The following is a 72089-nucleotide window of genomic DNA, read 5'->3' as shown; positions in this document are numbered from 1 at the left end:
TTTTCTTTCTACTCCAGGACTGGTTTTGTTTTTTATAAGGAAAAAAAAAGTGAAAACACCAACTTGTGAAATGCCTTAGGGTGCCCACTCAGGAGAGTCAGAGGGCAGGTGGCCCCACTGGGCCTGCAGTAGAGCTGTACAGTGTACCTCTTCTCCACGCTGTGTGGTGAGCACCATCTGACTGGTAATAAAAACCTTGGATTTGGAGTTTTCCATGGCCCTGGCCCTGAATCTGTCTGTGACTGGGTAGAGCAGGACTAATTAGAACAGGTAATAATAGCCGGCAAGGTGGCATGGGGAAGAATGTGGGGCTTTATTCTGCTTGCTCTGAGCAGGCAGCAGGTGGTTGGTCTGGATGCGGAGGGGTGGGATGGAAGACCTAGTGGGATGGGGTCTGGGCCAGAAAAGGCTTTTCTAGAAAAATGTATAAGGGCTGAGTCAGCATTTAGGGATGGGGTCATAGCTTTACCTGGGACTGTTTGGGGCCAAGCCTCTTCAAGGGAAGTCCCACCCTAGTGAGTTACACAGGTGCTTGCAATAGTGCCCTAGCAGCTTCTGTTGCCCAGGCTGCCAAGCAACCTGATCACTAGCTACCAGGACTGGGCAGCTGGTCTGGCCCAGTGGGTCCTTTTTCCACTGCCACTGCTTCCAGGTGAGAGGATGGGATGGAGCAGGGCACCACAGGGACATCACAGCCAAGCTCTAACAATCTGTCCTGACACCTGGGCATTGTACGATCCAAGGCTGGCCTCGCACAACTCCTCCTTTTCTAGGTTCTTGCTTTCCCATGTGGGTGGAGGCAGGTACTAGTGAGTCCCGGCAGAGGGGCTGGAGGGGCAGTTCTCACTGGATAGAAGGGCCGGGGGGCACTGAGGCAACTCCAAGATGGACCTGACCTGGGGGCAGTGGAGGGGGGTCTGTCAGGGTAGGGGATGGGCTGCATGGGCAAAGCCCAGAAGTGACAAAGGCCAGTCTACTGAGGCAAAGTGAAGAATCAGAGAGCCTGGAGTGGAGCCAAACAGAGCTCTGAACAGGGAGTGATACCACGCTGACATTCTAGAAACCACTCTGACCAGCAGGACAAAAGATCAGCCTATATACTCAGTGGTCTATCCACCAGCCATCATTGAATAGAAAATGTAACGGAAAGATTCTGCAACATAGAACGTAAGGGGCCTCAGAATACATCTAACAAAAAGATACAGAAGGTCATCATAGATGAACTTTAAAATTTCCCTCAATGATAAAGACTTGAGTTAACAGGAAAAATGCCATCTTCATGGATTATATCGGTGCTTCCCAAATCTACAAATTCAACATGGTCTAAGTCAAAATTCTACTAATATTTTTTTAAAACTTGACAAATTGTGAAATTTATATGGGAGAGTTACTGCACAAGAAATAGCTAAGGCAACTCGACCAACACACAGCTTCTGCTTCCTCCCCTGCACTCTGGCACATCTGGCATACCATACATTTTATTTATTGACTGTCTTCCCGACCCCCAGTGGACTGTGAGCTTCATGAGAGTAGGAATCTTGTCTGTTTTATACACTGTAGCATTCCCAGTGCCTGGCATATAGTAGGTGCCCCTTAAATAGGTATTGAATGAATGAATTTCAGGCCAGGAAACCATTAGAGCAAAGGCGCAGGGGTACACCCTGGGGCAGCTGGGGACTGTGGCTACAGCCTCAAATTGTGAGGGCCTCAAACACAGAACTGGAAAGAGCTGAACCTAGAACCCAGGAAACTCCTGCTTCCTCCCAAACTCTAGAGTCCGAATCATTGCTCCTGACAGTCAGGAATGAGGCCTAAGGCTCCTGTATCTCCCTGTCCGGGTGGGGCTTGGCATGAGGGAGGTGGAGGGGAGAGGACACTAAAGAGAAAAATTCAAAATGTGATACAACAGGGCCAGAGACAATAGTATTCTTTTTACGAAGCTAGCCAGCGTAACTTTAATGACAAAACCCGATAAAGGCAGCATTAAGTATATAGTTCAATCTCACTGAAGAAAAGAACTGTCATATTCCAAATATGACACTAGCAAATAGAATCCAGCCACCATCAAACTGGCAAACCTCGGCCCGGGGTGGGTTTACCATAGAAATGCAAGAATGAGTCAATGCCAGGAAGCTTTTCATCGTAAATCTTATCACCCAGTGCAAGGAAGACTTCCCTTTCTGGCAATGTGGTAGACCAGGTGCCTGAATAGCCCTCCTTTGTGGAAAACTAGACATGCTGGATAAAATTTTAAAACACCTTAAATGCATAACAAGTACTCAGGCCAGAAATCACATGGGAGTGGAAACCTGGAGAAAGAGAAGGGCTCTGAAGTCCACTTCTCCCTCATAGCCATTTACTGAGTCCAGTGAGCCAAGTGGTAAGTTTCATTGCCTTGAATGACCATCCCAATGTAGGGCATCCGAAAGGAGATGTCTCCCAGAAAGCTGGTCGCCCAAAAAGCTATACCTTCAATATAATGGTGAATCAAAAATAAAATCCAAGGAAAACTGCCTGTTTTAATAATTGTTAGTCCTAAGCAGAGCAGGAAAAAAATCCCCTAATAATTTGTAATCAGGAGTGGGCCCCAATTTGGTTTTGTAGCCAAAATACATATTACCTCTAGCAGAGAGTTGAGCATGGTCTCAAATGGGCAATGTCACCAGTCACAAGAGAGAAGCAAAGGAATCTCTGGAGGATCTCCACTGCATTCTAGGCCTTAGGGAACCCCAGATGTGAAGCTGCAAGAAAAATGAGTTCACAGTATCCTATCTCTAAACACAGACACAGCATACAGGCTGGCCCAGGAACAGGCAGGGGCAGACTGAAATAACAGTAAGACATAAAATTCCTCCATATAATGAGGAAAATACTAAAGAACATCCAGAAATTGGAAAAAATCAGTAAAAATAAATTTAAAACAGATTACACAACTAAAGAGAGTGACACAGAAGTGAGATCTGAAGTATCCAGAATAACAGACACAAAGAGGTAAAAAATAAATAAAAGGGAAGTTAGAGACATGGAGGAGAAAGAAGTTCCCACTTGTGCCTAATCAAAATGGAGCAGGAGCAATCTTTGAAGAGTTAATGGCTAAAAATTTTCTGAGAACTCATAAGAAACACCACACACACAGTCAATCCCAACAAATCCTAATCCGAGTAAATAAAAAGACATCCACAGCTAAATACAATATAGTGAAACTGCAAGGCCCTTGAAACACCAAAATGCCAAAATCTTAAAATTAAGCAGCTGGATTAGGGAGGGGAAAAAACAAAATTACCTTCAAAGAGCATCATCAACCTGAGAGGTGACCTCCAAAGAAAGACAACAATGAAGTGGCATCTCCAAAGCAGAGGAGAAAATGTTAGCATTCCCAGTGAAAACATCTTTCAGGAGCCAAAGGAAAATAAAGACATCAACAAAAACTTAGGAAAATAGTATTAACAGTGTCTTGTGCAGTTAGTCTTTGAAAAGTTAAATATTATATAAACTGTCTCCGAATAATCACTAAAGGGACAGGAATCCTAAACTTCCAAAACAGAGGAAAACATTGAATGTGAGGGAGAAAATTTCTATCTAAAGGCAGGCAGGAAAGGAGTAGACAGAGGAATACAGATAAGGGGGGATAAAAACTACAAACTAAGAGGATAGAAATAAGTCAATGATCAGTGCATCAATTACACAAAATATAAGTAAATGCTTCAGGTAAAAACTGTATCTGAAATAAAAACATAATCCAACTATATGCTATTTACAAGAACACACCTAAAATATAAATGCAGGCATACCTCAGAGAGATTGTAGGTTCAGTTCCAGACCACATCGATAAAGCAGGTATCACAACAAAGTGCATCACATAAAACTTTCAGTTCTCGGTGCCTATAAAAATTATGTTTACACTATACTGTTGCCTATTAAGTGCATTACATCTAAAAAAATGTACATACCTTAATCTAAAAAAATACTCCCTTGCTAGAAAATGCTAAGTACCATCTGTACTTTCAGCTAGTCGTAATCTTTTTGCTGGTGGAAGGTCTTGCCTCGATGTTGATGAAAATCTGTGAAGTACAATAAAGCTAAGTGTAATAAAATGAGGTACATATACCTGTATACAGACAAGACTTTAAGGCAAAAAACAGTACGAGATGCCAATTTCTAGAAAGAAAATAGTCGCTTTATAATGATAAAAGGTAAAATTCATAAAGTTCTAAAATTCTTATGGCACCCAATAACATCTCAAAATAATGTAAAATGAATAGTCACAAGGAGAAATAGATAAATTCACAATCATAATGGAAGATTTTAACATCTCTCAGTAATGAGAGCTCAGACAAAAGTATCAGCAAGGTTTCAAATAACACAATTAACAAACTTGATATTATGGAAACAGCATTACACATAACTGCAGAATATATTATTTTTAAACACCCATGGAACATTTATGAATATTAACCACATATTTGGACTGGTCATAAAGCCTCAGCAAATTTCAAAGTACTGGTATACAGACCACATTCTCACACCAAAATGAAGACATTTAAAAGTAAATAAAAAGATAATTAGAAAAAACAGTTTTTGACTATTAAGAAATACAGTTTTAAATAATTCATGGATCAAAAGAATAAAATAGCAAATTAGAAAATAGATAAATATTAAAATACCATATAGCAAAACTTGTAGGATACAGGTAAAGGAGTACTTAGAGGGAAATTTATAGCATTAATAGCTCACATTGTAAAAGAAGAAAGGCTAAAAAATAATGAGCTAAGCATCCAATTTGAGTAAGAAAATACACAGGATAAATTCAAAGGAAGGACAAGAAAGAAAATAAAGGTCAGAAATTAATACAAGAGAAAACAAACATAATAGAGAAGACCAAGAAAGCTGGGTTGATTCTTATAAAAACTAAAACTGACCAACTTTTTGATCAGCAAAACAGAGAAAGGGAGGAAGAGAAGGAAAGAGGGAAGAAATGAACCAAAAAGCAGTATTTGGAATGAAAAGAGGAAATAAATACAGATGCTACAAACATTTTAAAATGAGGATATTATGAACTTTGTGACAACCTGTTTGAAAACTGAGATTAAAATCTTAGAAAAACATAACTTAAAACTGACTAAAAAAAACCCCACCAAAAAACAAAAAGCACAAAAAACCTGAATAGAATTATAGCCACAAAACTCCAGGCACTGATTACCAAGAAATAACCAATCTTACAGAAAATATCACAAGAAAAGAGGGACTTCTCCCTAACTCATTTCTTAAGGCTAGTGTACCTTGGTCACCAAAACCTAACAAGGACAGTATGAAGAAGGAAAATGACAAACTAGTGTCACTCAAATGATGGTACAATTCAAAACCTTAACAAATCTTTGCAGTGAGCTAACAGCTGCCCCGCCTAGCCTCTTTCTTACTGCTTCTACCCTAAGCCCTTCCTTTGTTCCAGTGTGCCAAGCTTTAACAAGCATACTACCCATGGCACACTCTTGCTAGAGCATGCCCACACTTTATATTTCTTCTCTTTCTCCTGAACTCTAAGGGACTTCACAAGAGTTGCAACACAAAGCAACCTATAGATTAAATGCAATTCCAATCAAAATGCCAATGGTGTATTTCACAGATCTAGAACAAATAATTCAAAAGTTTATATGAAGCCTCAAGAGACCCTGAATAGCCACAGCAATCTTGATAAAGAACAAAGCTGGAGGTGTCACTCTACCTGATATCAAACTATACTACAAGGCTATAGTAATCAAAATGGCATGGTACTGACATAAAAATAGACACACTGATTGATGGCACAGAGCAGAGCGCCCAGAAATAAACTCATGCCTATTTGGTCAATCAATCTATGACAAAGGAGGCAAGAATATACAATGAGGTAAAGACAGTCTATTCAATAAATGGTGTTGGGAAAACTGGACAGATGCATGCAAAAAAATTAAACTAGAACACCTTCTTACACCCTACACAAGAATAAATTCATGGATTAGAGACTTAAATGTAAGACCTGAAACCATAAAACTCCTAGAAGAAAACATAGGCAGTAAACTCTCTGACGTAGCTCTTAGTAATATTTTTGTTGACATATTGCTTCAGGCAAGGAAAACAAAAGAAAAAAATAAACAAATGGGACTACATCAAACCAAAATGTTCTTGCGCAGTAACAGAAACCATCACAAAACAAAAAGACAACATATTGAATGGGAGAAGGTATTTGCCAATGATACACCCAATAAGGGGTTAATATCTAAAATTTATAATGAACTCATACAACTTAACACCAAAAAAATAAACAATCCAATTTAAAAATGGGCCCAGGACCTAAATAGACATTTCTCCAAAGAGGACATTCAGATAGTCAATAAACCTATGAAAAGATTCTCAATATCACTAATCATCAGAGAAATGCAAATTAAAAGTACAATGAGATATCACCTGATATCATCAATAAATCCACAAACAAGTGTTGGTGAGAATGTAGAGAAAAGGGAACCCTTGTGCACTGTTGGTGGGACTGCTAATTGGTGCAGCTACTATGGAAAAGAGTATGGAAGTTCCTCAAAAAATTAAAAACAGAACTACCTTATGAACCAGAAATTCTACTCCTGAGTATTTATCCAAAAAAATCTAAAACACAAATTTGAAAAGATATATGCATCCCTATGTTCACTGAAGCATTATTTGCAATAAATAGCCAAGATACGGAAGCAACCTAAGTACCCATCAATAGATGATTGGATAAAGAGGAGGTGGTACATATATACAATGGAATATTATTCAACCATAAAAAAAAAGAATGAAATCTTACAATTTGAGACATGGGTGGACTTAGAGGGTATTATGCGAAATGAAATAAATCAGAGAAAAACAAATACCATATGATTTCACCTATATGTGTAACCTAAAGAACAAAATAAACAAACAAAACAGAAACACTCATAGATACAGTGAACAAACTAATGGTTGCCAGATGATGGGAGGGGGGTTGGGAGGCTGGGTGAAAAAGGTAAAAGGATTAAGAAGTATAAATTGGTAGTTACAAAACAGTCACAGTGATGTAAAGAACAGCATAAGTAAAGTTATAACACTGTAATAACAATGTGTGGTGCCAGGTGGGCACTAGACCTATGGGGGAATCACTTCATAAATTATATAAATGTCTAACCATTACGCTGTACGCATGAAGCGAATGTAAAATAACATTGAATGCATCTGTAATCGAAAAATAAAAAACAAACCAACGAAAACCCAGCAGGAAACTATTTCCACACTTTAAAGGCCATTTTCCAAAACCAACAGCCAATATCCTGCTCAACTGTTAACAGGTGATTTCCACCCACATCACATGCAGATTTCAATCCACACCAGAAACAAGACAAGGATAATTATTCAACATTGTTTCAGAGTCCTAGCTAAAGCAAACTAGCAATTAAATTGGTATACTGGAAAATCGGCAGGCTGTATCTATAAAACACAGGTTTATTTTTTTAAACTACCAGAGTTCATAAGATAGAAAACATTATATTAAATCATTAACTTTTCTCTGTATTAACAATCAGGAATAGAGATGGAAAAAATATCCCATTCACAATAACAAAAAACATAAAATACTTAGGAATACATTTAACAAGAAAGTTATAGAACCCATATAAAAAATTTAAAAATCCTATTGAAGGACCTAAAAGAAGTCTAACAAATGGAAACCATTTTTATCATCTGGGGAGCTTTAGGATCATAAAAATGTCAACTGTCCCAAAACTTACATCTAAATTTAATGCAATTATTTAAATCCCAATAGAATTTTTGGTTTTGGCAAGAATGAGAAAGACTTGAATAAAGTGATTTTAAATTTCATGTGAAAGAATAAATTCTAAGAATAGCCTGGAAGAGTATTTTGAAAAGAAAAATAGATGCTGATGATGCCCAAAATTTTAGTTTCAGCTAGGATGTCACCCCTCATATCAGAATCACCTGTCCAACTAATAACAGGATGTCTCCATTGGCATGTCTAAGGGGCACCTTAAACCCAACAGGCCCGAAATCAAATAGAGTGGGATATAAATAATGACCAAGGTAGTTCATTTAATAAATGAAGCTGGCACAAGTGAATTTCCACCTGGGGGGAAAAAACACAAAACTCGACTCCTGCCTTACCCGCTTATACTAAATATAGGGTAGCTCAAAAAAATGTATACACACTTTAACAGCTGGTAACTCTCTTAATTTTCACTCAGGTTTAACTGACTTGAAATAATGGTGAAGCGAGACTAAGCTTTGAACATAGAAAATTTATTCTAAGGTGCCACTAGACAGTTTTTTAATGGGGATACATAAAAGATAAAGCTTATGGTACAAAACGGGCAACAGTCAGTGAATTGAGGGCACACAAATACCAAACGAAATGATTCTTGATGTTTGTGATTCCAATTCCACTGCTTCGTGTTATCCGCAGTGCCTGAACAGTCATCAGTTTGAAAACAGGCACTGACAAAAGAAAATTATTCATTTCTACAGATTCTTTTAAATTTTGAAAATGAACTGTATGTTAATAAACACTGACTTTATAATCATTCACAGTGTGTATACATTTTTTGGGACACTGTATATTCCTCGGGGAGTGGAGGTTGACACAAAAATCGAAAAACACTGCAACAAAATGTAAGAGAATGTTTCAGGGTAGCGGGCGGGTGGGAGGATTTTTTTAAAGCATGATAGGAAACCCCCAAAACCTAAAAATGTTTATCTTTCAAGAAACACCATACACCAAGCCAAGGACAAACCAGCAGAAAAGGGACCAAAGTTGTGACACCAACAGGCCTCAAGTGCAGAGAGGCCCACAGGCTACAAGCAGGCTGGACCTCAAGAAAAGTACCTGGAGGCGGCTGTTTTAAAACGTAAAGCATGCAGCTTCCTTTCCAGGTCCTCCATTTTGCAGATCTGAGAGCACCACACCATAAGGACAGCCAAACAAAAACACTGTTTTCTGTAGTGACCAAAAAAAGCTGGAAAACCACTCGGGAAAAAGGTTTCATCTGCGCTCAGCTTAATAAGCAGCGGGGGACGCAAGGCCTTACACTCACCCCGGGTCGTGAGCAGGGCTTCCTCGGCCGCCCCAGCCTGGCCCTGGGCCAGGCCATACTCGACGGGCTGCTGGGACCAGACGTGCGGCCCTGTGGCCGGCCTCGCACACTCGGTTTGATCACGTCGCTCTCCCCGCACCGGGAGCTGGCGCGTGGACGCCGCCCCATCAACCACCGGCCACGTCGGTGGGCTCCCGGTGCTTCCAAGGCGCATGCGCACGACGCAGCTGCACGTGCGGGGCAGGCACACTGCGCAGGCGCCATTGTGCAGCCACTCGGAGGGTCTGGAGAACGGGGTAGGAGGTGCTCCCCGGAGACCGCGAGCTTTGGAGGTCTGCGGGAAAGCTGGCGCCCAACGCCACTGAACGCTGGGTACCCCCAAAGCCTCTGGAGAAAGATGGCCGGGTCCAGGGTGGGAAATTGAAGCCAGCCCTCAGGCTCATGTCGTATTAAGATAGTTGATTTAGCATGAGGAGCTTAAAACATTCTTCCTTCTGACAAATATGGCTCCCCTCCCACCGCAGCCCCCCCGGTGGATTAGAGCTGGCCACAGCTTCCCCAAGAAATCTGCAGTTCTGGCAGGAAGTGGTCCCAGAGAATCCCACGGAAGCCTCTCAGCAGAATGGACAAGGAGGAGGGATGTGTCCTTCAGATCCTTTCCCTCACACTGGTCCAAGTTTGCCTCAATGGTATGAATTCCCTATCCCCAGGCCGTGGCTAGCAGCAGCTGAGCATGCCAGAGCTCCAGGAGTACCATAAGCAACCTGCAGAGCAGGCCCGGATGAAAGCAGCACTCTCCTCACCCTCAGGGGATACTGAAACCGGCCAAACGGTTAAAAGGCCATGAGGATGGCCATGGGGTTGAGGAAACAGCCAAAGACCTACAGGTAGCAAATGGAGACCAGTGAATCTTGAATAAAAAGTCTGGGGGTAGGGCAGCAAGGTTGGGCCACTATTCCAACTTCAATCACACCAACTCCAGATGATTGACAGTCTGGATGGGCCTCTGGATAAATTTCAGATGAAATGGCCCTGTGGCTAAATAAGCTGGGAAACCTGTACTATCACCTGATTCCTTTGAGAAGGAATGGGGAGCCAGGGTGGGCAGTGATTTGTCTGAAGCCTTGGGAGTTCATAGGAAGGTAGGTTCTGCAGGAGCCCTAGTTGGGCCTGGCACATTCCAAGTTACCAGATGAAAATGGCCAGACTGAAAAACAGGCCTGGCAACATTTTGGCTTGTTAAATGAAATGCACCTTGCCAGGCCCTTCATCTGTCCTATTTTGCTCACTATGGAAACAGTGCATCCAGCAGTGCGGAGAATGAGCAGAGGACATTCTGAGGCTTCAGACCCCGCAGTAGAGAAAGCATGTTCCTTTGGAGCACTGCCTCTTGTGGCAAGCTGGTTGTTCACCTGCTCAGGGAACCAAGAGCAGTGTGGCCTCTTGATTCCAAAGGAAGCCTCAAAGGTTCCATCTCCAACAAAGGCAGAACCCTCCAGTGGAATCCTGAGGATGTTTCAGGTGCCTTGGTGACTGCCAACAGATCTCTTACAGCCTGGCCTAGATGCAGAAAAACCTTTCAACAGGAACAAGTAGCCAGTGGAGGCACCACCCACTTAGGCCAAACCTTGTGTTTTATGACATAGCAAATAAGTTTTGAGTTTCATCAGTTTGGAACACATATAGGTTCTAGATTTATGAATTCTTGGCCCACACTCCTTCAACTGCAGGTCTGAGTCATGCAGACTTGGGGAACTGACCCAAGAGGAGCCTAAAAGTGCTGTCATTCAGATGGATAAAACGGAGAAACCAGAGTTGTTTTTCTCAGCCTGTTATTAACCCATACACTTCTTTGGTAAACAAAAAAGTCAAACCCTTGTCCTCATCTAATAAGAAACCCAGTATTGATCCTAAAGTGGGGGTTTTAATCTTAAATCCATGGGATGCTTAGGGGTGGAGGGAGGTCGTGTAAGATCATTTTACTGAGGCCTTTGTCCTGTTTTTCATCTGATTTTTTTTTAAAAATTGATTTTAGAGAGGGGGGAGAGAAATAGCGATGTGAAAAACCTCAATCAGTTACCTCCCTTATGTGCCCCAAGGCTCAAACCCACAACCTAGATATGTGCCGTTCGAATCAAACCCACAACCCTTTGGTGTTATGGTATGAGTTCCAACCCACTGAGCCATACCAGCGAGGGCTTCATCTGATTTTTTGTATTCTTTTGTTGAGTCCCTAACCTAAGATTCAGAATTACAGCCCTGTACCAGAAGACAAACAATTGGCCAATGAAGACATTCCATCTCACTTAAATTAGTTCAACTCAAAAATCCATCACTTTTCACCTTTCATATTAGTAAAGAGTAAAGAAGAGACTGCATGCTGGCAAGTGTGTGGGGAAATACACTGTTGGTAGGAGCTGAAATTGGAAGTCTTTTTTGGAATGTACCTTAGAATTTTTAATATATCCACCATCTGACAGCCATTTCTCTCTTTGGAATTTACCCTATATAACAGACAGATGAGTTAATGAATATATACACTCATCATTGCATTTTTCATAAATGTTAAAAACCAAAATGTTTATAAATAGAAGACTGTTAAATGACAGTACAGTACATCCAAGTCACTGAAGTACTATGTGGTTGTTCAGAATATCATAGACCCATATGGGTTATTCTGAAACAGGTTCAAGACACAGTAAGTGCGAAACAGAAACAGAGCAGGATGGGTGTATATTTGTGTGCTCAGGATGGATATAGTTAGTCTCCAGGGGGGAAAAAGGGATCGGGGTGGAAGGGAACCTTGCTTTTCATGGTCCAGCCTTTTATATTGTTTGCATTTTTACCATGTCCATGTGTCAATTAAAAATAAGACTAAAGGAAAGTCCACATCCCTTCCATTCCTTAAAAACAAGGGTTGCTCCACTCATTCATCAATTTTGCTGCCTTGAACTAAGTAAGGATCTTCCTATCAGCCAGACCATCTCCCTCCTCCCAAGCAGGTCAACTGCATTTTATCTTCCCACCAAGAATGGCAGGAACTCTTCTGGGAAACACGCTGCAGTCAGCACAGTGGGCACATCCAGTTGAAGGTAAACCATTAAAGAAATTCAGTATTTCGGTTTCTGTGGGTGTTCACGATGAAGACAGAAAAGATGGTAGAGATGAGGAAGAATTTGAAGACAGTTTAAAGCCATCATGGTGAGAGAAGAGGAAGAAGGTGCTGGATTTTACTAAGAGAAGAAAACAGACTGAGTTTAGAAGTCTCACCAGTAAATGTTTATAGTACTGCATTTTGATTACAGCTGTGTAAATAAAAAACTTGAGTATTACCCTCTGGTAAAAATGCAGAACCAAATTCCTTTTAGATTAAAACAGTAGGTTTGGGGACAAAATAGACCGTATGCTGCCTGTGATGGAGAGAGCATGCTGGACCGGGGAGGAATCACCAGCTCAAGGAACCCTAAAACTCAGAGACTCTTTCAAAGCCAGGGTCTGTCTCAGTGGTATTTCCCCAAACAACCCTCTCCCAGGGATGTGGTTTGGGGAAGCCGAAAACCCACATGCCATAGGTGCCTCTGGCCATGTACACAAGTGGATAGACTCCCGGTTGCAGTGTGGCCTGCTTCCCTCACTAGCGCTTCCTAGTCTTATGCAGACCTCACAGGGCACATGTGGGCCATTGCTGACATGGGCTGGGTAGATTCCAGTTTGAATCACAGACCAGTGGTACAAGGCCTTCAGAAAACCCTGTCTCCAAATAAAAGAGAGGCGAGAAAAGAGTTGGGAAATGAAACCACAACTTTTCCAATAGTTATTAAAGAGAAAACTCAGCAACTCTTGTCTTTGTATTTGACCCTGAGAAGTTGGTTGAGGGATATAGCTGTATGAGGCTCTGAGTAGACAGGAGGGAAGGTATAGTAAGCCTCTGGAGAACCTAGGGCCCACCTCCCACGCCTGTGGGCAAGTAAGGCTCAGAGACTTGCTTCTGTCTGCCCCAGAGCAGGGACCTTGACTGGGCATGGTGGGGCCAGGCAGAGGGGAAGCAGTAAAAGAAAAAGCAGTGATAGGCCCTCTAGACCCTGCCTCACCGTAGATGGAAGCCACCACCACATCAGTACCAGGGGCTCTTTCATGCACAAGGCCTTTCCTAAAGGAAATCCTTTGAAATTCAAACATTTGGTGTGCTACCCAGGTCAGCGGTATGACCAATCAGATCTATCTTCTCTTCAACCTCAAGATATTGAGACTGGAAACCTTATTGTCAACAGTTAACTGAGGAAACCACTGCGGCAGTGAGAACTTGGGTGGTGGATGGTGAGGCTGAATGAGAGGATCTTTCTTCCCTAAGCTGTTTAGACAAAGCCACAGCCAAGGTGGCAGCTGCTCAGGCCAACACATCCCTGACCTGAGACAGCTGCTCAGTGCCAAGTGTCGTCCTAACCCACGGCCCCCTTAGGGGTCCCCTGGATCAGAATCCCTAGGGGAGCATTACTCTGGGGGGCTCTCTCCCTCCCCTATTCCTCAAATCCCAACACTGTTCCACTTCTAGGAGAGAAACCAGCGCTGCCCCTAGAACCTCTCCAACTTCTAGATGGTGCTGGACTTGCCACATCTTGAGGAGCCAGGAGCTGAAAGAAGTGGCCCAAGCTTGACATTCTGGTTCTGTCCTTTGCCCCAGAGTGACCAAAAAAAAGTATAGTCTCACAGCAGGCACAGCATCTTGTTTCTTTTAAAAAATAAATATTTATAAACTTAGGGAGGAAGATTCAAAGAATCAGAGTATTTTTCCCTCCAAAAGCACAAATGTCCCATGTGAGTCAAACCAACGTAAGTCCACCAACCCATTAATGAAATAGCCCGCCCCCCACCCGGGAACTCTGCCTTGAGAAAGGAGCAGGGGAGCTGATCTCTGGCTCCGAGCCCCTTAGTCCCCCTTGGTGATCAGGTCCTCGATGTAGGCATCCAGCTCATCATCTGTATTGATGTCAATGTCCTGAAATAGAGCAGGGCAGGGTCAGCTGGGGGCCATAAGGTAGTGGGGGGCCTTCCTCCCCATCCTTCTTGCAGCCTGTGGGGCCTGAGGAGTCCCCTCCTTTCCCTCCACCCCTCCCCTGTTAGCCCTGTCCCCTCTTGATCATGCCCCCACCCCATTCCTCTGTGCACAGATGACGCCCAGATTTTTTGCCTTTGCCCCAACTCTACCCCAAGTTCCAGGTTGCCTTAGATGTGTTGCAGGCTTCTCAGACTCAATACATCCAAAACAACACTAGACCCCCCCCCCCCCAATCCCAAGTTGTTCCCATCTCAGTACAGGCCACCACCTTCCCTCCGCCCATGGGCTCAAGACAAACCACAAGAATCACCCTTATTTCCTCCCTTTCCCTTAGTTATTATAGATCTGCCCACTTCCCTCCCTCCTCACTGTCATTATCCAAGGTTAAGGCCACCAGAATCTCTCACCCAGACAACTGTGGGAACCTCACTGGAGTCCCGGGTTCTAACCTCTAGCCATTCCAGGCCCTCCTACAACCAACCAGAGTAAGTGTCTTAGATTGTAAATTGGATGCCATATACCTCCAGTGACTTCCCACCTTATACAGGTCCCACCACTTCTCCTACGGCCCACAACTCCCTACCTTAGGTCTAGGGTTCTGCTCTTCTTCTGCCCGAAGCACTCACACTCACTCTTGCATGACTGATTCCACTCCCAGCTCAAATACCTCCTCAGAGAGAGCACCCTGAACATCCTAGTAAAGTGGCCTCCCCTTTTCCAGTCTCTCATTCTATTCACTTCATGGCACTTCCCACCATCAATAATTCTATCTCCTCCACTGGAGAGACAAGCTGTGAGAGCAGGGACCTTATATCACCCATCTGGTTCACCCAGTATCCACAGACAGGCACAGAGCAGGTCCTCAGTGTTTACTGCCTGGATGAAAGACCTTATAGGGCATTCCCCACTTTTGGGCCACCCAATCCCATCTGGGCATCATCTGGAAAAGTGAGAACTTCTATTTTATGGCTTAGAGGATTCTCAAACCAGGATGTACATAAAAACGTCTAAACAAGGGCATAAGTCTGATACCATGGGTCTGGCTGGGATGAGGCCCAGGCAGCCGCACCACCTCCAGCCCTCTTGGTCAGGATGCTATGCAGCCAGGGCTGGAACCACAGATTCCTGTGAGTGGGGAGAAGGCAGCAAGAGGTGCCCAAGCCCCCCTCCCTTAGAGACCAGGTGTCCAGCTGCAATGAGAGGGCTGCCTGGCTCACCTCCTGCACCTTTTGTAGGAGTGCCACGATGTTGGTCCTCAGCTTCTGCAGCTTCTCCTCTGTCTCACGGAGCTTTCTCTCAGAGGTGCGAAGGCTCTCCTCGGAGGCCTTGGCCCGTGAGTCGGCACGACTCTGGTAGGAATGGCACAGATTCTGGAGTCCTACTTCATACTGCCTAAAGTACTCTTTCTGTCAGGAGGGAAGCCGGGGGGGGGGGAGGGGGGGTGCATGAGCTCACAGGGGTCCCCAGGGCCCTTGTAAATGAGCACTGGTTTCCCCAACTCCCCAGCACAAGGATTATGAATCTGAAGGGGCAAGCAGTCTTGGTAGCTCCGGAACAGAAAGACCCTGGCACCCATCTCCTGAGGCCGCCGTGAGGACAAGGGCGGAATCACACGTATGAAGTACTAGCAATGGGCTCTCACCGACAGAAGCCATGAGTAAACCATTCTAGGTAGCAAAAAGGGCAACAGTCATTGTCTCAGCTCAATCATACCTTTCTAACTTCACAAAAGCCTTCAGCAAGTTATACCCCAAAATGTCGGGACAAAAATTATCTTCTACTAATTTTTAACAAGCGACTACCAACAGCACACAACTCCGGATTTGTGTAGTGTATTTATGCAGCATCAGAGTTTTTACTGTCCCCTCTGAGTCTCTGAAACTTCCAAAGGGTGGGGTAGTAATGTTAACTAGTAGTTTCAGTAGACATAAAGTTTTTCAAACTTTTAAAAGGTAGCAAAGTGCTTGTATAAAAAAATTATCTAGGTAGTATCTCTTTAGGTTTTATTTCTTTTCTAAGTTCATACTTATAACATCATGACTTACTCAAATCACCAATGAGAAAGATAAGGCCATTTTAATGAACACAAAGTCGCAACCCACAGGTCCTGCCTAACCAATACAGTGTTACCAACTCTAGCATTTCTTTCTATGAAGATGTATAAACTACCCAGTATCATTGGGTGGCTCCTGACTGCTGTTTTTTGTTTGCTTGTTTTTTAATCCTCACCAGAGGATGGGTTTTTAGAGAGAGAGGAAAGGAGAGGGAGGGAGGAAGAGAAACATCTATGTAAGAGAGAAACATCAGTCAGTGGCCTCCCACATGCACCCCAAGTGGGGATTGAACCCGCAACCTGGGCATGTGCCCTGACCAGGAATCAAACCTGCTGCCAAACCTTAGGTGCATGGGACGATGCTCCAACCAACTGAGCCACATTGGCTAGGGCCTGACTGCTGTTTTAAAAAGTGTTACTGGCTGCCCTAGCCTGTTTGGCTCAGTGGTTAGTGTCGGCCCTTGGACTGAAGGGTCTCAGGTTCAATTCAGGTCAAGGGCATGTACCTCAGTTGCAGGCTTGGTCCCCAGCCTCAGCTGGCGCATGCAGGAGGCAACCAATTGATGTGTCTCTCTCACACTGATGTTTCCTTTTCTCTCCACCCTTCCATTCTCTCTGAAAAGTAATGGAAAAAAATATCTTCGGGTGAGGATGAAAAAAAAAAAGTGTTACTGGCAAGTATTTAACTGTGTCATTCACCTTACAATCTAAAATATTATCTTATTCAACCAAGAAGGCAAAAGAAACTTCAAATTCTACACAAAAAAATAATTATGTTGGCAGCACAAAATAAATGTTCAAATGCTCTGAAGTATTAAAATTCAGTATACAATGTCTTCAGTCTAATTGGGATTCGTATTAGTTTTTTTACAATTTTTACTTTAAAGTAATTATAAGTTCACAAGCAGTTGTTACATTACTGTATGTATATATATATTTGAATCTAATATTTGCAGAACCCCTGTGGGCATGGCGACAAAAACGATCATTCAGACTGACAAGGACATAAAATGAACACTAGATTCTGTTGTGTCCCTGATGTTAAAACAATTAAAGTTTGAGTTATTTTAGGCATCAATAAGGATGACATAAAGTTGATGCATTGGTGATATACCTCCTTTTACAAGAATAAGCTATAGACTATTTTAGGCTCAGACACTCCTGCTGACTACGTTTCGGTTTGATCAGTTGAGCCCACTGCAGAGATCCCATGACACCCAGGCATTGCTCTGAGTCTGGCAACAGTTTTAAGCTAAAGCAACAAATCTGACAAGAAGATGCCAGGCCAACACAGCCGGCCTATCAGCTGTCTGTTCCAGGGATCCGCGGGGCAAGAGTTAAGGCATAGAGCTTTCCCTGAGGCTTTCATAAGTGTTACCATCTTCTAGCTTCCTCAGTGTACACCATCCCCTCTCATCTCACAGGGAAGCAAGATGGCACCATGAGAAGAGTAAGACCCTTGTCTTAAGGAGTGCCTGGGTTCAAATCCAGGCTCTATCACAATAGACTCTTCTTCTCTCAGAGGTTTAGTGTCTTCAACTCCTAGCCTCATTTCCTTTTTTAAAAAGCCAGGCGTGGCATGGCTCAGCGGTTGAGCATCGACCTAGGATCCAGGCGATCGGGGTTCAATTCCCGGTCAGGGCACATGCCCCGGTTGTGGGCACAATCCCCAGTCGGGGGTGTGCAGGAGGCAGCCGATCAATGACTCTCTCATCATTGATGTTTCTATCTCTCTCTCTCCCTCTCCTTTCCTCTCTGAAATCAATAAAGATATATTATAAAAAAAAAAAAAAAAAAAAAGTAGAATGGAGATAAAACCCCTTATTTTTCTCCCTGGAAAAGCTTATCAAGAACATAACTGCTACATGAGGGCCCGACAATCTTGAATATACTAATCTTGCAGTTTCAATTCCAGTTCTCTTCTCTAGAAAAAACACCCTAGAAAACTTAGCTATTTCTACCATGAGAACATCCCACTTGATATGGATGACTCCCAGATCCCCATCTCCAGCCCTGCCCTTCCCACCCCCAAATGCTAGTCCCTAATCTCCACCTGCCCACTGGGCATCACCAGAAATTGAGTGCCAATACTTTCAGCCCAACACAATTAAATCTCAATCATCTTTCTCTGATGAAAGCCCTACTTTCTCTCCCAGTTAACAGCTTTGTCATAAACCTCCAATTCCCTCAGACTTGAGACACAAGGAAGCATGTGGCCTCTGCCTCCTCCGTCACTTGCCTATAGTCAATGCCCAGTCTGTCAACGACCTCTGACATGGCCCTTTCACCTACTGGTCCACTCCCACCTCTCTGGCTTCCATTCCCATTCCCTCATCTCTTTTACAATTGGACAATCCCCTTGCCCCTGCATCTCCTATCCACCCAACCTACCCAAACATGCTGCTACCAGAGTTACCCTCTTAGGGGCAGGGGCAGCAGACTATGGCTCATGGGCTAAATCAGCTTGTTGCCTGTTTTTGTAAATAATGCTTTATTGGAACACAGCCACATCCTTTCCTTTACGTTATTATTTATGGTGGCTTTAAGACTGTAATAATGAAGTTGAGTAGTTGCCAGAGACTGTGTAGCCTACAACAGTGAAAATATTTGCTAACTGGCCCTCTACAGAAAAAGTTTGTTGACCCCCTTCCCTAGACATGGTATAGACTGACAATTTCATCAGCTCAAACATTTTGCTGGCTCTCCCATTTCATACAGTGCAAACCACTGTGCTTTAAGACTGGACATTCAAGAAAGTCCCCCTGCCACTCTCTCCGCCTCCCCCAGGCTGCCCACTTCCACAGCGCTTACTGTTCTCCTCCTCACATCCAGGTACCTGGTCAAAATTTGGCCCCCACTGATTCTTAAGCCCCTTGAAAGCAGGACTCTTTTGCTGCTCCCTAGTAGCACAGGGCCTCTCAGGGGAGGTGCCACATCAGCATTTGCTCGGTTATATAAGACTCATTGCTTATTTCCACACATCACAAGCTTCTCTATACATCCCTCTAAGAGTCAAGTTTTAGGCACTTTGAGCCCAAGTTCTTCACTGTTGCCTCGGACAGGTTTACTCCCTCTGCCCAGGTAGAGGAAAAGAGATAATATTCATCATAAAATGTCAAACCAGGCCTACTGTCCGTAAGTGAGGACTCAGGCCCAAGGTCACATGACATGAGATTCATGTCTAGCTAAGCCACTTCTCTTTCCATAGTATCAAGTCTCCTCTTCCATTCTCTTAGCATAAGAAAGGGAAGGTGGCTGGGAGGCACACAGCTGAGAGCTGGCAATTACAACAAGCACCAAGGCAGGCATGCAGTGTGCAAAATCAAAGGTCTGACCTGACTCACCAGAGGAAAGGATATCAGCTCATCTGAATTCATAGCACTAAGTTCCTTCTTGGAGATGGGGAAACTTGGAGGCAGGAAGTACCGTAAACAATTCCTAAACAAGAAAGAAGGTAGGGACAAGAAATAAGAATGGCATGGAGAAGTAGAGCGCTGCTGCTGGCCCTGGAGCAGGACAACAGACGCACCGGAGGATCTGGACAAGCAGGTCGATGGTCTCATGATTGGAGCTTGGGGCGGTGGTGTCAGGCTCAATGCGGATGCAGTCAGAAGTGGAGGGGTCTGTCACGGCCACAGCCGGCTGGGCCACAGCCTGCTGGGCCACCGTGGACTCCTCCTCCTCCCCACCTTCCTGCTGTGTGTCAGGGCTCTGATACTCTGGGGAAGGGGGCTTCATCAGCCGCACATCCTCACTGTCTTTTTCCACCCTAGGGAGGACACAGTGCTTCTGTCATGTGTATCCTGAGCTCCCAGGATGGGACTCAGCCTCCCTCCCCATGCCCTGGCCAACTCTGTCAACCCAGCCTCTTGGAGGGGAGCATTACCAGCGGTCTCTTGGTGTTGTGTCTGTGGGCACATAGTCAAACTTCACTTTCCACCGCACCACATGCTTGCCCACCTCCACAGCTGTGACACGGCCTGTGTACCACTCCCTGTTCACACGCACCTCCACGTGCAGCCCTTTATCTGAGAATGGGGATGGAGTAAAGTCAGAAAACTAGACTAGAGTCCCCTACTCAGTCAGACACCTTGAGAACGGTCATCCCAGGGTTTGCAGGGACAAGAACCCCTAGGTGCTTGCCCGCCCCCCCCCCCCATCCAGGGACATGGAACCCAGCGACCCTGGTCTCCTCCCCCATCTGTCATAAGAATTCCAGAGTAGCAAGATTAGTGACTGCCAGAGGTAAATGCCAAGCAATTAGTACTAAAAATACACACAAGAGTATGCTTTCTTCAGGATTCTTCTTGGCATTAGACTTGGAACGCCTGTAGCACCAGAGTTCAGAGCCAGGAAAGCCTCCCATAAGCTTTCAGGATAAGCTGCTGCTGGCAGATGCCCCACTTCCCGCTTCCCCCACAGGCTGCCAGCTCACCTTTCTGAGCCTTCTTGAGGTCAGCTGAGTCCTCTTCCTCAGCACTGTCTGACAGCTACAAGGAGAAGAGGAGAGCAGAGTATGTGAGAGGCACTCCCCAGTGCTCCTGAAGAGCAGGCTTTTGCATGATTGGCTGCCCAGGGTCATCAGCCATCACCTTCATGCTGATTTACATGGTAGTTTAAATCACCATGCCTTGCTAAGAGCCACTCCTTAAATCACTATCTTAGGTGTCTATGCTTCTGTCACCTTTATAAGTAAGATAGCAGGCAAGGGACAGAATGTCATGGACACAGAAAGCAAGGGTTTTAAGCTTCCCTGATCTGCATCAATGTGACCTCAGACCTGTGACTCAGTCTCTTAGGATCCTACCTGGCACCATGTTTCCTGTCATCTTCGTGACCCTAGCTCTGGAAGGCTCACATCAGAGCACAAACGGAGCTGACACAGACTGCCAAGAACTTCACCTTTACCTCATTCAAGTCCTTCTTTTCTTCCTTCACAGCAATTTTGCCCCGCTTGGGTCTTTCCTTCCTCCTCTCAGCCTCTTCCTCAGCTTCTTCCTCATCAGAGACCTCAAGAGTCCGCTTCCGACCAGGAGTGACCTAGAGCAAGAGAGGGAATATAAGGAGCCATGTCAGCCCTTGAGGTGCAGGAAGATTCTATCTGGCCTAAAGGAGCTTCAGACAGAAGCTTGTATGCTTCTCAGTCCCCAGGGCAAAGCACACCCTGACATTACTTGATACACAGCAATCCTGGCCCCTGTGCCCACGAGGACCTTTGCTGAAAGCTGTCACAGGGGAAGTCTCTTAGTTTACTTGACACTTGGCCTGCCTGGCCAACCAGCTGTGACCTCCCTGAGACACACTACTGCAGCTCAGCAAGACTGTCTGTCACCAGACCACCAACCTATGCCCACAGCATGAGAAGCCAGTGGAGGCAATTCAAGTTTATAGCAGACCAAAACTCAGAGGGAGCAGTAAAAAGCTCCCTTGATAAAGAACCAAACTGCTCTGTGCCCCTGACCAAGTCCCTTCAACTATCAAGGCACTGCCCAATTCCACTCCTGTACCACTGAGGGGGGCTGGAGGAGGAAAAGCATCTCACCAGGGGAAGTTTACTAGGTGGCTCTGGCTTCTTGACCACTGGAATCTTGATGGCTCTGGGGGCAGGGGCCTCCCGAGGGCTCTTGGAGTTGGGCAGTAGAGATGGTGACAGCGGCTGCACCAGAGGGGTGGGCCGAGGCACAGTCTTGACTGCAGTATTAGTAGGCTTTCGGGGTGTCTCAGGTGGCTGGAGAAGCCTGGATGTACAGGCCTCCTCCCGGGCTGCCAGGGCAGGTGGCTTTGGGGTGCTGCTGATGACAGGAGCCTTTCTGGGCTGGCTGGCTGACCTAGGAGCTTGTAGGGAAGGGGGTCTGCTCGGGGCATTCTTGATCACAGCAGGTAAAGGAGGTGACCGAGGTCGCTGAGGTCTTCGTGCAGGTTCCTAAAAGAGGCCCAGAGAGAGTGAAAACACTTATCCTAGCACAAGAAATCTAGGGGAAAGTCCCTCTCCTGCCCCTGGGCTTTACCTCAATGGAAGGTCTAGTGGTTACTTCTAAAGGCAATTTCTTCAGGTCAGCTTGGGAGCGGATGGGTGTGGTTTTCTGCAGGGTAAACACGACGATGAGGTTGTTTGCCTATCTTGGTACATTCAGGCAAACTCTTTGGATCCCCACTGTCTAGGACAGTGGGCAAATAAGAGAACCTGGGCCACAGTTCTACTATTAGGAACCTCCCATTCTCACTGGGAAGACAAAAAATACACAGACACTAAACCATCAGCAACTTTCAGGATTCTATATGATTAATCCAACAACTGAGAGACTAGACTAAATTCCCATAAAAGCAGCCAAAAAAAGGTGGGAAAGGCCTGATGAATGAGACTAAGAAAGGACAGATGGGATTCACCAAACAGGGAGGCATGCATAAGATGTCTGAGTTAGTGAGAGCATCTGCATAGACACAGAAGCCAAAGAGCAAAAACACTTTTGAAATACATACAATAAAGAGCTGATACCACAAATATATCTAAGAAACCCTGACAAATCGGGGGGGGGGGGGGCAGCAACAGAAATATGAGAGAATAAGCAGTTCTAAAAGAAACATAAACACATGGAAAAACTCTCCAATTTTAAAAATATAAACAAAATTCAAATTATAAAATGTATACCTATGCCAATCAAATTTGCAGAAATATTTAAAAATCAATGTACTACTGGTAAAAAACAAAAATTAATAGATCTTCTGGAAGGTAACTAGGAAATAGTTTTTAAAAGCCATAGAATTTAATTATGCACTAAAAATATGTATGTGTATACATCATGACACTTCATGATTTCCATATTTCTATTAAAAAATATATACATATTTAGGTATATGCAGGCAAGTTAAAAAAGCTGGAAGGATATGTAATTAATGGGGGTTACCTCTAAGATAAAGTATTTTCTGGAGTTTTAAAACATTCGTAAGTTAATTGGACCACTTTGTAATACATAAACAAAGTAGTCTGTCTCTTTAAAAGAACAATCAGGGCACACTTGAAAACCAGTGTGCCTGGAGACTGGAGTTGGAAAGCTTTGGCAGTACTCATGGTTGAGTGGAAAGTGAAACTGAGCATGTGGGAACAGGGGAGCCACTAAGTTCCTTTCCCATCTCGGACAGACACGACACAGCCTTGCTCTGTCCACTGCCCACGACCACACACCTGCAGGGCCTCCAGCTTTTCCTGCTGTTGGCGAATTTTCTCTGTCAGCTGCTTCTGCTTCTCTTCCTGTGTTTTCAGGTCCTTTTTGAATGTACCCAGGGGAACCTTCTGCTTTTGCTCAGAAGCCTCACACCTGTACAGAGAAGGTGCTAAGGAGGTCATGGGAAAACAAGGCTCCAGATAGGGCAGGGCCCTTCCTCCTCAGCCAACTCACTCTGTCTTTCATCAGAGCAACAACCTCAGAATTCCCAAGTGCACGGAATTAATACTTACTGCAGGACACACATAAATTCTTATTTCCAGACACTTATTATGTGCAGCAAGACAGATGTAAAGATGTGAGCACTGACCTCAAGAAGCAGAGCGAGATATTTACCCAAAGAGTGAAAAAAAAACATGGTGGGAGGGCACAGATAGCCACAATCTAGTTAGAGAAGAGTGCTCACCGATCCTGCTCAGGATCAGGGTTCATGGAGCAAACCCAGGTGTCAGGATAATCTTTTTCCACAGAATTCAGCTGGAAGGGGAGGGTCCGCCACTTCAGACACAAATCTGTGACACAGAAATCACCCCCCAAAGTCAGCCATGCCTACCAATAATAGCTATAGTCAGGCTCCTCCCAGCCTGGCTCAAGGCAAAGATGACCCTGGCTTCCAATTCAAAGAGCTTCACATTGGCTCCAACTGTGCCTTTCTTACAGAACAGTAATTCTTCTCAGAGACAGCAATACCAGCAAGGATGGAAACTTTGTATCATGGACTCTCAACGCCCCCAGCCCCTCTCCCTCCTCCAGCAGAATCTTAGCTCAGTCATCACTCACACTATTAACAATGTGATACCAAACCAAGTGAAGCCTGGCATATTAGATGACCTTTTGCTTCAATCAGGAGGGACAGGTGGAACTCAGCACAGCCCTACGACTGAGCTCCCAGAGCTATCACTGAACAGACTCATATTCCTAGTGGGGCTCTAAGTCCATGGATATCAGTCCAGTGAGAAGGCCAGGATGGAGACAGTGGGTCATGGACTATGATAGGAAGGAATCAGGAGGAGGTTTTGACCACTGACTTACCACACTGGATGGTGGTTGGAATTTCCATAGACCTCCGGCGTTTGTAACGCAGATCACTGGATGGGGGATGGTTCCAGTTGGCAGAGAGGTAGCCAAATTCATCCCAGAACTTGATGATTCCCCGCTGGGCTGGAAGATAAACACCCACATGTCTCACTAAGAGGCATCCTCTCCCTCTTCCTAATTTCACCCCCTCAGGCACTGCGAGTACCCTGAGGCTGGTGGTGAAGAGAAACAGCATTACCAATGGCAATGTCCTTCCAGTACTGTGCCAGGTGTTCCCCCATGGCCCGCAGCAGGTGCCGATACTCCTTGGCATCAGCAAAGTCCTGCTTGTTGTGTGTAGGCTCCAGGACCAGGTAGGGAACATCAACGACTCCAACAACCCCACCACATGCCCTGCAGGGAGAAAGAAGACCCAGCTATGTCACCCCACTGGCCAAAATCCTCCCACCAACTGCCTTGGGCTAGGAAGCTCTCCTTGGGGCAGTACTCACATGCCCCCTTCCAGCTGTGGGCCCACTTTCTCGTACATCTTGATCAGGCGGCTACAGTTGTAGATGAACATGCCGTCCAGATCTCGGTGTTCAATGTTGACCCCAAAAACAAAATTCAGTTCCTTAGGTTCTTTAAGTGCTCTGAGAAAACAAAAAATAAATTCTAGTAGACCAACCCAAATACCATGGTGTTTAAAATTTGTTAAGCTTGCCCGGCCAGGCGTGGCTCAGCCGCTGAGCATTGACCTAGAATCCAAAAGATTGCGGTCCGATTCCCAGTCAGGGCATATGCCCAGGTTGCAGGCTCAATCCCCAGCAGGGGGCGTGCAGGAGGCAGCCGATCAATGACTCATCATTGATGTTTCTCCCTCTCCCTCTCCCTTCCTCTCTCTGAAGTCAATAAAGATATATTAAAAAAAGATTTGTTAAGCTTAAACTTGAGACATGTTTAGCAAAAAGTTTTGTATTTTCATTCGATGTGTTAGACTTGATAGGGACAGACACTGTGCAGTGACTCTAACCATCCCTTATTAAAAGCATAAGACTGGCCTTTGGTAACAAGAGTTGAATTTAGGTACGAATGGGATACTGTGAAGCTGCTGTTACATAGTAAATAAACACAGGGTTTTCTGCATACCTACTCTACTAATATGAAAGTAATAATTTTGAAAAGGCAAAAATTCACAATGAATATGTATATGTATATGACAGAAAAGAGCATCCTGTGATGTCAATATCATGGAAGCTGTAGAGCAGATGGATAAGCAGTGGACTGACTCAGATGGAAGAAACCTGACACCTATGTCTACGACAAGGCGGCCAAGAAACAAGCCAGAAATGCAAGGCACAGAGCCCAGAGAGACTCCAGACATAGAAGTGGGACACGGAGATAATTTAATGAGCCAGAACAAATGCCCATTCAAGATGAAAAAGGTCCAAAACTCAAATACAGCATTATTCCACAACTGTAACCAGGGATTAAAAAAATTAAGAGGAGGTATCACCAGGTAGTAAAAGTAAAGGTACATTTAAATTTTTTTTTTAAATGTTCTAGATTTGCAAGTTTTATACAATTAGCATTTTATATATTCTTTAAATGAAAAGAAAAAAGGAAGAGAGGGAATGGGAAAGGGAAATAAAAGGGAAAGGGTGAGAGATGGGGAAGGGGGAAAGAGAAGGGAGGAGAGAGACACAGACAAATATACAGACAGGTAGGTGCCAGTGAGAAAGGTTTGGTGTTCAAGGTGTTGGCACTGCGCTGCCGTTTCCTAGCTCAAGAAAGAACTGAGCTAGGAAAAACTTGTTCTCCTACAGCAGACATTTGACCAGCATTTGGAATTACAATATTAATGGCTTTCTCAAAGCAATCTTTGTGACAGAATGGCAAGCTTGCAGGGTTGGGAGGGATTCCTCAAGCTCTTTGTCAACAATCAGTACAAAAGCTCCATAATTTTTATTTTTTTTAATCCTCACCTGAGGATATTTTTTCCATTGCTTTTTGAGAGAGAAAAGGGGAGAGCGAGAGAGAGAAACATCCATTTGTGAGAGATACATCATTTGGTTGCCTCCCACACTCACCCCAACTGGGGCAGGGAATCAAGCCCGAAACCTAGGTACATGCCCTTGGCTGGAATCGAACCCAGGGCCCTTCAGTCCACAGGCTGATGCTCTAACCACTGAGCAAAACTAGCTAGGGTGAAAAGCCCCATAATTTCAAAGGATCAAAGGCCAGCCCTGGCACTCACCGCTGCTTGGCATCCTTGATCCGCTTCTTGACATCAGCTTCTCTACGCAGGGTAATGGCTGTGTTCTGGACCTGCCTCAACATCACCTGGAAACAAATGTCAGCATCCAGTGAGGGGAGGAGGTACTCTGGGCCACAGCAGGGAATATTATAACACATTTAAAACTTCGTACTTTAAATCACACGGATGCAAAGACACACCTAGAGATTTCTTTTCCACAGAAAATGTGGACAAACTCAAAACCTGTGTTTCACTTGACTAGACTTACTGACACAAAGGAAACACCCCCAACTGAAACAAGTCTACAGAGGTGTGTGTCAGATTGGGAGGGTCAGAGAACTGCTCTGATCCTGACCACTGTGTGACCCGGGGCAAGTAATGCTTTTCATTTCAATTTCTCTTTCTATAAACTGAGGAAACTAACAGTGTCCATACCTCATTATGGTTATTGGGATGTTAAAATGATTAGCCAAGATTCTGCCATATAGTGTGTTCAATAGTGATTATGGAAACATCCCATTTTTCAGCTTTAGGGCAAGGGTTTCTTGATTATCTTGGGGCTGAGCCAGGCCAGCTCTGGGATCCTACAGGCAGAAATTCTGAAGAACAGCTGCACAGGTCTGGAGCCTTACCCTGGAGTCCCGTGTGAGATCTCCACCTAAGCGTAGTTCTAATGTCCGAGCTTTGCTCTCCGCCTCCCGGGCCTTATCTTCAGCTGAAACCCAGAAGAAACCATGATAAGGAATTCAAAGGTTCAAAACTCTTAGTAATCCCTCTTGGATCCCACAGTGCAGTCCCTACTGGACAAGAGAAAGAGAAAGAGAGAGAGAGAGAGAGAGAGAGAGAGAGAGTGTGTGTGTGTGTGTGTGTGTGTACACTGTCAGGGAATAGGTGAGTTGGTGAGCAACTGCCCTGCTTGGATTGCACAGTCAGTTCAAAAAGGAAAATCAAGGAGGACCCAAGGAAAGTGGCACTATTTATAAAAAACTGCCACAAGTTACACCCTCAGCAGAAGCTAGAAGTTATCAAAGTCCTCAGCCAATCTCTCTCCATTAAGAAGTCAAGAAGCCGTTATCCTGACAGACCTTGAGATTTTTGCCCTGGAGTTATAAAAACCAATTTCACAAAAATTTGGGCCAGAGGACAATATGCGATTCTTCACTCTAGGCAAGCACAGAAGTTGATATTGTTTTAGATTAAGTCCCTACAAATGACTGTTGAAGAGAAAGAGTCTAGGGAAAAATACTGCGAAGAGGATTGGCCAGCACGGGAAGGGGACAGGAGGAACTGCCCTAGAGTGTTGGATGGAGCTTTTTCCTAGATCTTGCTTTGGCAATAAGCTGTATCCCCCTGGCAACTCCCACCTAACCCATCCTGCACAGGGGGAACATTACCAATCCGTGCTACATGCTCAGCTTTCTTCACTTCCTGCTCCGCCCGTGTCTTGAAACGACTTGATGTGTACTTGTACATCCTGAATAGAGGAAAAGGCAGCCTAAGGACCAAGCAGTAGGGGGAAGGGTGGCAACCCGAGCAGCTCAGGCAGCACCCTGACTTCCTGCCTCCTCCCAAGATGCACAGTCCTGGCCCCTCATGGTGAGTCAGAGCCAAGCTTATTTCGTAAAAAGACTCAATTCCTTACTCTACTTGCCCCTTGCCTCCAGATGCAGTTTGATAAGCAACCTCATTACTCACTAGCAAAAACTCTTAGCAATCCCAGGCAACTCCCTCCTTCCATTCACAGTGTCATTAATCCCACAGCATAAACAAACCTCAGTAATCAGCCAGGGTCTGCTTTTCTCCCGTTTAGTGTCTAAAGGCCCCTTGGCCCTGAAGCTGAGAGGCTCTGACAGCTCACTGTGCCAGGCAGGGCACCCTCCACGTCACAGAGGGCACTCACATTCAATGAGCTTTGCCAGCCAATCTCTACAGCCCACTGACCACCTCGGTCCCTCCCTCTGGACCCACAGTAAGTCAAAGGCAGCTTAAAGGCCCTAACACGGTCAACACTGTCAGAACCTCTTGTCTAGCATCACTCCAAAAATGCCCTAGAGAAGCATGGCCAGGCCCTATCCTTGGCCCAAGGCAAACAGCAGTCCAGGGTGGGCAAGTCCCTACCTGGGTTTATACAGGCAGCAGGAGAGCCTCTTGGTCTGCACCTTGTGCCCGTGGATGAAGATTCTCATTCGGGGATCAATATAGAGCACGGCAGCATAAGCACGGAATGAGCGCCGCTCTGGCTTCCTGGAAGTGACAGGAACAAAGGAGTGCTGTCACCTGCCCCACAACCAGCCTCACCAAGGGTACAGGAGGACAGCCTCTCTGCAGGCCCTCCACCTTTCTATTTCACATCTCCGCTTCTCCTACCACCCTGAAAGTGTACTTCCTCAGTGTTGGCACCACACCCTGCCGTCTCTCACACCCCCAGCACAGGCACCCCACAGACACGTGAGCTGGCTCAACCACTGCCCACCATGAACCCAGCAATTCTTCTCCCCTCTCTAAGGCCTGAGTTTTTTTGGTCAAATCAAGGAGTTAGAGCAAGAGATCATTAATCTTTTCTTTTGACTTAGCTGAGGATCTGCTGGCCTATTCATCCCCTCTGCCTTGTGGCAAGCTCTTGTGGAATTCTCAGCTTCATGAACTCTAATACTGGGAAATCCAGGGAATGAGCTCTCTTCTCTCCCTAAAGTCACTTTCTGAGTTTTTCCCAACTAAGAGAATAGATACCAGTTCCAGGGCTTCCCTCCCTTCCCAGCCACACTCACGTGCCCTCTGGGGAAGTCTCTGCCATCTGGATATCTCTTGGATTTGAGATTATGTCTAGCTCTGGCTCTCCGTTATCCATGAGTTTGAGATTGAAGATGATCACCAGTGTTCCTAGGGAACAGAAATCCCTTCTTTCTGCCAGGCACCCCCAGGCCATTCCCACAGCACTTGTGGCTCTGGAGTTACAAATCCCAGGCGATGCAGCCTCAAAGCCTACTTACCACTGTGTCCAGGAATCTTCATGAACTGAGTCATCACTTCTTCCTCATTGCGGAAGGGAGAATACTTATAGATCAGCTCTGTCTCTATAGAGAATTTTTCCAAGTTGTCTGTGATAGGGTCCCGGGTCCGAGCATTCCAGGTGGGCAATGGGACTATCACCTTTGGAGTAAGCACAGGCGGACACTTCCCCTAAAATATGCATTTATTTTATCCCTCCCCACAAGGTCCCAGACGTGAGGCCCAAGCTCCACAGCCTGGCACCAGAAGCTCTGTGGCTTCTGCCCCTTCCCAAGATTCAGCCTCACATCACTAGGTCCTCTGGGATATGCTGGGTTATGCCCTGGGGGCCTCTGCCAAGGCAGCTCCCTGCTTGAGATGTTTCTGGCCATTTTCCTAGTTTGGTAATAATTCTACTCTTTCCACTAAGGAAAGTATATTTGCAATTATTTAGTGAAGCTGAAAATACACATAAACATAACTTACAATCCAGCAATTCCACTCCCAGGTATATACCCTAGGAAAAACTTCTGTTCATATGTACCAGCAAACATGTAAGAACAGCAAAACAGTCACTAGACAGTAGATAAATTAAACTAGCATATTTATAGGGAATATTATGCAGTAATGAAAATGAACAAACAGCTACTAGCGTCAACATGGGTGAATCTCACAATGTTACATAATAGAAACAAAATTTTAAAAACCTATGATGAGTCCATTTACATAAATACACAAAACTAAACTACTCAAGAATGCATACATAGGTGACAAAATTATAAAGAAAAACAATAATCATCACAAAGTCACCTGAAGGTAGTTCCTTCAGAGGTGCAATAAGCAACCTGATTGGTGAAAGTACACTGGGGACTTCTAGCATCAGTCTATGATGGTGGCTACATGGGTGTTTTCTTTACAATTATTTTCTAAAGTGTACATATATTTTAATATACTCTTCCTTACATATGAAATTTACTCTTACGTCTAAGTAATGTTTTAGAAAATCCTACCCTTGTCAATTATGCCTCAATAAAGCTGGGGGGAAAAAATCCTACTTTTTCTTTAAAAATCCTACCTCAAGCCCTAGCCAGTTCTGCTCAGTGGTTAGAGCCTCAGCCTGCAGAATAAAGGGTCCCTCCTGGGTTCGATTCTGGCCAAGGGCATGTAACATGGTTGCAGACTCCCTCCCTAGTCTCAGTTGGGGTGCATGTGGGAGGCAACCAATCAATGTGGTCTTTTTCACATCAATGTTTCTCTTTCTCTCCCTTCCACACTCTCTCTGAAAAGCAACGGAAAAAATATCCTCAGGTGAGGATTAAAAAACAAAACCAAAAAAAGCCTACCTCAAATGTCACTTCCCCAGAGGCATCAATGTGCTTCTCCCCTTTCCCAGACAGCTTCTCAGGGAGCCCTGTGGATGGGTGACTGCTGGGATTCCCTCAGAAGTTCAAATCAGATGGCCCACCATGAGGAAAAAAGAACTCTGTATTTTAATAAGTGTCAGGGTGATAAACTGTTAAGAGTTCTAAGACATTCTGCTGGTTTCTAAGAAGCTACATGCCTATAGTATCCAACCTTAGGACTGGTTTGGACACATTCCTACCCAGCCAAATATGTTTATTTTGAAATCTTGGCTGAGTTTGCATTTCAGTAACAATCCAAACAGTGACCTTCTAGCACCAAGTAAGGAAAAAGTTTCAACCTAGCTTTTTCACCACGGAATTTAGTTCCATTTGTGTTCTGTGAATTTGTACCTCACTCTGCACCTCCCATTCTTCACAGCAGTCCCAGGTGACAATGACATTATTTAAACTGTGGGCATTCATTCATTTCCATTGGCATCCATCCCTGCCATCCAAACACTTCTCCTTTAGTTTCAATGTAACCACTGTCCTGGTTTTCCTCCTACCATTTTGGCCACTCCTGTCTCCTCTGATGCTTTCTCCTCTTCCCAGCCTTTAAATGTCGGCATGCTTAAGATCCCAGGTCCTCTTCTCACTACACAAGTTCCTTTAGTTGAGCTCATCTGCTACCAAGAATCCTGGAGCCAGGCCTCCCCCAAGCTCCAGACCCAGACTTAACTTCGAGTGTCCAAGACAAAACACTCTTCCCCTCCAAGCTGGCCCCTCTCCCATTCTTCCCCTGCTCCACATAGCATACCTTGGCCAACTGCCATACCAGAACCTGAGTCATCCATGACCCCTCTTTCCCCTTTCCTCTCTCCACTGATCAAACACCAAATCTGTGGGTCCACATGCTAAAGAGATGAAGATTCCTCCTATTTCTCTCACCTCCCTGCTGTGAGTCCCTTCAGGTTACACACAGTCAGGGCCTTTTACCTGTTTCACTCCAACACCCCAATCTTTCCAGTCCAATCACTACACAATAACCAAACTGATCTTAAAAGCACACACAAAAACCACGAACCTGATGTTTCCATGCCCTTCCTTAAATTCCCTTTAACATTTGCTTTTAATGAAGTCCCACATACTCACCAAAGCCCTGAGGTCGAGCCTGACCTGGCCCTACCTGGTCTTTCAGAGGCCACCACCTTTCTTCAGATGGCCCCTCTGCCAACTTCCTTCTCACAGCCCTTACACGCCCTCAGGGCCTTGAACAGACTATTTTTATAATAGATTCAATAGGCCTTCCTTACAGCATAGCAATAATTAGCTGAGGCTGAGTGTCAGCTGTCATTTAGCAAAGGACATACACTGATCTTTTCCGTATGTTCATCGGCTTTACTACCTACTCAGGCCCTATAGGTATCTGACTTGTAGCTTCTGACATAGAGGATTAGAGCAACATATTTCCTCAAAAGAAAAATGTGCTCATAGCACAGTCCACAAAATCAACACTATATGGGAAAGACAATGCTGTTCCTATTATTCCCAGCTGTGGTTTCCACCCATAGTCATGGAAGCCCCAAAAACTCCCCCTAATAAAACAACTTTCCATACTGACATCCCGCCAAGATTGAATTCAAGTTGCAGATCTGGGGAGTTGCATATCCAAATCTTGGTTCCTGCTACTTGATGGCTTGACGCTTTGAGACCTTACTTCCTCTCACATTAAGATATCTGCCTTAACCCCTCAACCAATTCACTCAACCAGCTAACCCAATTACAGGGGCATGGGCGTAATCTTGTAACCCCAATGAGCCCAGCATTGCAAATATGAAAACAGCCTGGGCAGACCCAGGAAATGTGGAATGGTGACTTGAACCACAAGGATGGGACCTACTTCATCAATGCCTTCCTCCTCATGAAAGGTGCGAGACAGGAAGAGGCAGGTCATGGTGTCATCCTTCTTGGTGAAGAGGATAAAATCCTTCCCAATGCGCATTGAGCCCCTGAAAGGGAAGCAGAAACGGGTCATTTTCCCAAGGATTCAACAGCTCATCTGAAAAAGGAGCAACTCTACCTTCATGATTGAACTGCCTTTGAAGGACTCTCCTAAAGACCTTCCTAAGGTCTCAGAACCCTAAGCTGAGTTCCACAGCTCTCGTCCCCACTCCTCCCACCTGACACACCTCCCTCTGCTCTTCCATTGGCCTGTCTTTTGTTATAACCTTCTCGACCACACTACTCGCCATGCAGGGCTCTCTCGCCACCCTAGAAGGGTGTTAATCATCACTGTTAATCACTGTTAATCATCAGCCCCTGGTTAGTCTCACCCCAGGCTGTTGCCGCAATGTAACCCTGCTGCCCATGCTCCAGGTTTATCCCAGCCACACAAGGGCTGCTATACCCTCCAGATTTCATTCTAGTAACTGATACTTTTAACACATCATCTTCCATGCTAACCACAACCAATTCCCATCCTGTCCTTCCTTCACTGACACAAACTCCCCTCCCATCCACTAATCAAATGGCAGCACCATCAAGGGAACAGCCCACTACCTATGCTCACAAGTCCTCAAAAAAATAACAGTACGATCCTAAGGCTAACCATATAAAATATAATTCTTGATCACAGTTTTCGAGGAGGCCTATAATTGGCTTAGGTCCTGTAACTACAGCTATCTTTAGTCTCAGAATTGTTTTGCCACCTCAAGCTCATTATGACATAGGCAGGTCCCTGCTTCTGGATGTAACTAGTTCCTGGGAAACGTGTCTTGAGGAATCAACTGCTTCCTTCCTGTCTGGCGAAGTTAAACCATCTAAGAAACAGGCCAGGATAGGCCTTTCCAGGAAACATGGAACAGTTGCCCAGCAGAAGCATGAGCACCAGTGGGAGCACTGCCCACTGAACAATGGGGCTGTTTAGCTTTCTTCTGAGCAGCTTCTGGGGCGTTACGGCTATTATCTCATTAGTCCTCATCATACACTAGGAGGTGATGGCAGTAAGACGCCTTATTACTCTCATCTATGTACAAACACAAACTAGACTGGTGTGCCAAATACACAAATGAATGCCATGTCTCATTTTCCCAAATCCTCAGGAAAACTCCCAGGAAACTATCCAGAGACACCCTGGGGGCTGCCAAGTTGTTTCTCCTCTTCCAGTTCCCAAGGTTCTGGCAATGCTCCTTCTCCTGACAATTTCACAGTCCTCCTTCTTCTCTAAAGCTTTTGGATGGCAAAATGAGACACACTATCTTGCCTTCTGTCAAAACTTACTCTTGCCTTAACTTAGCAAAAACTCCCATTTGTGCCTCTTTCTTCCCACTGTCTTTGAACCTGACTTTGGAGGCTGAATAGCAACAATCTCAAAATAACACCTTTCTTAGCGTCCCTGTTTCTCAGCCCTATTCTCACCACAAACTACTCCCTCTTAAAACTTTTTCAACTTCTGAATTGGTTTCAAAATTAATTCACTCTGAACACTAGATGGCTCCATTTCAATGGGTCCTTTACAGTTTTTCTACTAAAAATATGCTAATGACAAAACCCTCAACTTCTGTACACTTTCCTTCCCAGTCTTCTAAGTGCTTTCAGAGTCTTATTTCATTTGCTCCTAAAACTTGATCTGTAAGGGATAATGTCAGAAATTAGAATCCTATTTTCTAGATTAGGAAGTAGATATTCAGAGAGGTAAAACAGTTTACCTGAGGCCAGAGAACTGATAAACCAGGTAGGAGAAACCTGGCCTATAATCCAGAGAGGAAGTCAGGATTTCATTTACCATCACACTGACTCGAGACCTCAGTTATTGAGGACTTAGATCACCCACACCAGAATCAACTAGGGAACCTGTGAAAAAGAGAGATTCCTAGGCCCTACCCCACACCCACTGATTCAGGCCAGGAATCTGACATGGAAAGATTAAAAAAGGAGAAATTTAAAAAGCTAGAACCTACCTAGGGCTCTCACAGCATTTAATCTTTAACCTACTCAGCATGTATTATAATCCTGATTCATAAAGGAGGAAGCTGAGGCTCAAAGAAGTAATTAAGTGAGGTAAGATTTGAACTTCAGTTTGTCTGACAAGTGAGATGGACACACTTTGCAGTCAGAAAGACCTGGTTTGTATCTCTGCTCTACATTTGGGCATTTTTACACTTTTGGACAAATCATTTCACCCCTATAAACCTCAATTTCCTCATCTGAAAATGAAAATAATAGTACTGACACCTCATAGGACCATAGTGAGGATTAAACAAGATCATTTAAGTTTTTAGCACAGTGTCTGGCATGTGGTAAGTACCTATTATTACCATTTGGTTCCTGACCCAAGAAACAAAAAGTCTAGGTACCAGGTCCCTGATGTCTTTGGAAGCACTTTCTTTCTTCCCCACATACCCAAAGCACAATGCATGTGAGGGAAAACTAATGCTGTTGACTGGCTAAACCACCACACTCTCTCAAACAAAATAACACGTTTCCACAGCAAGACTGGAAACGTGACTCAGAATTCCATTTGTACACGCTCCAATTCCACTAAGTCTTATTCCATCCAAAGGTATGTACAGCTGGAAGTGAGCATTTCAGAAATAGAAACCTTTCTCTTGGGGCTTCACTCAAAACCAGAACAACACATTCCTAACACCAAACAAGTGGGAACCAAGGGCTGAGAAAGAAGTCCCAAGGGATTTGAAGACATTAGGTAGGTCCCTGCTACAGGACTAGCAGGGCATGTGAGTGGAGACCATGTCCACCAGGAGGGAGATTTGGGTCTCTCTGACTCAATCCCCAGTGCCTAGAACAAAAGCATGACATGTGGTAGATACTCAGGGAATACTGCTGCGCCCTGAAGCAACCTCCTCCATATCTGATACATCCCAATCACAAAATTACCACTCAATACCTCAACTATAGGGTAAAATACAAATTTTCAACAGGAATAGAGGTGCAGTACCAGGGCAATTTGCCAACAGAAACCTACACCTTCACCCACCCCAAATGGTTTTGGACATCCATACCTTTGATTTGTGAAGTACACTAGCCTGAAAAATAGAAGTCCCCAAACCACTCCCTTCTGACTTTCCTTGTTACAGAGTTAGTGATGGAGACAAGAAAGAGGCAAGTTTGCATGGGACAGAAGCAGGAGAGCATTGCTTAAATTTGTTTTGAGTCCTGTGACAGGCTTCTAGGATACTTACGATTTTAACCCATTGCCATACTGCCCAATCTGGGTGGACTCAGGCGTTCGTTTGGCTGACTTCCCAAACTGGATCACACTGGCAGCATCGCCTGAAGTGGAAGACATAAGAGAAAGCGAAAAGTCTGCATTTCTTTCCCAGGCTCCTCAAAAATCAAAGGTCTGAGCCTTGCTAACCCCAAGCAGGGCCATGTGTCTACTGAAAACCTCTGTCCAAGGAAATTCACAACCATGAGGCAATTAGACACAACACCTGATTGGCCTGTCAGTTTAAGTTTAGCCATCACTATGACCTTGTTTTGTTACCCAAACATGATAATAAGGCTTGGGGGGCAGGAGGGGGACGGGTCCTGTAGTCTGGCTCTAAGATGTCGTACAAGCTGATAAATATAACGTCAAGAGACAAGTAATCTGACTGACTTCAGGTTGTCATTCAGATGCTATCTCCCATGCTAGGACAAGACCAGGCAAATCCATTAGTGGAATTATGCCTGAGATGTTACAACAGACTCCTCTCTCCCCCAGTGGATCTTCAAGTCACAAAAGTGAGGCAACAAAAACACAAGTTAACATAGTAAGTATTTTATAAAAAAGGTTACATTCTCCTCAAAAGAAGCAATCATCTCATCACTTACTTGGATCCATTCCTGCTCCATCATCCAAAAAGCAAAGCATAAATCCTCCTCGAAGATCCTCTCGCCTTTCTGTAAAAGAGGCCGCGATTACTGGGTGGTTACCCTCCAGAGAGTGGAAACATGGGTATGATAAGAAGGGGGATCGATGTGAATGTTAGCCCAAAAAGGTCAGGTCAAAACTAGCTTCTCCTTGTAACACACCTAGTTAGTATAAGTTAAAATGAAAGGGCCCTTGGGAGTAGAAATTCCCAATTCTTCTCCAATTCTTTCCAGTTCATGACAAAGCTTGAGAGACTCGATACGGACAACAAGGAAAACCTGGCCCAGCATCTAACCATACCCAGGACCACTGAATAGACATGTATTTCACACATACCTCAATCATCCCTCTGCCCATCTCTACCTGGATTATTTCCCTCTACTTTCTGCTGTGAACCTCAAGCCACTAAAGTACTCCCACTACTATATACTATACCTTATCAACACTGCTCAAATTCAACACAGCACCTCCTTAAGTTCAGAAAAAAATATCAAGCCAGTCATGCTGTGGGTACAGTGGAGGAAGTTGCTATCTACAAGATGAATTACTAAGTCTCTATGTGACTATCCCCAGGCTAACTGCAGTTTCTGGGCTACACGTATTCACCATCGCATCCTGTCTGCTGTGGGTCCTTGAAATGGCTCCCCAACCCAGGAGTGAGATGGCGCAGGGTGCAGTGAAAGTGCCTGGTTCCCAGCAGGATAGGCTTGACTGCAAGGAAGAACAGTCCTTTGAGGATAAATTACAGAGCAGCCATGGCTGAGCTTCTTTGCTAACAGAAAGGTAATGCAACAGGCTACTGACTGCCATTCCAGTGAATAGAAGACACTCTTCTTTTAGCAGCTGTCTTTTGCAGTGGCAAGTGATTGCTCATAGTAGTCTGGGTCATGTCACAGACACTGGAGAAGAGATTCTCAAATAGGGAAAAGGCCCATATTAGAGTTTCCAAGGAAACTTTTAACCCAATAATGAGGACTAGGAAGACAAAGGAGGAACAGCACAGGCCTTGGAATCAGGAGAGCACTTCTAGTAAATGGAAGGCCTATATGAGGTACTACAGGAACAAGTCCAGGGCTGCTTTGAAGCCTAGCTCCTAATTGAAGACTTTTTTGTCTCCCCCAAGCTGCAGTTCACCAACTTTATACAACTATCTAAGCTGAGGAATCTGTTTAAAATGCTCTGTGTCCTCCCCTCAGGCTAAAGATTCAAATGAATCATGACCACCTTGTGTTAAATGGACTAGTTAAATGCAATTTAAAATGCTATTTCAGAAGTACTATAAACCACAGGTTTTTTAGTATCACTCAGTGTTCAGGAAGCTAAACTCAGCTGAAACATTAACAAGTGCTTCTTGAAAGTTCAAGAGCAAGGACCTTCCTGGAAGTACTATCAGTAGATTATGGTAGTACCTCTTATCGGAGTCTAGAGAATCCAAATGAGATCTAGCAAGCAGGAGCAAGTGCAAGTAATATGCAAAAAGGCTTCAAAGTTTATTCTAGAAGAAGCAAAGTGTCATATGAAGACTCGAACTGGGTCAGGTACAGATCATGGAAACAACGTTCTAAATCTAGCCAAGGGCCATTTGCTGTACACTTCAGCCATAAATTGTACAGGAAGATGGCTTTGGGACCTAGAAATGAGTTCGAGCAAAGTGAATTTGAAAAGTCCCCAAGGATCACTGGCGGCATTTCTTGAATGCTACCTAGGTAGTTACTTTTAGGCCCTTGTGTTTCTTATAACAGAACTTGCAGGCTGTTTTAACACACAATCGATACTTAACAGTGGGTCTGAGATCCCTTTCAAAGACATCATTTCTAAGATTTTTTTCATTTGGTTTATGAGGGTAAGAAATCCACCTGTGGAGAATCCTCTTGGCCACACAGTGACCGACAGCCTGTAAGCAGCTAGTAGTATCTAGAACCATGGTCATGTGCAACACTACTTCAGGGCCAAGAGAGACTAGCCAACACAGCAGTGACTTCTTCAACTTTGTACACAGGCAGTGTGACATCTTTTTTTAAAATGTTTTTATTGATTTCAGAGAGAAGGAGAGAGAGAGAAACATCAATGATGAAAGAGAACTGACTGGCTGCCTCCTACATGCCTCCTACTGGAGATTGAGCCTGCAACCCGGGCATATGCCAACCTGAGACCAAACCGTGATCTCCAGGTTCACGGGTCAGGCCAGTATGGCATCTTTACCTAGCTACAATACTTATCCCAATCATTTATTTGACGAATGTTTACTGAGTACTTCCTTTGTGCCCAACTCTGTAATGAAGATAATAGCCGTGAACAATGCAGATGTGATCACTACCTTCATGGAACTTACAGTCCAATGGACTCTACTCTGTAGCAGATCAGGTAAGCAGGAAAGTTTAAGCAGAACATGACTAAGAAAAGTATCAGCTAGAGCAAAATGTAGTATGCATAAGAATCACCTGAAGAACTTGTTAAAATAAAGATTTTGGGCTCTACCCTAGAGAGTCTGATTGTGTAGGTCTGAGGTGGTACCTGAGAATTTGCATTTCTAACATGCTCCTAGGTGATCCAAAGGTGAACCATTCTAAGAAGCACTGAGCTAGAGCAAGAACTACAAGGTTTCCTGCTTAAAACTATCTCCCCAGACATTCTACCAGTTTGAGATACATTCCTAACACCTGACATTTACTTTAATTAGTCAATTGAGTGATATCTAAAGCCTCTAAGGAAAAGATTTTTACTTAGGCTCTTCTGCATAGAGGAGAGCCTAAGTAGCTGGGGGTTAGCATATGGAGACCTCAAACTGCCTGCTTTGAGTTGTGCTTCAGATCCTGGTAGTAGCTATGTAAGATTATCAGAGCCAGTTTGAAAGGCTATACGTCTAAACTTCCCCCAACATGGCCAAGTCTGGTTCTCCAAATTAACCTGACATCCCTCCACCAACTCCACTGGAGAGAAGACAGGAAAAAGAAAGAAATGGGAGAAGGGATGTAAAACGGAGCTTTAAGTCAAAAGTCAGAGATGATAAAATACTGTTGTCCTTAGTAGAGGTTGTAATGAAATGAATTTCAAGTTCTTCATCGTACTTTACGATCTGAACAGTATTCGTTCCAGTTATACTTGCTCCAACTAATATTCCATTCATTAACTACTGACTTAGCATCACAGAAGGGATCTTTTTTTGAAGAGTGGCAATCCCTAACCAAGAAAGTCAATAAAAACACAGTCTGCTTCTACAGGCACATTATGGTCTGGCCCCATCTAATAGGAATGCTTTGGGTAAGTGAACACCTCTATGCTTTGATAGTCTGGTTCCTTTCTCACCCCTCTTAGGTTTAAATACAAATCTTCTAAAATGTGACTTTGTGGTAAATTCAAACTATATCTGGTGTTTGGGGAAATTTCCAAGTGCAGTATCAATCTAGTTTCAAAAAGGGAGATAGAAAAATACTGTCCCCCATGTACTAACGAAAACTTTATCCTTTAGGCACACCTTGGAGATACTGCAGGTTCAGTTCCAAACCAGCACAAAAAAGCAAGTCATAATCTTTTTGCTAGTAGAGAATCTTGCCTTCAACTTGTAAAAAAAAATGCAACATCTGTGGAGCACAATAAAGTGAGGCACAATAAAGCAAGATATGCCTGTATTAGATATCACTATATTACTTTACTTGGAAAATGAGGTTGCTTTTATTCCTCCTGTTGAAGGTGTTAATAAGGCACTGAGGTAGAAAAGTATGAAGTTAAGGACACCTCAGCCAAGACTCTCAATCTTAAAGTAAATCATGTCTTTTTCCAAAATGCTATAGTGCTTAGTGCTTCTATCACATCATTTAATCCTTAACGGCCTTATTGTTCTAATCATCTGTCCAATTAGCGACTAAGTTCTCTAATGAGAATTTAGCAAAGCCCCCATCTCATTCTCTCTGGACTCCTTCTGAAGCAAAACAGGAGTAGCACTGAGCACAGAATAAATGCACACTGGGCATTGTTCATTTAAGTTGAAATCCATCTGTTCTGCTGAATTCTGTGTGAAGGACTAAATTTCCTTGCTGAAATTCACCAACCAAAGATGGGAGAAGGGAGTAGAGATGATCCTTTTTCAAAAGCTTCTTCCAAATAGACTTGGCTATGATGATTTTTCCCTTTAATATCACTTGGGAGTAGAGGTTCATTTCTGCTTTGCCATTGTGCAATGATTACAATAGCCACCATTTCTTTCAGAGGTAGCTATAATTACTCCTCACTAAAGCACACTAAGATGTAAGATACACGTTGGCACCTCCATGTGGCCTGAGGGTTTAGTAACCATCTTCTAACAGTCTTCTGATGGGCTCCTTTTTCCTGTTAGTTTCTCCTAAAAATAAAAGGAGTCTTACTTTCACCACTTAGGCCGAGCCTTTTAAACAGAAGGCATTTGGAATTTAAGCACTATAGCTGACTCTTAGCTGTTCTGAATATTTTCTTTGCTCCAAAATACATCAGGCATGAGAAATTCATATCTGGAGAGATTCTTTGTAATTATATGACACTAGAGGTTCTAAGAATTACTTCTTAGTTGTGTGCTTGTTCCCATTTATCACAGGGGTCGATGAAGAAGAATTTTTTGATAATTGTATATTCCCACAGAAACACTCAAGTCTTCTCAGAAGCTAGTCAATGTTACTCAAAATTACCTCATCAAACCTTTCAGAAGACTTTAGGATCACAGTTCGATTCCCAGTCAGGGCATATGCCCAGGTTTTGGGCTCGATCCCCAGCAGGGGGCATGCAGGAGGCAGCCAATCAATGACTCTCATTGATGTTTCTCTCTCTCTCCCTCTTCCTTCCTCTCCTGAAATCAATAAAAATATATTTAAAAAAAGAAAAAGAAAAACAGATCATGCTATCCCAATTGGATTTAAAAGCTGTCTTCCACTATTCTGCTTCCAGACTTTTAGCATTCAAATGACCCAAAAGAAGTGTTAGTACAAACACTGAACAGGAAGAAAGCAAACAATTTTTTTAAAAGGGAGGTGGTGGCAATGATAATGACTAAGAATTCTTCCACTGTTGATCCCCTCTAGGAAAAAAAGAGGCTCTTACTGCCAAACAACAGAGCCAATTAAATAAGCAAAACAGTACATCCTTCAGTTATCTTTAAATTTGTATCAAAGCAGCCCTCCTACCTACCTGACACCTTTCTTGAGAACATCTCTGCAAACCTCAGTGTCAACCCAGTTACCCAGCTGTTTTATGCAACTGACATAAAAGTTGGGACTGGTCCTCACCACGTTTGAAGGAGAAACTGGTCTCCAACAAGATTTCTCTTTAGCTGCAGGTACTACAAACCTGGTCACCTGATAACTCCAACTAGTATAACCACTGGTAGTTGGTATTACACTCCCCACTACCCTATTCCATCATCCCCATAAATCTCCTGGTGGCTATTTCAGTAGATCTATAGATCTGGACACCCTGTGCTAGTTTCTTTACACCAATATTCTTGGTTTTTATTACATGTCTAACCAGGGCTGCCCTGTTTCTACCTAAGACCTAGAGTAATTGTGCCATATCCTCAGATTCCAGAAACCAGTTACTTCACACTCATTTCTTTTTAGGCATAGCAATAAATGCTTTAAAAGGAACTGGGCATTAGAAGAAAAGACTGACGTCTATCTTACCTGCATAAATATCTATTCTGGTGGCATCAGCATCTCTACAAAATTAAAAGAAAAAAATATCATGATCCAAATGAGACTCTGAAACACCAATGATCAAAATGCACAGTATTATGAAATGGATACTATTTTGAGTCTATTTTCAGGAATTCATACAGTCATTCTACATACATTAAAGCTATACTTCTTATACATGATAACACTATTTTTCCTTATATATCTGTGAAACACCGCTGGAGCTCCAAATTATTTAAAATAATCACATGACAAACAGGGCTGGGAGTATATTTTTAAATACAAATTTCACAGTGAAAACATCTAGAAGATAAGTAAAAACATTCCCCTTTAGATACTAAGAATTGACTCAAATTTGTGTTTCTCTCAATCTATTACAATCATAAAAAATGTTCCAATACCTTGTCAATTTTTCCTTCTCACCAAGATACTGAGAAAAAAGGAAACCAATAAGCTGCCACAAAGCCTATGAAAAAATCAAATCTCATGGTATACACACCAGTCAGCAGACTGATTCACTAAGAAGTTGAGGTACCCCATTATACTCTATCATCAGCTAAAACGCAAGTTCAATCATCAATGAAGGCTTCCATAAAGGTTTGCAAGTAATCTAGCCCAATTTGGCAATTGCAAGCAAGGAAAATGAGGCACAGAGAATTTCACTGGTTTTAAACACACAAAAAATCCACTCAAATCCATATAGCTCTACATGTTCCTATTCCCAAAGACATAAAAACATTTTCAAATATGAGAGAAATTGGCAAAATGTTTGTATAAGCAGGAACTCCCAGGAATCTCCAGTTCACCATATGATATATAAAAAAGCAGTCAGCCACAAGCCACCATGGTATCACTAAGCTAACAAGTGGTAAATTCAAACATAGTTCCACTAAGCTACATTTTAAAATAGAACATAAAAATTATGAGTCAGCCAGGGCTGAAACATTTAAAATGAGATTTTTGGTTAAATAACTTAACTAGCACACTTCTATGAATAGTCCAGTGAAAAATAACAATGAACGTAGTAATCGTATAGGTTTATAGTATAGACATAGGTAGACAGAGAAAATTATCAGCAAGCTCATTAGCTGGGGATCTGTTTAAAAGTACTTCTACTGTCAACTCTTACCCTCTTCTTCCTTTGTTAGTCATCAATACCCAGTCAATAACCAATGTCTGAATTTTATGTTTGCATTCAGAAACAAGACTGAAACAATATTTTCATAACATAAACAGAATCTTGATTTGCATTTCTGCTTATCTTTGAACCAACTTAAACTTTTCAGTCTTACACAGTAACATTTATAGGCTTCCATCACTAAGAACTCAGTATAACACAGTGTTAAGGAATGACTTCTTCCAAGCGCAGCTGCTAACAATTGACGATGCTTTGTTCAACTGGAGTCATCTGACAATAAAACATACACTTCAGGAAGACACAAAACTCTGGTATAATTTTAAAGACACTAGATGGTATACTCTCCTGGTAGCACAAATTAAATCAGAGCTTGTCTGTGTCTCATTAATTTTGATTCCTAAATTTCTATCTTAATTCTGTGTTTCACTACAATTATCTTGCTCTCATCCACAAAGGAAGGTAGCTTTGGAGGTTTAAGTTCATTATTTTTTATGCTGGAACACAGAGCAATGAATGAATTAAAGTTAGTCAAATACAGTGGAAGTATCAACTAATGTGCTATTAAAAATACTCTTTTGGGTAACAGGCCTCTTAGGAGTGAGTTGTAGCTGCTACAAAACTGACTTCCTCCCATGTCTTCAGAGAGCAAAGGTCACAATGACCCAAAAAGTTTTCAAGCACACAGGAAGACTACATACCTTGCATTATCAACCAGTTCAGCAAGAGCACCAAACAAGAATTCATGAGTAGTTCTGAAATGATAAACACTAAGAGTCAGCAAAAGAATTGTGGAATTGAACTATGTCTCCTAATAGAGCCAAGGTTATAAAATACTAAATTGTAGAAAAAAATCTAAAATCACCATTTGCATTGTCAATTTACACTACTAAATTTAAACTTCATTAATATCTTGCCAATCCGCCTCAAGTATTAATCTATTAAGTCCTGATATCTACACAGAAATGTTTATTCTTACTATGTTGAGAAACCCATTCTGAAGTGTTAAAATATTCCTATGTATACTATTGCTAAAAGTAGTGTTTTTTTTACTCATATTCTGCCTAGAAAAATGTCTGTAATTTCTTTTTCATTGCCTCAACCAGCTGCTTCTGCATCTCTAAGCATGCTCAATGGACATCTTGTTAGCATTTTGCTTTACTAATTCCTGTGTATGACCTACTAGTGAAAGAAAAGCCATTCGCTGTTGCGCAATTTATGAGCAAAAATATTCCTTCTGAAAGTGGAGGAGAAAGGATAGAAAAATCCACTTCTTGACTTTCTCTTATTCTGGCTAAAAACAGAACTCCCTACATTAAAGCAGAAGTGGAGAATCTTTTTTCTGCCAAGTGCCATTTGGGTATTTATAACATCACATGTGGGCCAGACAAAATTATCAACTTAAAAATTAGCTATGAAAAAAGCTCCTAGATTTATTGAATTTTGAGTTTCCCTGCGGTTGCCTTGGCAGGGCCAGACCAAAGGATTTTGAGGGCCAGACGTTCCCCACCCCTACATTAAAGGAATGCAAGACCCTCTTGAACAATTCCTCCTAGAAGGACAAGAGCATGCTGTGGTCTCCTAGGGCCCTTATTAAAGTTAACCACTTCAAGGAGAGAAGGGTTATCTCTTTGGAGGCTGCTCAAAGTTTGGGTTGGGTAAGTACACAATTGCCATGCTATTCGAAACTCAATAAAGTTGATATTTATGCATAAGATTTATCCTTACAATTATTCCTCCACATATGCTCTCCTTAATTTCCCATAATAGTCCTCATTAGATATTAGAAATAAAAGTATGATGTGTCCACCCAGAACCACCTAGAAATCTTGACTTTTAAGGAAAATATAAAATTAACACACATAATGCATTATCATCAAGTTTTCAAAAATAACCAAGTTATTCCAGCTAATTTTTTTGTATACAAAGTTTCAGCCAATAGATAAACTGAAATTTTCTAAAAATTCAGAATGAAATATACCATTATTAAATAACCAGTATCTGGGATCTCTGATCCCTTACCATATTGTTTAAAACAAATTGTAAAATGTTTGTTTATAAAATAAATACCCAAAATTGAACTGCTAGAAAGACTGATTTCTCCTCCTCAGGTAAATATTTGAATTTTTACAAATGCAAATTTTGAATGAAAAACTACCAGTTCTGGGAATTTTAGGAAGAACTTTTTCCCATGAGATCAGTGAATATGTTGCTAATCCAAAGGTAACACCATCAAATAAGTTTTAACAAAAAAGTAGAAAATTTATCTCCAATTCAACTAGAAAACAGAGCTCAAATTTTCCTAAAATCCAATTCTTAATTATTTTACATGAAAAAAACCATTTTTAATAGAAAAACCTGTATACAACATCCATATATTTATTAAAAATATTTAAGTCCTTAGAATATTAAATTCTTCAAAATATCTTTTTATTTTTAAATATTTTATTTATTTCAAAGAGAAGAAGGGAGCGGAAGAGAAAGAAACATCAATGAGACAGAAACATCAATGAGACAGAAACATCGACCAGCTGCCTCCTGCACACCCCCTACTGGGGATCAAGCCTAAAACCTGGGCATATGCCCTGACCAGGAACTGAACCAGTGACCTTCCTGGTGCATGGGACAATGCTCAACCAACTGAGTCACACCAGCTGGGCTAAATTCTTCAAATTATCAACTGAATTACAAAAAAAGTATTCTGTGGATTACTCCCTTAAGAAAAAATAAGCTAGAAAATTAAAGTGATTTGTTGAAGGCAACGTAAGTTAAAAATAAATCTAACATTTGCTCTCAAGCTTTCAACTAGTCATTTTCCTGACTTAGAAACTTACAAAGTGAATTAGTCTTCTGTACTCTAAGTTAAAGAATGAAGTATCTGGCCTTTGGTAGTGAGAATGGTGAATATGAATAATCTGAAAAACAAATTCTGATACTCTCTGCCATCAGGGCAAAAAAATAAAAAATAGAAATACCAACTTCTCAGCAATACATATTTCTGATAACTTCATATGGAAATGAGAGCCATTTAGAATTAAATAGTCAAGGTCTCTAAAGGGCAAGCACAAACTGTCTCTGGCTAAATTTTCACTACTTTATATACAATGTTTAGAAATGTGCCTTGTACATTTAGAATTTTTAAAAAACATTCCAAATGGTCTTCCATGTTCCACAATGTATGAATGCTATTCCACACCTATCCATGCTGTTCCACACATATTTCAGATAAGTTAACAGTTTATCTTTAAAATGTAACTAAAGGATACTTTTGTGATGTGTACTTATAACATCATAAACAGGGCCTTATGTGACAACTGTTGATAAATTCAGAGACAACACTCAATTTTCTACAGGCTTCCAATTGATTAATGATGGGTCCTACTAACAAATACTAAAGCCAGAGTTCAAAATATCTCTTAAAATGGTAAGAACCAAAAGCATACCAACTGCATAAGTTCTCCCTTTTTTCAAATAATATTCAAAGAGATGTACTCATTTCTAGTTAGTATCTGAGATAGAAATATTTGAATACCCATCAAAGGAAATTCTTTTCTTCACAACCTAACAATTCCTTACATGTGATCCAAGAAAGATCAACCATCTAGAAAAAGATTTCACCTAGAGAAAGATTTTTAACAAACTCTCACTTTCAGAGGATTGATGTTTTTATACCACTTGTGCTGTAAAGAAAACTGTTCAGCATTTCCAGTGACAAATTCACGTTGTAAATGTACTCATTATGTAAAAAATTGTCTCCCTATTCATATTCAGCCTGAATTTAAACCATATAAGTACTTGGATATGCTGACAATAGAATTGCCCTAATCAACAGAAAATAATCTAGAGAAAATCTAGAGCAACCACTTTACATTCATATTGCTTTAATATATTTAGGGTAAGAACCTACATTTCACACAATTTTAAGTCCTAAGAAACACTGTCTCTAGACAGTTTCCTCTATATTCACTTCAAATATTGATAAAACCCAAAAATATCATATGGCCAAGATCAGAAGTTATTAAATGTGCCAACAGGAACACAGAAAGCATGCATCTTATACTTAAGCTATGCATCTTATGCCAGAGGAACATCAATACCACCACTACCTCTAGATTGCTCATGAACTTTTTTCAATCAGTCACAAAACCCACCACCAAAGAGGGCAGTAACAGCATAAAACTTTTATCTAAAAGCCCTAACTTTTACCATCTCATACTAGCTATATCCAGTATGAAAAGAAATTGGCCTTAAGACTTTCAAGTTATCCTAAGAATTTCCCATGCCTGCTTTAAACCTTCATGCTAATGTAACCAAGAGAATAACCATCAGTACTGTTGAACTAAAAAAAATAAAATAAAAAAATCAAGACAGATGTTTACTATCTTTAACAAATGTTCCAGAATTTACTAAAAACTATTCTGCCTAATCATGAGCACCAAATAGCAAATTGCTACCACACTTATCAACTTTTGGTTTATATAAGCTAATATTATAAATAGAATAATCATCACCATCTATTCAATGTTTGCCATGTAAGAATTACTTTATGATTGTTACTTTACATAATATTCAGAAACACTGTCAAATTCAGCCCCATTTTACAGATGAAGACTCAAGAGAAGTTGACCTCTGCCCAAGGACAAAGCCAATAAGCAATCAAATCCAAGCTTGGCAGGCTCCCAAGCCCATGATCTTTCCACTGCATCACTGATTTTCCACCCTTCTAGTCTGGGTTCTGCTTGCAAATCTACATTAAATAGGCGGTAAGGAAAGGGCCATTTCTTTCATAATTCACAATATAGCTATATTGTAGATGTCAGAACCCTAAAAAGATTTTTAACATTAGAACAAAGAAAACAATACTGTAATACAATTTTTGCCTTCTCTGAAGGTGACATTGCACCACTTAACACAAAGGAGATACATCTACCATCATTAATACTGCCAAGGCATATCTTAAGAAAATAAGGCCCAGGCCGGGTATCTCATTTGGTTAGAGCGTTGTTCCAATAGGCCAAGGTTGTGAGTTCCATCCCTGGTCAGATCACATACAAGAAACCACCAATGAATGCGTAAACAAGTGGAACAAATTGACGTTTCTCTCCCTCTCCCCCTTCCCCTCTCTAAAACAATTTAAAAAATTAAATTAAAAATTTTGTTTCTTCCAGAAGTGACCTTCCAGTCAGGTCACCACATTAAAGAAATCTCCTGAAATTAGTTACAAACCAGAAACGTATCTTGTTGTTCTAGCGTTCATATTTTCTTCTGGCACAACTGGACATATTCAAAAGTAGACAAATTCAATGGTGTAATCCAGATATTCCAAGTTTCCAAAATGATACATCCAACCCTCAAATGCCCATGCAAGCAGGTGGATCCAATTCAACATTGGTAAATCAAATTAACAGAAAATTCTCCAATATCGCTTTAGTGATTTAACTGGGGTTCAGTTCTTTGCTTTGGCTGTTTGCCTGTTGTTAATAAGCTATAATATAGCATAACAAATAAGCAGAGAAATATCCCAGAATCCTCAAATTAGTGGCTCACTGAGATAAAATTGACTTTTAAAGGGGAGAAGTAAACCCTTTCCTATATAGGTAAGGAAGTCTTTGAGGAAGCTGGAACAAGAACCCAGTTTCTGAAGTCCCATTCGTGTCTTCCAAGATTATCAAATAGTCTACCATTCCAAATTTGGCCCCTCATTCCAAAGCCCAATGATCTGTGAACATCTAGTGGACTTCAACTGCTGGTTCTTAATGTGAAGGTTCAAACATAAAGAATAGTGAGGGTTTTGCCCAAGGCTAGGTTATAAACTAGTCAGCAACCTTACCCAACTGGATTTCAGATTCACCATCCATAGCATAAGAATTTGCCGAGGTAACCTCTACAGTACCTACCCTAAAATGCTCAAGTTCAATAACAAGCTTCCTAAACAAAACAAAATAAAACCAGGCTCTCATAGTTTGGCAAATCACTTCACTTAGAAAAATTTTATTTCCTTGATAGGAAAAATAGCAAACAAAAAATTACAGACATGATCACAAAGAAGGCTCTCTGGCAATTTAGGGTTTTGGTCTTGTTTCTAAGTCCTTTCCCATACAAGGATAAAAATTAATATGCTATTACTGGATAACTTAAGTCTATATTCTCAGCCCTTAAGGTGATTCTTCAGATCTCTGGGCCATCATTTAACTGCTCATCACCTCTCCACATACTAAAATGTTAGCTTACCTTTATCTCAAGCGACAGATGAACATATTAAAACACTAAGTAGTTATGACCCCAATGGATTGTTTCCATGAAAGTGAGCGTAAGAATTAACCCTGAAACATTCCAGACCCATGTGGAGTGATTGTAATCTCTTCACCAACCCAAGAACCACGAACACCATGTGTTTTGAGATTTGCACACACTTCGGGAAATGACTATTTAAATCATGGGTTTAAACAAGTTGCCATATGAAAACTATGTTGGATGTGGGGATGAATTTTCCCAAGTATATAAAGCCAAGTGTTCGCTGGAAGAAAAAAAATTTAATTTCTTCTCACAAGTTGTCACTTAAATATCTTCATTCTTTTTTTTTTTCCTTGTTAGAAAGAAAAAACTTGTTATAACCCAACTGTTTTGGCTGCTGTCACTAAAGAGAATATACTAGAATAGTGCAACTCTTGGTGATCCAAAGAACAGTACTTGTTGGATTCCTATCAAACACTTGAGAAACAATTCAATATAGTGACCTCAAATAGCTAGTTTGCATTTGAATAAATATTGATCCAATGGCTGTATTCTTCTGGATTAGCAAGAAATATTTCACTGATCTCTGTTCTTCCATACAGAGCTCAAGGCTCATCCAGCGATACATCCCCAAAAGTGAAAAAGCAAAATTTTCTGGGAGAAGGATTTCCATACTAATATCAAGTACTTACGAATTTGTGTGTAGATATTCAAAGGTTAGCTGAGCTCGATTCAGACTGCTGTAATTTGTGAAAGCCATGACTGCAGTGAGGTCCAGTCCTTTAACCACTAACTGGTAAATACAACCTTACAATGAAATAGATTCTCCAGGATTCCTTCAAGAAAGGTTTGGTAAGTCTGTGCTCCTTACAGTTAAACAAGGTTACTGCGTATCTATCCAAAATATAGTCAAAGATGTCTAAAACTACAATTGATTTCTCCTTTAAGTATTTTTTTATCTTCTCAGACTATGATGTAATATTGAGAACTACGTCATAAATCTGTAGTCTTAGGAGCTTTAACGTTAAGTTTCGATAGTTCAATGAGTCGAAATGTGGATAATCTTGAAGTAGATGGTACTGGAGTTGGCGGTTTTATTACTGCTCCATCTTCGTTTTCTTGAGCCCTTTTTTGTTCTAGGAAATTTACCAATCCGGAAACTTACCAACCCGGAAATTTATCTTCTGTTACAAAACTGGACAATCACCCATGTCTTCGCCACCAATGATCCCAGGATCCTTAATTAGACCCCAGACTGGCGACCATGATTGTCGAGTATATATGGTGATAGTTTGGCTTCACGAACTCCTAACTGAAATATCTCTTAACCGCTGATGGCGGATTCCAGTTTTCAGAGCCCCGCCCGAATCTCCTCTGGGTGTGTCAAATTACCTCACAATGACCCGCTAAAAAGCCTCAGAATTAACCTGCTGAAATCACTTCAGGCGGGCTCGCCCCTCCCCCCACTCTCCTCAGACAGCGGCCTCAGCCTCTCAGGCCCTTTCCGGGCCTCCCCTCAAGGAGAGGAGTCAGGCCCAGCTTTCAGAGCCCCGGTCGAGGGCAACGGGGCGCGCACCACGCGACCGGGCGTTGCCCTGCGCTAGCGGCTGCCTTTGTCCCTCCCCAAGGAATTGGAACCCAACAACCGCAGCGCGCTCTTGGAACCATGTGCCGCCGCCGCCGCCTCCGCCTCCGCCGCTGCCGCCGCCGCCGCCGCCGCCGCAACACTAGCCGCCCCTGCACCGCGCAGAATGAGATGATGACAGTACTCAGCACCACGAAGTTCGCCTTTTAGGGCTGCTTCGCAGCCGCTTCCGCAGCCAGTACAGCCACGGCTTTGTCTCCGCCACTGCACACGAACCAGGCTCCCTCGCGCACTCCCCGACGCCCAAACCCCCGAGGCCTCCGCCGTGCATTCAGCCAATCATAGAGCCGCAGCTCCTCCCGCCCCCGCCCTAAAACGAAGCCTCCCGATTGGTGAGCAGTGAGTCTCCACGTGACCGGATCTTATTAGCCGGGCCCGCCCCTGTCACGTGAGAGAGAGCGCCTCTCTTCCTGCTTTCCTTACCCTCTCCGCCATTTAAAGAAACAGTACCGGGGGCGGGCCGAGCGACGCAGCCGGGACGGTAGCTGCGGTGCGGACCGGAGGAGCCATCTTGTCTCGTCGCCGGGGAGTCAGGCCCCTAACTCGAAGAAGCCCTGGCGCGCCCTCCCCCCCTCCCCGGTCTGGTAGGGCGAAGGAGCGGGCGCGCGGTCGATCGAGCGATCGGTTGGCGGCTCTTTCTCCTGCTCTGGCATCCAGCTCTTGGGGCGCAGGCCCGGCCGCCGCGGCGCGCGCCCGGTGGCCGTTGGCGCTCGCGCCGAGTCTTTCTTCTCGTACGCAGAACTCGGGCGGCGGCCTATGCGTTTGCGATTCGACGAGGAGTCGTCCGGGTGGTCGGCGGTGGCGGGCAGCTGCTCCGCCCCGCTCCCGGGGAGGCGGCGGCGGCGGGATTTGGCGCGGCGGGGGAAGCGGGGGTGGCTGGGGCCGGCCTGGAGGCCTGGCGCCACCCTTCGGGGCCTGCAAGGACCCAGTTGGAGGGACAGGAAGGTGCTGGGGGATGGTTGGTGGTGGGCTTTCTACTTTGCCTTTTCCTCCTTATGCCGCCTTAGTGAGAGACGGGAGCTCTGGCGGCAGCTCCGGGGTGGGAGACAAGCTCCGGAGTCGGAAGAGCTGGGTTTGCTTCCGGGCCTAGCCACCAGCTGGCCGAGTGACCTTAGGCAAGTCACTCTGTAATCTGCGCCTCAGTTTCCTCTTCTGTCTATCGATGTTTGTGGAATTAAAAGCGCTTTGTAAACTACAAAGTGTCAGTGTACGTAAAGGATTATTATTTGTAATTTTTTTTGAGTTGTAAGAAAACAGCAATTGCCCAGTCCATGGGTTTTGAACCTAGGAACCTTGGATTGGAGTTGGAGATTCCCCAAACTCCCTGAAACTGTATGCACAAATTAGTGAGAATGTGTATTTTAGGGGAATGAGGATACATCGCCAACAATTTTTCATAGGGAGATGTCACCCCCAAAGAGTTAAGAACCACAATTTCTTTATGCCATAGGGAGGAAACTGAGGCCTAGATGTCATTTGGGATCCTTCACAACCAATTTGAAGCCCCTGTTTGAATCCCTGGGATATGTGAGCTTTTCTGTGCATAATGGGTATTGGGGTAACAACACTCCACTGCTTGGCTTTTTTTCTGAGTCCTTTCCTTCCCCCACGGGGTGCCTGAAGAGTGGCTAATGCATATGGTACAGTGGCACCCAATATAAAGCAGCTGAAACTAGGAATTGGGTGTGTTTTGTAGTATCAAGAAGCCTACTTAATCTTTGGCCCATTAACTTTGTTGCTGCTTATACTGGTACCTGACTGCCTTTCTTTCATTGACCATTTTTCACGACCATGTTTCACATCTGTTACTTGCTCCTGTTATATATTTCTAGTCGATGTGGTTGGTAGTGTGCAGGCTTATTTTTAAAGGGTGCTGCCAAGTCTAGCTAATTAATGGTGCAGGTGGATTTTTTGAAAGCTGGCTAACTGGAACAGACTGTACCAGGCATGGAATTCCTGAAGATGTTGGGGGGTTATCTTTTATTAATTGAAGGTTAACATTTTCTGAGAAGTTGTATTAGAACCTGTGCTGAACCTCAGAATCAGTAGATTTGGAAGTGTTTAAAAGATTAACTTTTTCCTGGACTGCTTTGTATTCTATTTGCTTGCAAGTGTGTTACTAAGGTGGCCAAAATGCCAGCTTTTTGCTTCTTTGTTAATTGTCAGCTGCTTTTATCTAATTCCAGGCTATTACCCAGCAAACACTATAGAAATGTTTGAACAGTTGGGTTTCAAACATTTTTGTTTTGTGGAGTGGTACAACTCTAAGAAAGCGAACACACACATGTAAGTGTATTTTGTCTGGTTAGATGTTATCCGGTTCTGCTATTGCATACAAATATCTGAAAAAAATCAATTGACTGTTCCCTTTACCTAAAGGGCAGAGACAAATGATCTCACTTCCAGAGAAATAACTTTTTTGGAGAAAAATGTGTTGGTCTTTTGTAATAAAATTTGGATGTACTGCAAAAGAATCTTAAGACTGGTGATAAGATGCTTTTCTCAGCAGAAAGGAGGGACAAAAACAACTGGAACTCAAAGCTTGAACTTCTGTGACAAAACATGAGATGTCCAGGATAGAAGGTTGAAAGGGTTTCACTACAGTGTTCTGCACTAGCTGGAGCAGATGTCTTTCAGTGTAGCTATGGCATGGACTCCAGATTTGCAAGACCACAGGACCTGGAATAGCTTATGAGGATGTGACAGGAACTGTGGAGCTGGATATTTTTATTTTTGAATTTTGAGACTATTCACCTCGCTTTCGGAAGAGAGAAGACGACTAAGCTAGCAATACCACCAGCACTGTTACTGGGAATTTGAAGACCTGAGTTTCTGCCAGACCCTCAGTGCAAACTCTGGTGACATTGCATCCAAAGTGAACTACGGTACTTGCCATTTTCCAAAATGACTCATTCTTGACCATCTCTGTACTTTTGTTTATACTCTCTTCTCCACCCTGAAATGTCTTCCTCTGGTTCTTCACCTGCCAAAACTCTGCCATTTTCTCAATACCCATCTCACATGCTCTCTTCTCCATGGGTCTCTTAATTTTAGCCAGAAATAATCTTTTTAAAATTTTGTCATATGTCTTTTATCTTTGTATATGATGCCCTGTAAAGTAGTTATTTGCATGCTTTTTTTATTTGCTCTCTTGCAGATAGCAAGCCCCTTGGAAAAAAGGGTCTTGTCTTACGAATCTTTGCCCACACATACTACCACATATGATGAAGCTTTTAATAGAAAAGAGGAATTTAGAGAGCAGGCTATCTCAGAATAAGCATTCAGTAAGTGTTTGCTTAATCATTGTGTGATACCCTGGTTACTCTTGATTAGGGAAAAAATCACTAGTTATGGGCCATGTTTCTTCCTTTGTTTCATGTTTTTAAACTCTAAATTTAAAAAGATTTCAGGAGCCTTCAATCATAAAGAGAAGCTGATACGTTGCATAGGGTATTAAAGAAGGGTGCATGCACCAGTGCCTTTCTCTCGTTCGAGATGGAATCTTGTCAAAATGAAAGTTAAGGACAGCTTTTTTTCATAAGACAGTTAAGAAAGGCATTGGAAAAGGTAGAAGGACAGTATCTCCTTTGCTTTGGTGTTGGTATGTAAGCTTAAATTCATTTCTTCTCATGCCTCCCGTGGAGCCCTTCTTTATTTCCTACCAACCACTGCTCAGCAGCCTGAATACAATCAGATTACTCCCCCAAAGTATGAGACTTAGGGCAGGTCCTGAGATAGTTTGTTCTCAAGAGTCAGAAACAGTCTTTGCCAGAGAACTCTTTGGGTTCTTATCATCACTGACTGTTAATCATAATAAGGCTCCATTTTTCCTTTATCATCTGTCAAGCTTCTCAGTCAGGCTTGTCAAGAATTAGTACCCATCAGGCAGCTGATGTGCTGACAGCAGACCCACCCCAGTGTTAGAGTCCTGTGTTTGTAATTCCATGCATTTGTTATCTTACCTGTTTTGTCCCTGGACCTTCTGACCATCTTCCTTACGCTATTCCCTCAGCCTACAGATTTGGTACCTGGATTTCTGTCCATGGTGATTTCTATCACCTTACTACTGAAGAAGATACCATTCCAGTGGACCACTGTGACCCAAGGGACATTCAACCTTCATGATGTGGCCTTCACCTCTACTCCTCTCCTTTTCTACCCAGATTGAGCACCACCCTTTATGTGAAGTCAAACTCCTCAAGCCAAATAGCTGAAACTATTTAATCACAACAAAGGCCCAGTTTGTTCCATGAGTGTGTATTTTGTTTCTTCAGTTAAAGCCTTCAGAGATACATAATAAATTTGGATCAGGGGATTCTTAGTTATCAACGCTGTCTGAAGAATGGTAACATCTTCTTGAGAACGACATTGGACCATGTCCCACAATCTCAGATGTTTGAAGTTTATGAAGTGTTGAGGATCCCATACAGGTTACTGGACACTATTATTTTTCCATTTCAAATCTGTAGAATCCTACTGAATGAGAAAGATATTCTGACCCATTGGGATTAAAACAGGCACAGTGAAGTCCATATAGCATCTTTGGGATTACTCAGGAACCAGGACTTTCCACACAAATGTAAGAAATTTTACAAAGGAATCCTTTACCCAGCATTTCACAAAGCTTCAATCAGATTCCAGAAAAGTCCTCTTGAGACATCCAGGTAGAACCTATATGGTAATTCCTTATGTTTATGTTGCACTTTACAGTTTCAAAGCACTTTTACATGCATTAATATTATCAAAATCACACAATGGATTATAATCCCTTTTTGCAAATGAGGAAATGGGATTTGAAAGGTCATCCAAGGTGACACAGCTACCAAATGGTAGAGGCCAGGCTTTCTGACTCCTGGTCCAGTTCTTTCCTTGGAATTTAGCCTCTGCTTTACCTGCAGTGTTAAAATGACTGCAGGTTGGGAACCTCAGGAAAGTTTTCCAGCTTCCTGATCTAGTGCTCTCAAATAGGATGTCATAAATGTAATATTGTGATAGCTGTACCTAGACCAGATTCCATAGAAACACCCCTAAGGTTTAGGAGCAGACTGTCTCTATGGTGGTAGATTGTTCAGTCAACAAGACACATGTTCATCTGACAGCATTACCTAGCATGAAACACAAAAGCTATTTTTAGATCTTTTGTCCATCTTTGTGGTCTTACCAAGGATGGCCTAATTGATTGGGGATCCCTTTTCATATCATGCCCTTGTTTTTTGTTATTACATTTTAGTTTCTTATTTGTGGTTCTTTTATCCCCAAACTAATATTTATACAAAATGACCCATCCGTTTAGAGCAGTACTGTTCATGTATGTGTAATTGTATACACAAATATGTCATAAAGATGGAGCTTCTGTAGTCCAGTAAGGTGATAAAAAAAACTGTAAAATGTGTTCCCTCCCTGATTGATAATGCAGTGTAGTGTATTAAAGGATATCAGAAGGCTTGCAGCAAAAAAAAATATCATTTCGCTGTTTAGCCTGGTATGTTCTAAGTTTAATCAAGCACAGATAGTTATTTTTGCAGCGTTCTTTTCAATGGAATGAGGCAGCTGCTTAAGAGTGGCATAGCCAATGCTGCTTGAATGCCCACAGATTGCCCTGGAGACCCAGGAATAAACTGCCTCTTTGACACCCCCCCCCCTTCTTATCAATAACAGCTTTGAATTAGTATGTTTACATCATCAGAGTCCTTTATCTTGACCATTACCTTGATTTTCTGTCAAAGGAACCTCTAGAAGATTTGTGGGAGTACAGGGGAGGGGGTTAGGGGAAAGTTAACTCATCCAAATTTGGATGGATTCTATGACATTTAGTGCTGTACTTCTCTGTCCCTAGAATTGTGCTGTAAACCTAGTTCTTGCATCTCTGGGAAGGGATAAGGAAGCAGGGGGAGGAGAGATTTTCTTAGAATTTCTGAGCTGTGGCGCACTGAGATCTTATAAGTGCTTGAAGAGAAGTCATCCAGCATGGGATTCTGGAGTTAATACTTAGAAAGAAGTAAATGCATTTTGCAGCTGTATCCTGACTGCAGAAAACTCCAGTGCTATTCTCACTTAAAACCAATAGCCTTGTTCTCTGATAGTCGCCCAATTTCTAGCAGTGGGAATTTATAGCAGACTTGAATGTTAAATTATGTAATTCTGTAATGTGGCCCACCGTAGGGGAAGAATGACTAGGAAAACACCTTGGCTTACCTAAGGCTTTGCTCACACAGTTTCTGGTTTCTGTGACCTATTTTTTGTATTTCAGCATTTTGTGAACAACTTATTCTTAGATCATTGGTTTTCCAAAGGCTTTGTGGCCATGAAGCCCTTTGAACGAAAACTATGTGGAAGGCCAAAGTAAAAGTGAAGCTGCTCTGGATGAAGCAGAGTGGGGGTCCTGAAACCTGCCACAAGCATCTTCCTTTACCACCATGGTGACACCTAAGGAGAGACTTCTGTACAACACCTAGAATTCTTCAGAACACATTTTGAAAAACACTGCCCTAGACAGCAATACGTTCAACCTGAATGGTATTCTGATTGGTACCTCTACCCAACACAGTCCGTGTTCAGTTGGTGTTGAACATTCTTAGGAATACTTACTGTGAGCAAACTCAGAAAAGTGCAAGAACTTTGCCCCCCAAGTAGTTATATGGGCCAAAGGTGGTATCAAATGGACCTAAATTAACAACCCTCTACCCCCACATGGACTTCCAGTGATTCCTTGGTTTGGATATAGACAGAGTAATTCATATGTACTCTACACTGACAACCTTCCTTACTCAACTTCTTTCACAAACAACAGATGCTCTAGTGGTACTTGAAATATGTGAATTTGAAGTCTTGATCCTCTTTGGATACCTGCATTGCCAGGTATTGAAGCTGACGCCTCATGAGGCCATAGTAGACCAACTTGTACATCGAACCTCCCCTCATGAGCCATGGTACTCTACTTAATGTGCAAGGGATAACCGTTAACTAAGCAGAATTCAAATTCTGGTAACATTAACTAAAAGGGTACCTGGTTTTATCATTCATCTTACTCAAACTACAAGTCACTATGACTCAACCAGTGGCAGTAATACTACTGGTTTTTCTTTAACTGCTGTTTCCAGGATAAATGAGCTAATAACTTTTTAAAAGCTAAAGCAGTTCCCCCATCATTGGCATATCTGCCTGGCATAGTTTGCTCTAAAATTATGAATACTCAGCTCTAACTGCATGTAAGTTCTGATCCACAAGAGATCATCTTTGAACATCTTTTCTCATGTATGTGATTTAAAATGTGGCCATTTGGAAAGTTTTCTTCTAGCCAATGAGCAGTTTTCTTTTAAGAAGGGTCTTTCAATGTTCGGTACCATCAATTGTAGGTATTAGGGATATTTTGAGGTAGGCTTTTTGAATAGACTGTGATAACTTACTTGCTGGGAATCTCAAATTGTGTATCTACTTTTTTTGCTAGAAACGTAGACTGACTTGAAAATCTACAAAGCCTGCAGTTTAGGATTTTGTCAGTAGACTCAAGCTTCCTGCTGTGCTTCCTAATGTCACAAGACCATAGTTCCTTGTCCTTGTGGATATGTTCATGGAATTTTATCTGTCTCGATACAGTTTTAGACTGATTCAGAGTGGCCAGCTTCATTCCTTGCCATGAGATACTCTCAGGCATTGAGACAACTTATCTGTTAAAAGAATTCATTTTATGGACTTCCAAACCAAATCATGAACAAGTAGACTTTGATTTATGTCATGAGAAAAGCTCATTTACTTCACAGTTGACTTAAGGGCCAGCTATCCTCAACTACTTTAACAAATGCACTGGTTAAATGTTGGGAATAGTTTCTTTATATCTCTTATCCACTAGACAAATTATGATTATGTGACTTAGTCTGCAAATCATCAAACAAGGCCTACGTCTGTTTACTCTAGACTGCTCACTGTCAACAAATAAAAATAAGATGACTATCCTGCTTGTATATACAACGATAATTTGTAAAGAAGAAATCTACAGACTCAGTTTTTTTACAGGAAAAGACATTGATCTACACTGCCAGTCATTCCCTTTAATCCTGTCATACTCGGTCAAAATGCGGGGCTTAAGGTGAGGATCATCTTTCAAGGGTCGAATGAACACTGGGTATAAGAATTGATGGTTGAAAAAGCAAAAAGTCTAAAATTCAAACCTAGGATCTCACCTACTGTCTCCATGCCTCAGATCTCTTCTAAGTCCAGCAGCACCACTCAGCCAGTTTGTGGCCTTGACTTGTTTTTGATTCCCAGAGATGTGCTGAATTATAGAAGATAGAGACTTGATTCCCAAAGAAAGTAGTGCCAGTCTTGATGAACCCTGTCACTTCCAGGTGTAGGCATAGACACCTAAACAGAACCAAGTCTGGATTGAGAATATCGCCGCCTCCTGAGCTGAAAGTTCTTGGGCAAATGAGTAGGAAAATGAAAGCTGCTGTACCTGTCTATTTAAGATCCGAAAATTGTATCCACAGTAAACACTATGGATTAACCCTGGAGTACTCCAGGTAAAAACTAATTTACAGAGCTTCAATATTAAACTACATGTTCTTCCATGTCATACCCTTGTTAGTATGGCTGGCCCTGCTGAAGGTACCCTACTTACCCATTTACCTGACTCAGCCCTTGCCTGCCTTTTTTGAAATGTTGCTGCAATCAGACTTGCTGTCCTCAAGAAGATTACAAATTATCTCAACCTATCTTATACCCATTCCACCAAGAAGTTTTGAACTGAAGCAACTTGCACTTCACTCCACCAGGATGTAATGTTCTCAACAAGAAGGACCATGCTGTATACTCTTTAACCAGGAGCAGCCTTTTTTTTTTTTTTTTTTTTTAAGTGCAGAGTAAGTCTCTAAGCCTATATATATATTTGATCATTTTCTGGGACCCCTTTTACCAGATCTGAAGGAGTACAGCAGATAAAAAAAAAAGCACTGTCAATTTCTCTCTTCTGCAGTAATACAGAAGGTGAGTGATTCACCAGTACAGAAATGAGAAATGTTCAATTTGGCAAAAGACTTGAACACAGGAAAAGTTTTCCAGGAACTTAAAATCTACCACTGACTTGAATAGCCTCACAGAACTACTTGCCATTGGGAGACTAGTTGTCTTGCATTATGTCAACTAGATAGTTGGACTCTCAGTCTCTTATTACTTACATTGAAACACTATTGTATCATCCAGACTATGTTACTGGACATGATTATTCCATTCAAATGGATTATAAGCTTCCTGACTACAGGACATGCTCCTCATGGTGTTTTTTCAGAATAATTTTATTATCAAGAAAGTAACAGTGCTAGCTGTTACCATGCAACTTTGAGTAGAGATTAAACTTTTTCAATATCTGGTCTTAATCATTGGTATCAGTAATTTTTATTTGACCAGCATTCATTCCATCTCTTTGTAACAACTCCCTGATGTTTTTTTGGAACCACATCTCCCTATTTTCAGTCCACGTAGTTCAGACCTAATCAATCAGCATAGTTCATCTCCTTGATCATAGTGACTGATTCAGTTCAGGAATGGTCGTGTGATTCAAGTTGATCCAGTGATACCCAACCCTAGGAGTTTTACTGAACTGTGGAAGAAGAAAAGCTCAGACCAGCAGTGTCCACCATATGAAATGAGCCAGTCGGAGAATGAAGCCAGTGCAGAGGAAAGCGGAGCCAAATGATGGAGAGACTTGAGTCCTGATGACAATGTTTGTGCTCCTAAATCCACCTGTGCCTGAAGCTAATATATCCTCTGGATTTTTCAGTTTTGTGAACCAATAAATATCCTTTTGTTTAAGTTACTTTCAGTTTGGTTTCTATTGCTTGAGATTGAGTCCTACTCTACTATCCACCAATATCAAAACTTGACAGCCCAGCTGGGCGTGGCTCAGTGATTGAGCGTCGACCTAGGATCCGGGCAATCGGGGTTTGATTCCTGGTCAGGGCACATGCCCAGGATGCGGGCTCAATCCCCAGTTGGGCAGTGCAGGAGGCAGCCAATCAATGACTCTCCCTCATCTTTGATGTTTCTATCTCTCTCCCTCTCCCTTCCTCTCTCTGAAATCAGTAAAGTTTTTTGGTGTTTTTTTTTTAACTTGACAGATTCAAGTATTTATTAAACTATAGGTCATGGCCACAGTGAAGTTACTTTCCAAACTGGAAGTCAGTGGAAAAGGAACTGACAGTGATTAAGACAAGCATAAAAATTAATTACATGATAGAAAAATATAGAAGAAAACCTAAATGTTATCAGTAAGGGAGTAGTTAAATAATATGATTTAACCATATTAAGAAAATTTGCCTGTGTTAAAATGAGGAAGATACAATTACTACGTATGGACATGGGAAAATGGCCATGTTATGTTAAGTGAAACAAACTATTAGTAGAAAAATGTGTAGTATAAATTCATTTTAAAATTTGTGTTTGTTTATAATACATAGGAAAGTCTACTAATGGTTTTCTTTGAACAGTGTCGATTACATGAGACTTTGAACTTGATACGTTTCTGTATTTGAATATATTTCACTACTCATATTACTTGTAAACTTTATTTAAAAGTAAAGACTTTTTAAAGTTAAGTTTAGTGCTTACTATTTGACTTAGGCAAGTTACTTAACACTGAGCCTGTTTCATCAAATAATTTTGAATACCCGCTTTTATATTACTGAATATTTCTATAAACATATTCATCATCCATTCTTACTCAGCCTGACAGATTTGCTGCACCTTTATTTAAGAAACTCTGAGCTTAGTAATTGTTCCTTAATTTTTCAAGCACATCTTTTTAAATGTCCAAATATATTCAGAATATCAGAACTTCATAGTTTCAGTCATCAAAAGATTGTTTTTAGGTCTCAACTGATGTTAATCTATTAAGACCTCTGTTGCAGTTTTCACCCTAAGCAGAGAGAAGGGAAAAGTCCCATTTTCTTTGAAATCTGAATATTCTGATCTCATTGCATTCAAGGTTAATAATAACCTTTTTATTGATAAGTCCGTTGCTTATACATTGTATCTGAACTTTGAGTATCGTAGAGTAGTCTTTGATACACAGATCTGATTGTGTCACTCACCTGCTTAAGATTTTTTAGTGGTTCCCCCATCATTTCAGAATATAACTTAAACTTCTATTCTGAAACTTTATCCTTGTTTATAAGGCTCTTTGTCATCTTACTCCTCAAGCCCCATCTTTCACCACTTGAAACATAACTCAGTTTTGTATATTGGAGTTTTCTGTAATTGATTTGAAAAAAGAATTTCACGTTTTAAAAAAGAAGTTTACACTTTAAAAAACAGAAACCCAGGCCCTGGCTAGGTAACTTGGTTAGAGTATCATCCAGATACGCTAAGGTTTCGGGTTCGATCCCCAGTCAGTGCACATACAAGAATCAACCAGTGAGCCCGGCCGAGCGTGGCTCAGCAGTTGAGCGTTGATCTGGGATCCAGGCGATCAGGGTTCGATTCCCGGTCAGGGCACATGCCCAGGTTGCGGGCTCGATCAATGACTCTCTCATCATTGATGTTTCTATCTCTCTCTCCCTCTCCTTTCCTCTCTCTGAGATCAATAAAGATATATTTAAAAAAAAACAAAAAAAAAGAACCAGTGAGCCCAGCTAGTGTGGTCCAGCAGTTGAGCATGGACCTATAATCTAGGAAATCTCAGTTTGATTCCAGTCAGGGCACATGCCCGGGTTGCAGGCTTGATCCCCAGCAGGGGGCATGCAGGAGGCAGCCAATCAATGATTCGGTCATCACTGATGTTTCTATCTATCTCCCTCTCCCTTCCTCTCTCTGAAATCAATAAAAATATATGTATTTTTAAAATCAACCAGTGAATACATAAATAAATGGGAAAACAAATCTCCCTTCTCTCTCTTCTCTCCCTCCTTTCCTCCCTCCCTCTAAAATCAGTTTTAAAAAGTTGCAACCCATTGATGTCAGAACTACAGTTATTACTATGAATACAGTAATTTATTTTCTTCCAAATTTCTCTTTTCATGAAGTTTCTAAATTTAATATGTGTAACAACTGTACAAATGGAGCAACCAAATCTCTTATCTCACAACATACACAAATACCAGAAGAACAAATTTAAATGTTAAAATGAAATATTGGAAGAATTTCTAGGAGACTATTTTTACAATCATGATGGGAGATTATAAGCAAAACAGGAAACCTACACACCCTAAAGGAAATTATGGACATATTTGACTATATAAACAGAAAATTTAGGAAAACAAAAATCTTGGTTCCATAAAAGACACATGATAGACTGGGGAAATTATTTCTAATTTAAGTGACAGATTGAGGATCACTGTCCCTAATATACAAATTGATCACTACAAAACAAGCACCCTAATAGAGAACACCCAGTAGGTAACTCAGAAGAAATCTAAAAGAGCAACAGTATTAGCCACTAATAATGTACTTGTTTGCTACATGCTTGGCATTGTTTCAGGCACTTTTTAAGTATTACTTAATCCTCACAACTTACCCTATGACAAAAGTGATATCCCTGTTTTACAGCTAAGGAAACAGGCTCAGAGATATAAAGTAACTTGCCCAAGTCATGTAATAAGTGGTCACACACTGAGCTATGACTGAAACTCAACTGGTCTGACTCCAGAGTCTACTTTGAACCATTATGATGTTCTGCATTTCAGTAAGCGTGTGAAAGGATCAAGTGTACACATGGTCAGTGAGATGTAAATCAAAGCAACAAAATACCATTCATTAGTCACGTATCAGGTGGCAAAATTTCAAAAAGCAGTGACCTCCAGTGTGACAAGAATTAGGGTAAACGAAAACTTTTGTACATTGTTGGTGGTAATGTGGGTTGTTCCGATCTTTTTAGAAGGTAATCTGGCCATATCAATTAAAAATTGTAAATGTACCTTTTAACCCAGCAATCTACATCAAAGACTCTCTAAAAGAACTAAAAGCACTGAAATACCATCAGTATAAGAAGTTTGCTGCAGCAAGGCTGTGGTAGCAGAAAAATGGAAATGACAGTCTATCAGAAGGAAATAGCCGAATGAGTTATAGAACAGCTATACTCTGGAGTACGATACAACTGTTAAAAAGAATGAGTCTGATCTCTAGCTCTTAACCTGTGGCATGTCCATGATGTATCTAAGCAAGAACAAAAAGTTAAGAAAGTAGTGTACATCATGAGAACCCACTTTTGTGAAAACAAAACCTACAAATGTGTCAAAATGAATGATCATGGAAGATGAACACACAGCAGGCTATTACGACTTAAATTGAGTTTGGAGAAACTTAGTACTTTTTATATATTGGCATTGTTTCACTACTTGTGTGAAGCATATGCCCTTTTTTAAGAGAAAGTTTACTCATAAAAAGTTTTTAAGAGGTAAATTAAGTTACAACTGGACATTTTTTAATTAGAATATGCTAATAGAAGAGTGATCAAAAAAGAGGGCAACAAAGGCAATTACATCTTACATATTTAGGGCTGCGTTTTGAAGATGGTTGATTTCCAAGTGACCTGTGTGTGAATGGTGATGGAGCAACAGTGAGAAGGAGCCTAGGTTCATAATGAATGTTGAACCACCATACAGGCCTGAAGTGTTTACCTCTGGATTCAGTTTACAAGATAAACATCTATCCTCTTTACATAGTTGGTATATGAAGTTTTTTCTCCCTCATAACTGAACCTAATTTGCCTAGTTTGGTGGAAATATTTCTGAGGAACATCTAATTTCATTTGTTCTGATTTTATGCTACTGAAGCAACCTGCCCCTAGCTGGACTCACTGACAGCAGGGCGATGCCCTAGGTGGATGAACCAGGCAGGTATCTCCCATTATAAATTAGTAAACTGGCCCCTTGCATTATTAGCTAGGGGCCCCTCATTTATTCTCCTAGAACCCCTACTGCTATAGACATCTGTTGCTTTTGTCCTTCTAGTATCCATCTCCACTTCTTTTGATAACTGCACATCAATTGCCCTCTGGGTTTCCAGCCCTCCTCCACTTTTTGTCCATATGCTGGGTGAGCGCATAACCCAGACTGACCTGCCAGAGCCCTGCAGCCCCTTGATCAGGGGAGTTGGATAAGGAATGAGTGAGTATATGACCTAAGCCAAACCAATCTTATACAAACAACTAATTCTAGAAGGTTGGAGGACAGGGAGTTTTAAACAATTGAGAAAGGCATTTTCTTTTGTTTTTAATCCACTGATTTTATAACCTGTAAAGTTGTAAGCCTGGTACAGCTAGCAACCATCTGGCCACCACAAGGTTGTCTATCTGAACATGGAGCCTACACAAGGACTAAAAACGAACCCTTAAAACGTTGTTCCCTGGATCCAGCCATGCCTGAAGCTAAACTAACCCTGGACATTTTTTGCAAGCCAATAAATCTGATTTTTGCTTATTCGAGTTGTTTTCTCTTTTCATGAAATGGATAGAGTCCTGACTAAATCACTTTGTTTCAACTTATTACCAGCACCTGACATATAGTGAAATATGACATATTTCGTAAGAGGCAGAAACTTAGGACCTGTTAACTCCAGTAGACTGAGCCACAGAAATTTCTGCATCGGCAAAGTTGAGGACGCTGGCAAGCACTTACTCTCTTTGAGCTTGTTTCTTAATTCATAAAAAGAGGAATGGCAACAGTTCCTACCTCAAAGAGTGTGAGGGTCAAGAAAGATGATGAACACACAGTTCTGAGAACCATGCCTGGCACTTAGTAAGCCCTCAGTAAATGGCAGTTGTAATAATGTTATTAAGGTGACAGTAACCCAGAAGCCTCTCAGCTCAGCCAGCCAGCCAGCCAGCCAGCCATTCTCTTGCCATCTTTTTAACCTCAACTTGCCAGTGTCAATGACACACGTACTCGATCATACTCAGTCTTTTTTTAAAATATATTTTTATTGATTCCAGGGAGAAGGAGAAAGATAGAAACATCAGTGATGAGAGAGTCATTGATCAGTTGCCTCCTGCACGCTCCCTGCTGGGGATCGAGCCCGCAACCCGGGCATGTGCCCTGACTGGAAATTGAACCGGGCTCTCCTGGATCCTAGGTCAATGCTCAACCACTGAGCCATGCCGGCTGGGCCATACTCAATCTTATGTACAAGGAAAATCAATTCCTTATTTGCCCCATCACCTTCAGAAGTGCTGGTAGCAGAATACGTCACATTCCATTTCTCTCATAGACCGAGGTGCTTGGATGTTACCTGTGCCAGCTGGCCTGTTAGCAAATGTAAGAGACCTGAGTTAAGGAGGTCCAATTCCCGTTGATAGAAATACGTTCTTCCTCATCTGTATCAGAGCAGGCAGCCAGTCTGGGAGTCTGGGCATGCTTCATATGGATGTGAAGCTCACTACTTCACTGCATGGGATTGAGTCCCAGCACACCTGACTGCTCCTTGTTTTTAAAAATACAGGTTTAAGTCATAGAGTTAAGAATCATGGTCCTTCACACCAGCAAGAACAAAAGACGGGGTTTTTTTGCTCATATAATTCCAAATATCCCAGAAGACCTTACGGCTTTATACCAGGTTACTATCCTGAACTGCCTGGTCTTCGAGGCTTAGGGAGAGTAGCTGAAATCAGACCTAGTCATTAGGTCAGGGAAATGAACTGAAGCCAGATGTCATCAAGTGGCAAGCAGTGGGGGCCTTAGGGAGCCCCTGACTCATCCTTGTCATTCTCCTGAGGCAATAGCAGCAGAACAGAAACATCCTAGTCACATTTGCAAGATTCAGTGACTGGCCTCTTTGGAAAAGAGTTCTGATTTCTCAGTTCAGAAGATACTTGGAACTGCTTAAAGTTGTTATGAGAGTTTGCTCGGAGAAAGTATTTAAATGCAGATGCTGTTAAGGGTGGTCCAGGACTCAAGAACGCATACACAGATCAGGACTTCAAAGTCTTCGGAGTTGGGGTGGAGATAGGATGGGGGCAGGAGGACCAGCAAGCCCACACTTCATTCCAGTCACAAAGATTTGCTGACATGCTCAAAAGACAACAACAGCCCGCAAAAATTGGCATTCAACTTACATCCCATCTTCAGAACACATTGCTTGTAGTGCACTATTAATTAACAGTAAAAAATCCTCTGGTTCTCTTCTGACCAGCACAATTATACTAAAGTATATGCTGTGTGTATTTACAATATTCATTTTCCAATGTAATCATTGAAGTTATACCATGAATTACGGAGAGTATATGATAAAGCAAGCATAAAATCACAGTCCAGGGCTACACACACACACACACACACACACACACACACACACACACATTTGTCACCACTGCCACTAAATGGGGACAGGCCAGGAAGCTGGCCCCAGAGGCAGGGCCTACCTGGGGTCTCCATGAAAGGCAGCCTATGGCAGAAGAGGATCAGACTTGCACGGGGGGGGGGGGGGGGGGGGGGGGGTGTCATACAGAGGAAATGAGTAGTTACATGGCTTCTTCCTATCACTTCCTGGCCCAACGCAAGCCCTCACCACCGCTTTGAGATGTTTCACTCTCTCTAACAATGGGAAAATTTGCAGTAATCAAAAGTGAATGTGGAAAAGTTTCAAGAAACCTCAAGTCTATAATAGCAGGCATCCTTGGCTTTGGCGGAAAAGCAAATTGATACCAAGTTGTTCTTAGCACTTCGCCAAATGGATTGCTGTTTCCTTGTGCCCAGGGCACCCAAAAAGGGAACAAGGGCTCGGGCTGTGCTTATGGCTCTTTGCCTGGATACCTCTCCCAGTTTCCTCTTTTAAGGCAAAGAGCCCTGCTCTAACAGCATTCAGTCCCCCAGAGCCTGGCCTTGCCTATGTGGACCAGTTTTATCATAGCTAGATACTCTTGGCTTCACTTTCTGTACTTGTCCTTGGACCTAAAAGCCTAAGAAGAGGAGGCAGAACCTGCTTGTTCCCCTTCTTCCTCGCTTCTCTCATTCCCTGGGATTTGTTCCACTAAGAAAACTTGAGTCAAGCCTCCATGTGCCTCACACATGGGCCTTACAGGAACCCATTTCCTTTTACACATCTGTGGCTACTGGGTCTATATGGAGGGGATCCTCATACACTCTCTCCAGCTCTGGCTCCTCCTTTCTCTACTCCTATAGTGTCCACCTTCTCCTTCCCCTGCCTTGTGAAATTTCACATGGAGGAAGATGCTCAAGATACATCAAGACTTGTACAAGATAAAGGGCTATAAGAAATTTGGAAATATGATGTGTAGATTCCTACTAAGAACATTCAAGATGTGGTATTACAGAACCAGCTACATAATTTGTAGGGTCCAGTGCAAATAAAAATTCAGGAGCCTTGTTCAAAAATTACTAAGAATTTCAAGATGATAACACATCTCCTAAATCACATGGCCCTTCTAAGTAGGGGGCCCTGTGTGACTGCACAGATCTCATGCCCAGGAATCTGGCCCTGGTGGTATATTTCAGTCAAATACCCGTTGTTTAACAGTCTAAAACATGTCCATGACACCCAGTCTTCCAGTTCTGGCGAGCATTTGGCATCATTATAATAGCTGGTAATAACTATCACTTACTAGGGCTAGGAATAGAGCTAAGCACTTTGCCTTGATTAACTCAGTTAATACTCAAAATACTCCAGTCACTATAGAGGAGGAAAACCAGGGTTCCTCAGCTTGTAGATGGTCTTCTACCCAGGTTTCTCACCAAAGCCCCATCTTCTAAACCACGAATCTCTTTCAACTTGAAAAACAATGGGACTCACGATGGTGGATTAATAAGAACAGAAGCAGTATATACACTCGAACTAGGAGATTTTGACATAATAGAATAACAACTTTTGTTTATCAAACACTTAGTATGTGTCAGGGACTGTGCTCTGCAACTTACATGCATCATTTGACATGTTTCTGGTGTGAATTTTATACCATAGCCCTAAGTATCCCATACTTCATAGATCATTTAATACTGCCCTGAGTCAATTTGCCCCAACATGGACTCTGATGCCAGAAAACAGTAACCTCCATGATAGTCACCACATGGATGCTGCTCCACCTGCTCATAAACACCATGGCCAAAGACTGTTTTTTTTACTGGTGTCCAGGGACACTGGTCCTTACCTCAGATCTGACCTGACCTCAGATCTACACCTGGACTCTCATTTTCTCCAGCCCTGGGTGGTATAGTTCAGCATCCCCCAGAAGGATCCTTAAGGACAAGCAAGATCCATGTCACCTCTGTGTTTAAACAACCCCCAAAACACTTTCTGATTGCACGCTTTTCCATGGCCTTGAAACACCAAACACTAACAGCATGGGGATGGGAATATGAGGCAGCAGTTCCAGCCTTCTTTTGCTGTGGCTGGGCTGGGGAGAGGAGTCGCTAACACCAGAGGGTGTTGTTTTTTTCTTTAAATAACTGGCATATTACATCAGATGAAGAAACTTTGGCTGGAAGGAGGAGTCACTGATCTAAGGTCTTATAGCTAAGAAGTGGCTGGAATTTGAAGCTTTTGGATTTTAAACCCTCAAATGTTGGCCACCTGTTCCAGCACTGAAATTACCTTGGGAGAGTTCAATGAAACTTCTCAGGCCCCACACTGGCTGACAGAATGAAAATCTTTGCAGAGAATCTGCATTTTTAAATATTTCACATGTTACCTAGATGCTTCTGGAATTTCATTGTAGAATTTCTATTTGGAATTCCAGCCAACCTCACAATACTAAGTATGGCAGATAGACTCTAAGGTGCCCCTACAAGGACCAGTGTCTCCTGGCATTTACACCTGTCTTAGCTCAGCCTGCCATAACAGAATACACAGACTGGGTGGCTCAAACAACACCAATTTATTCTCTCACAGTTCTGGAGGCTGGAAGTCTGATATCAGAATGATCAATCAATTTGGCTTCTACTGAGGGCTCTCTTCCTGGCTTGCAGATGGCTACCTTCTTGCTCTGTCCTCACATGACCTTTCCTCCGTGTGTATGTGAAGGGAGAGAAAGAGTGATCTCTCCGATCTTTATTTTTATAAAGACACTAATCCTATCAGATCAGTGCCCCATCTTTATGACCTCATTTAACCTTAATTACTTCCTTAGAGACTTACCTCCAAATACAGGCACACTAGAGGTTAGGGTTTCAACATGAATTCAGGATGGGGGACACGACCACTGAGTCCGTAACACCTTTGGGTAATCCCTTCTTCTTAAGTTGGACTTCATCCTAAGGTGAGACGTGATTTGCTTCCAACCAATATCATCTAGCAAAGGTGATGGGATGTCACTCTGTCATTATATTACATTAATTACATAAGACTCCATCTTGCTCAAAAACTTGCTCTAGATGTTCTCCTTGATGGTTTGTTGAAGTGGGAAAGCCCACATGGCAAGAAACTGTGAGTGGCCACCAGGAGCTGAGGGTGGCTTCCAAACAAAGGTCAGCAAGAAGCTGGGGCCCTCAGTCCTGCAGCCATAAGGAACTGACTTCTGCCAATAACCAGAATGACCTTGGAAACTAGTTCTTCCCCATTTATGCCTCCAGATTGAGAACACAATGAGGCCAACCCCTTGATTGTAGCTTTGTGAGTCCCTGAGAAGAGGACTCAGTTAAGCCATGCCTGTACTCCCAACCCACAGAAACTGTGAGATAATGTGTGCTGCTCTAAGCCACTAAGTCAGTGGTCATTTGTTACAAAACAATGGAAAACTAATACATTAGAAAACCCCACAAGCTCTGCTAACAAGACCGCATGGATGACTTCTTTACTTTAGCCTAGAAGCAACTTATGTACTTACCAAGCATGATGAAGGGCATGTGCCAAACTGCCTGCTTTTATAAAATGTTTTAATTTCTTAATTATGAAAAGTAATAGATGTTCATTGTAGAAAATTTGGAGACATACCAAAAAGAAAATTAAACAAATTTTCCAGGAATAATATCCTCCCACCCCCTTAGATAATCACAGATAACACTTTGGCAAACAACGTTCCCCAACTTGGTTCTGTGCAGAGAAGCTAGATAAAGTTACAAACAGAGAACTCTCTGTGCTCTGTATGGACGGTTTTGTAACTTGCCCTCTCCACATGTCAGCCCATATTTTCTAAAGAATTTGAAGCACCAGAGGGGTGAATCTGTTCCTGGCATTTTGGGGTATTGCCAGACTCTACTTTTAATGACCTCAGGTTTTTCCCAGGCTAGGCTTTGGGAAAGGAAACGCATAAAGAGGAAACTGAGGCCAGAGTGGGGAGTACATACCAAAGGTCAGAATAGCCTGTCATCACCCAGAAAATCCTCCCCCTCCAAACTCCTCAAAACATTGCAGTTGAGCAGCTATAGCCCCAAAGCCGTTACCCTTTAAATTATTTTCAGAGTTTAGTTCCTGTAAGCCACAGCATCATCCTTAATCAAGAGGTGTGATCAGACAAGCTTGAAGTAGGAGGAAGTCGGTACCTCTCTGCCTGAGACCTGGCCAGCCCACCGCCCATGAAGCCTGATTCTCCCCTGGCCCTCAGAGCAGCTGAAACTTGACTACTAGAGCGCCATTCCAGAACTT

The 72089-nt window shown here is 42.5% G+C and overlaps 2 protein-coding genes across 9 annotated transcripts; one reads left to right on the top strand and one right to left on the bottom strand.

Moving 5' to 3' along the window:
* Positions 1-12345: 12345 nt before the first annotated feature.
* Positions 12346-51858, bottom strand: MORC2 (MORC family CW-type zinc finger 2). Of its 8 annotated transcripts, XM_081123654.1 has the most exons (28): positions 50617-50768; positions 44392-44445; positions 42544-42578; positions 36859-36927; positions 36225-36315; positions 32924-33032; positions 29683-29842; positions 29461-29572; positions 28811-28936; positions 28087-28166; positions 27325-27407; positions 26693-26778; positions 24948-25088; positions 24695-24849; positions 24451-24579; positions 23825-23930; positions 23379-23511; positions 22204-22278; positions 21738-22118; positions 21104-21235; positions 20631-20685; positions 20082-20223; positions 19725-19964; positions 19540-19633; positions 15369-15548; positions 15175-15251; positions 14550-14612; positions 13822-14082 (listed from the first exon to the last, which is right to left on the bottom strand). In XM_081123654.1, exons 1-27 carry the CDS (start codon positions 50682-50684, stop codon positions 14594-14596), a joined length of 3132 nt encoding a protein of 1043 aa, XP_080979780.1. In that variant the 5' UTR covers positions 50685-50768; the 3' UTR covers positions 13822-14082; positions 14550-14593. The 8 variants fall into 8 exon arrangements, with proteins under 8 accessions (XP_080979781.1, XP_080979778.1, XP_080979776.1 ...); XM_081123652.1 differs by lacking the exon at positions 15175-15251 and having other exon boundaries at positions 13796-14082; positions 50617-51858; XM_081123650.1 differs by lacking the exon at positions 15175-15251 and having other exon boundaries at positions 13796-14082; positions 15360-15548; positions 50617-51828.
* A 253-nt stretch (positions 51859-52111) lies between these two features.
* TUG1 (taurine up-regulated 1) lies at positions 52112-61381 on the top strand (the record flags this gene model as incomplete). The annotated part of the gene is made up of 4 exons (XM_081122775.1): positions 52112-54454; positions 54727-54853; positions 55582-56233; positions 57820-61381. A coding segment is annotated over one exon (465 nt), but the record flags the coding sequence as incomplete, so codon positions are not given.
* Positions 61382-72089: the final 10708 nt, after the last annotated feature.

This window comes from Miniopterus schreibersii, assembly GCF_964146895.1.
Source record: "Miniopterus schreibersii genome assembly, chromosome: 20".
NCBI classification, from domain to species: domain Eukaryota; kingdom Metazoa; phylum Chordata; class Mammalia; order Chiroptera; family Miniopteridae; genus Miniopterus; species Miniopterus schreibersii.
This window is presented reverse-complemented; position numbering and strand designations above follow the sequence as displayed.

What these genes read in the sequence shown, in the direction of transcription:
- MORC2 (XM_081123650.1), bottom strand. Translation starts at nt 50,684, where the DNA reads ATGGCTTTCACAAATTACAGCAGTCTGAATCGAGCTCAGCTAACCTTT. An exon ending in CACCTAGTAAACTTCCCCTG is followed by an intron (nt 21,236 to 21,737) that starts GTGAGATGCTTT and finishes CTCTTGCTCTAG; the next exon opens with GTCACTCCTGGTCGGAAGCG. An exon ending in AGGTTCCCACAGTTGTCTGG is followed by an intron (nt 14,083 to 14,549) that starts GTGAGAGATTCT and finishes GCTCTATTTCAG; the next exon opens with GACATTGACATCAATACAGA.